We start from the raw sequence: 72,089 nt of genomic DNA on the forward strand, positions 1-72,089 counted from the left end.
CTTTCCTTCCTCTCCTCTCTCCCTTCCTTCCCCCTCTCCTAGTTGGACAAGGAAAAAGGAGGGAGTCCTACTCCCGTTAGGAGTAGGACTCCTCCCTAGCGCACCTCCTCCTAGCCGGCCGCCCCTCCCCCTTGCTCCTTTATATAAGGGGGCAGGGGGGCACCTCTAGACACACAAGTTGATCTTGGAGATCGTTCTCTTAGCCGTGTGCGTTGCCCCCCTCCACCATAATCCTCGATAATATTGTAGCGGTGCTTAGGCGAAGCCCTGTGAGGGTAGAACATCAAGATCGTCACCACGCCGTCGTGCTGACGGAACTCTTCCCCGACACTTTGCTGGATCGGAGTCCGGGGATCATCATCGAGATGAACGTGTGCTAGAACTCGGAGGTGCCGTAGTTTCGGTGCTTGATCGGTCGGGCCGTGAAGACGTACAACTACATCAACCGCGTTGTCATAACGCTTCCGCTGTCAGTCTACGAGGGTACGTAGACAACACTCTCCCCTCTCTTTGCTATGCATCACCATGATCTTGTGTGTGCGTAGGAATTTTTTTGAAATTACTACGTTCCCCAACAAAAAATATGTCCACATGTTTAGAGATAGAGGTGTCGATAAAAATAAAATACGGACATGAGGGCATCATGATCATTCTTAGAACAACAACTTATATAATTCTTGTCATATGATCTCTTATGCTAGAGTAACAATTAAATCACAATTTCAAGTATGAATCATAAACTTCATTGAAAACTAACAAACTATAATCTCAGTCATTGGAGCAATTGCAATTTATCATAACATAGGGAAGAGTCAATATATAAGAGCTTTTCAGCAAGTCCACATGCTCAATTATCATATAGTCTTTCACAATTGCTAACACTCACGCAATACTTATGGGTATGGAGTTTTAATCGGACACAGAGAAACATAGGGGCTTATAGTTTTGCCTCCCAACGTTTTACCTCAAGGGTAATGTCAACAATAATAGTTCATGAAAACTCACATCCAGTTAGCCATATATACCAGGATCTTTCCAACATGTTGTGCTTGCCAAACGATAATATGTAAAAAGGAAAGGTGAAGATCACCATGACTCTTATGTAAGGTAGGAGATAAAAGTAAAAGATAGGCCCTTCGCAGAGGGAAGCAGAGGTTTTTATGCGCTTTTATGGATGGATGCACAAAATCTTAATGCAAAAGAACGTCACTTTATATTGCCACTTGTGATATGGACCTTTATTATGCAGTCCGTCGCTTTTATTTCTTCCATATCACACGATCGTATAAAGCTTACCCACACTAATAAGTCATACATATTTAGAGAGCAATTTTTATTGCTTGCACCAATGACAACTTACTTGGAGGATCTTACTCAATCTCATGGCAAAACTGGTTTAAGGGTGTTTCGAAGCACAAGTAGTATCTCTACTTGGTGCAAAGAATTTGGCTAGCATGAGGGGGAAAGGCAAGCTCAATCATGTTGGATGATCCATGACAATATAATTGATCTTAGATGTAAGAAAACATAACCCATTACGTTGTCTTCCTTGTCCAACGTCAACTCTTTAGCATGCCATATTTTAATGAGTGCTCACAATTGTAAAAGATGTCCAAGATAGTGTATTTATATGTGAAGACTTCTCTTTCTTTAATACAGTTGGGGAACGTAGTAATTTCAAAAAAATTCCTATGCACACGCAAGATCATGGTGATGCATAGCAACGAGAAGGGAGAGTGTTGTCCACGTACCCTCGTAGACCGAAAGTGGAAGCGTTAGCACAACGCGGTTGATGTAGTCGTACGTCTTCATGATCAGACCGATCAAGTACCGAACGTACGACACCTCCAAGTTCAGCACACGTTTAGTCCGATGACATCCCTCGAACTCCGATCCAGCCGAGTGTTGAGGGAGAGTTTTGTCAGCACGACGGTGTGGTGACGATGTTGATGTTCTACCAACGCAGGGCTTCGCCTAAGCACCGCTACAGTAATATCGAGGTGGACTATGGTGGAGGGGGGCACCACACACGGCTAAAGGATCAAACGATCAATTGTTGTTTCTATGGGGTGCCCCCTGCCCCCGTATATAAAGGAGCAAGTGGGGGGTGCGGCCGGCCAGGGAGAAGGCACGCTAGGAGGAGTCCTACTCCCACCGGGAGTAGGACTCCCCCCTTTCCTAGTTGGAATAGGATTCGGAGAAGGAAAGAGAGAGGAGAAGAAGGAAAGAGGGGGCCGACCCCCCTTGACCAAAACCAATTCGGTTTGGGCCTTGGGGGGGCGCCCCACACTCCCCTTGCTTCCCTCTATTTCCACTAAGGCCCATATAGGCCCATTAAGCTCCCAGGGGGTTCCGATAACCTCCCGGTACTCCGGTAAAATCCCGATTTCAGCCGGAACACTTCCGACATCCAAACATAGGCTTCCAATATATCAATCTTCATGTCTCGACCATTTTGAGACTCCTCGTCATGTCCTTGATCACATCCGGGACTCCGAACAACCTTGGTACACCAAAACATATAAACTCATAATATAACCGTCATCGTAACGTTAAGCGTGCGGACCGTATGGGTTCGAGAACTATGTAGACATGGCCGAGACACGTCTCCGGTCAATAACCAATAGCGGAACCTAGATGCTCATATTGGCTCCCACGTATTCTACGAAGATCTTTATCGGTCAAACCGCACAACAACATACGTTGTTCCCTCTGTCATCAGTATGTTACTTGCCCGAGATTCGATCGTCGGTATCTCAATACCTAGTTCAATCTCGTTACCGGCAAGTCTCTTTACTCGTTCCGTAATACATCATCCTGCAACTAACTCATTAGTTGCAATGCTTGCAAGGCTTAAGTGATGTGCATTACCGAGAGGGCCCAGAGATACCTCTCCGACAATCGGAGTGACAAATCCTAATCTCAAAATACGCCAACCCAACAAGTACCTTTGGAGACACTTGTAGAGAACCTTTATAATCACCCAGTTACATTGTGACGTTTGGTAGCACACAAAGTGTTCCTCCGGTAAACGGGAGTTGCATAATCTCATAGTCATAGGAACATGTATAAGTCATGAAGAAAGCAATAGCAGAATACTAAACGATCGTGTGCTAAGCTAACGGAATGGGTCATGTCAATCACATCATTCTCCTAATGATGTGACCCCGTTAATCAAATGACAACTCATGTCTATGGTTAGGAAACATAACCATCTTTGATCAACGAGCTAGTCAAGTAGAGGCATACTAGTGACAATCTGTTTGTCTATGTATTCACACATGCATTATGTTTCTGGTTAATACAATTCTAGCATGAATAATAAACATTTATCATGATATAAGGAAATAAATAATAACTTTATTATTGCCTCTAGGGCATATTTCCTTCAGTCTCCCACTTGCACTAGAGTCAATAATCTAGATTACACAGTAATGATTCTAACACCCATGGAGCCTTGGCACTGATCATGTTTTGCTCGTGGAAGAGGCTTAGTCAACGGGTCTGCAACATTCAGATCTGTACGTATCTTGCAAATTTCTATGTCTCCCACCTGGACTAAATCCCGGATGGAATTAAAGCGTCTCTTGATGTGTTTGGTTCTCTTGTGAAATCTGGATTCCTTCGCCAAGGCAATTGCACCAGTATTGTCACAAAAGATTTTCATTGGACCCGATGCACTAGGTATGCCACCTAGATCGGATATGAACTCCTTCATCCAGACTCCTTCATTTGCTGCTTCCGAAGCAGCTATGTACTCCGCTTCACATGTAGATCCCGCCACAATGCTTTGTTTAGAACTGCACCAACTGACAACTCCACCGTTTAATGTAAACACGTATCCGGTTTGCGATTTAGAATCGTCCGAATCAGTGTCAAAGCTTGCATCAACGTAACCGTTTACGATGAGCTCTTTGTCACCTCCATAAACGAGAAACATATCCTTAGTCCTTTTTCAGGTATTTCAGGATGTTCTTGACCGTTGTCTAGTGATCCACTCCTGGATTACTTTGGTACCTCCCTGCTAGACTTATAGCAAGGCACACATCAGGTCTGGTACATAGCATTGCATACATGATGGAGCCTATGGCTGAAGCATAGGGAACATCTTTCATTTTCTCTCTATCTTCTGCAGTGGTCGGGCATTGAGTCTTACTCAACTTCACACCTTGTAACACAGGCAAGAACCCTTTCTTTGCTTGATCCATTTTGAACTTCTTCAAAACTTTGTCAAGGTATGTGGTTTGTGAAAGTCTAATTAAGCGTCTTGATCCATCTCTATAGATCTTGATGCCCAATATGTAAGTAGCTTCACCGAGGTCTTTCATTGAAAAACTCTTATTCAAGTATCCCTTTATGCTATCCAGAAATTCTATATCATTTCCAATTAGCAATATGTCATCCACATATAATATCAGAAATGCTATAGAGCTCCCACTCACTTTCTCGTAAATACAGGCTTCTCCAAAAGTCTGTATAAAACCAAATGCTTTGATCACACTATCAAAGCGTTTATTCCAACTCCAAGAGGCTTGCACCAGTCCATAAATGGATCGTTGGAGCTTGCACACTTTGTTAGCTCCCTTTGGATCGACAAAACCTTTCGGTTGCATCATATACAACTCTTCTTCCAGAAATCCATTCAGGAATGCAGTTTTTACATCCATTTGCCAAATTTCATGATCATAAAATGAGGCAATTGCTAACATGATTCGGACAGACTTAAGCATCGCTACGGGTGAGAAGGTCTCATCGTAGTCAATCCCTTGAACTTGTCGAAAACCTTTTGCAACAAGTCGAGCTTTATAGACAGTAACATTACCGTCAGCGTCAGTCTTCTTCTTGAAGATCCATTTATTCTCAATTGCTTGCCGATCATCGGGCAAGTCAACCAAAGTCCATACTTTGTTCTCATACATGGATCCAATCTCAGATTTCATGGCCTCAAGCCATTTTGCGGAATCTGGGCTCACCATCGCTTCTTCATAGTTCGTAGGATCATCATGATCTAGTAGCATGACTTCCAGAACAGGATTACCGTACCACTCTGGTGCGGATCTTACTCTGGTTGATCTACGAGGTTCAGTAGTAACTTGATCTGAAGTTCCATGATCATCATCATTAACTTCCTCACTAATTGGTGTAGGCGTCACAGAAACCGGTTTCTGTGATGAACTACTTTCCAATAGAGGAGCAGGTATAGTTACCTCATCAAGTTCCACTTTCCTCCCACTCACTTCTTTTGAGAGAAATTCCTTCTCTATAAAGGATCCATTTTTAGCAACGAATGGCTTGCCTTCGGATCTGTGATAGAAGGTGTACCCAAAGTCTCCTTTGGGTATCATATGAAGACACATTTCTCCGATTTGGGTTTGAGCTTATCAGGTTGAAGCTTTTTCTCATAAGCATCGCAACCCCAAACTTTCAGAAACGACAACTTTGGTTTCTTGCCAAACCACAGTTCATAAGGCATCGTCTCAACGGATTTCGATGGTGCCCTATTTAACATGAATGCGGCCGTCTCTAGACCAAAAGCCTACGCACACACACACAAGATCATGGTGATGCATAGCAATGAGAGGGGAGAGTGTTGTCCATGTACCCTTGTAGACCAAAAGCGGAAGCGTTAGCACAACGCGGTTGATGTAGTCTTACGTCTTCACGATCAGACCGATCAAGTACCGAACATACGGCACCTCCGAGTTCAGCACACGTTCAGCCTGATGACGTCCCTCGAACTCCGATCCAGCCGAGTGTTGAGGGAGAGTTTCGTCAGCACGACGGTGTGGTGACGATGTTGATGTTCTACCGACGTAGGGCTTCGCCTAAGCACCGCTACAGTAATATCAAGGTGGACTATGGTGGAGGGGGGCACCGCACACGGCTAAAGGATCAAACGGTCAATTGTTGTTTCTATGGGGTGCCCCCTGCCCCCGTATATAAAGGAGCAAGGGGGGGTGCGGCCGGCCAGGGAGAGGGCGCGCCAGGAGGAGTCCTACTCCCACCGGGAGTAGGACTCCCCCTTTCCTAGTTGGAATAGGATTCGGGAGAAGGAAAGAGAGAGGAGAAGAAGGAAAGAGGGGGCCGGCCCCCCTTGCCCTAAACCAATTCGGTTTGGGCCTTTGGGGGGCGCGCCCCACACTCCCCTTGCTTCCCTCTATTTCCACTAAGGCCCATATAGGCCCATTAAGCTCCCGGGGGTTCCGGTAACCTCCCGGTACTCCGGTAAAATCCCGATTTCACCCGGAACACTTCCGACATCCAAACATAGGCTTCCAATATATCAATCTTCATTTCTCGACCATTTCGAGACTCCTCGTCATGTCCTTGATCACATCCGGGACTCCGAACAACCTTTGGTACATCAAAACATATAAACTCATAATATAACTGTCATCGTAACGTTAAGCATGCGGACCCTACGGGTTCGAGAACTATGTAGACATGACCGAGACACGTCTCTGGTCAATAACCAATAGCGGAACCTGAATGCTCATATTGGCTCCCACATATTCTACGAAGATCTTTATCGGTCAAACAACACAACAACATACGTTGTTCCCTTTGTCATCGGTATGTTACTTGCCCGAGAGTCGATCGTCGGTATCTCAATATCTAGTTCAATCTCGTTACCGGCAAATCTCTTTACTCGTTTTGTAATACATCATCCCGCAACTAACTCATTAGTTGCAATGCTTGCAAGGCTTAAGTGATGTGCATTACCGAGAGGGCCCAGAGATACCTCTTCGACAATCGGAGTGACAAATCCTAATCTCGAAATACGCCAACCCAACAAGTACCTTTGGAGACACCTGTAGAGCACCTTTATAATCACCCAGTTACGTTGTGACGTTTGGTAGCACACAAAGTGTTCCTCCGGTAAACGGGAGTTGCATAATCTTATAGTCATAGGAACATGTATAAGTCATGAAGAAAGCGATAGCAGAATACTAAACGATCGTGTGCTAAGCTAACGGAATGGGTCATGTCAATCACATCATTCTCCTAATGATGTGACCCCGTTCATCAAATGACAACTCATGTCTATGGTTAGGAAACATAACCATCTTTGATCAACGAGCTAGTCAAGTAGAGGCATACTAGTGACAATCTGTTTGTCTATGTATTCACACATGTATTATGTTTCCGGTTAATACAATTCTAGCATGAATAATAAACATTTATCATGATATAAGGAAATAAATAATAACTTTATTATTGCCTCTAGGGCATATTTCCTTCAATTACTTCCTATTAATTGCAACGATGACCAAAACTATGTTTGTCAACTCTCAACAACTTTTATTCATAATACTCTTTATATGTGAGCTCATTACTCTCCATAAGATCCATATGATCTCTTTTATTCTTTTTATTCTTTTATTATTTTATTCACTCAAGATCATGGCAAAATAATCAAGCCCCTGACTCAACACTAATCTTTATTATATATAGCTCACGGACTCAATTACATAGAGGGATCATAAAGCAAAACTCAAAACTAGATCATGCTAAGAATTTTTATTCTACTAGATCAAAATATTATCAAAAGGATCGAACTAAGAAAAACGGTAAAGATAAAAGTGATGGTGATACTATACCGGGGCACTCCCCCAAGCTTGGCAGTTGCCAAGGGGAGTGCCCATACCCATGTGATCATGTCTCCTTTGTTGGTGAAGAAGATGGTGGTGATGATGGATAGTCGCACATCGAGCGTAGGAGGTCTTCCAACTTGCGGATAATGCCCTTGAGTGCGATGATCTGCTCCTTCAACAAAATATTTTCACATGTGAGATACTTGTTTTGTATACGAGCTAACTCAATCATCTTGAAAGCTTCGATCTCAGTTGGGGTAAGAAGATTGTGATCAAGTTGAAGGATGTCTTCTGTTGCCGGAACTTGGTCCTCCGTGGCCTTCTTGATCCCTTCATCCTTGTTGATCTCCATGGATTCTTCTCTCTTCAGCTCTATCTTCATTAGCCAAGCATCATTGCCCTCATTGTTGGAGGAGGAGGGAGACGACATGATGCGTGGCTTTGACAACCCTGGCAGAAAACAGCTCGAAACAAGAACATGAGATTTTTGCGTGATACGGTGGTCAAAACCTTCGGAAGGTTATATAATGAATTTTTACCGACCAAAATACGTGTCGTGTAAGAAAACAGAGTCCGAAGAGCACACGAGGTGCCCACGAGGTACGGGGCATGCCTAGGGGATAGGGCGCGCCCTCCACCCTCATGGATCCCTCGTGTCCTTCCCGGACTGCTTCTTATTTTTCTATTTTTCTAAATATTCCAAAGCGGAAGAAAATTGCCATTAGAACTGTTTTGGAGTCGGTTTACTTACCGTACCACATACCTATTCCTTTTCGAAGTCTGAAACGTTCCGGAAAGTATCCCTTATGTATTCCTCCGGGGTTACGGTTTCAATAACATTGGTTTCAAAATTTATAGGGTTACCTGAGATATAATGTTTAATTCTTTGACCGTTCACCACCTTCGGATTTGTGCCTTCGAAGTTGTTGATTTTTATGGCACCGGAACGATAGACCTCCTCGATAACGTAAGGACCTTCCCATTTAGAGAGAAGTTTTCCTGCAAAAAATTTTAAACGAGAGTTGTATAATAATACATAATCACCTACATTAAACTCGCGCTTTTGTATTCTTTTGTCATGCAATCTTTTGAATTTTTCTTTAAACAACTTGGAATTTTCGTAGGCTTGGGTTCTCCATTCATCAAGTGAGCTAATGTCAAAGAACCTCTTCTCACCGGCAAGTTTGAAATCATAGTTGAGCTCTTTAATAGCCCAATATGCCTTATGTTCTAGTTCGAGAGGTAAGTGACATACTTTTCCATAAACCATTTTATACGGAGATATACCCATAGGATTTTTATATGCAGTTCTATAGGCCCATAATGCATCATCAAGTTTCTTGGACCAATTCTTTCTAGTTCTATTAACAGTCTTTTGCAAAATTAATTTGAGTTCTCTATTGCTCAATTCTACTTGACCACTAGACTATGGGTGATAAGGAGAGGCAATTCTATGATTAACATCATATTTAGCAAGCATTTTACAGAAAGCACCATGAATAAAATGTGAACCACCATCAGTCATTAAATATCTAGGGACTCCAAACCTTGGAAAAATAACTTCTTTAAGCATCTTAATAAAGGTGTTATGATGATCACTACTAGTTGGAATAGCTTCTACCCACTCAGTAACGTAATCAACAACAACTAAAATATGTGTATATCCATTAGAGGCAGGAAAAGGTCCCATATAATCAAAGCCCCAAACATCAAATGGTTCAATAACAAGTGAATAATTCATAGGCATTTCTTGACGTCTACTAATATTACCAATTCTTTGACATTCATCACAAGACAAAACAAACTTACGGACATCCTTGAAGAGAGTAGGCCAATAAAAACTGGATTGCAATACCTTGTGTGCAGTTCTATCTCCACGTGGTGTCCTCCATAAGCCTCGGAATGACACTTGCCTAGGATCTGTTCCTGTTCATGCTCAGGTACACAACGTCTAATAACACCATCTACTCCTTCTTTATAAAGATGTGGGTCATCCCAAAAGTAATGCCTCAAATCATAGAAAAATGTTTTCTTTTGTTGGTATGTGAAACTAGGTGATATAAATTTAGCAACAATATAATTAGCATAATCAGCATACCATGGAGTAGTACGAGAAGCATTTATGACATTTAATTGTTCATCAGGAAAGCTATCATCAATAGGTAGTGGGACATCAAGCACATTTTCTAACCTAGACAAGTTGTCTACAACGGGGTTCTCAGCTCCCTTTCTATCAATTATATGCAAATCAAATCTTGTAGCAAGAGAACCCATCTAATGAGTCTAGGTTTAGCATCTTTATTTTCCATAAGATATTTAATAGCAACATGATCCGTGTGAATAGTTACTTTAGAATCAACAATATAAGGTCTGAACTTATCACAAGCAAATACAACTGCTAAGAATTCTTTTTCAGTAGTAGCATAATTTCTCTCAGCATTGTCTAGAGTTTTTTACTAGCATATTGAATAACATTTAATTTCTTATCAACTCTTTGCCCTAGAACAGCACCTACAGCATAATCACTAGCATCACACATAATTTCAAAGGGTAAATTCCAATCAGGTGGCTGAACAATCGGTGCAGAGATCAATGCTTTCTTAAGTATTTCAAATGCTTCTACGCAATCATCATCAAAAACAAATGGTATATCTTTTTGTAATAAATTAGTCAGAGGCCGAGAAATTTTTGAGAAGTCCTTAATGAACCTCCTATAAAAACCGACGTGACCAAGGAAACTTCTTATACCTTTGATGTCCTTGGGACATGGCATCTTTTCAATAGCATCAACCTTAGCTTTATCAACTTCAATACCTCTTTCAGAAATTTTATGCCCCAAGACAATACCTTCATTAACCATAAAGTGGCACTTTTCCCAATTCAAGACAATATTAGTTTCTTCACATCTCTGCAAAACTCGATCAAGGTTGCTCAAGCAATCATCAAAAGAGGATACATAGACGGAGAAATCGTCCATGAAAACCTCACAAATCTTTTCACAAAAGTCAGAGAATATAGCCATCATGCATCTTTGGAAGGTAGGAGGTGCATTACATAAACCAAAAGGCATACGTCTATAAGCAAAAGTACCAAACGAACAAGTAAAAGTGGTCTTAGATTGATCATCAGCTGACACATGTATTTGAGAGAAACCAGAATAACCATCTAGAAAGCAAAAATGTGTATGTTTGGATAATCTTTCTAGCATTTGATCAATAAAAGGTAAGGGGTAATGACCTTTTTTAGTAGCCTTATTTAATTTGCGGAAATCAATTACCATCCTATAACCTGTAATAATTCTTTGCGGAATCAATTCATCTTTATCATTAGGAACGACAGTAATACCTCCCTTTTTAGGGACACAATGGACGGGACTTACCCACTGACTATCAGCAATGGGATAAATAATACCTGCCTCCAGAAGTTTTAGTATTTCCTTTCTTACAACTTCTTTCATCTTAGGATTCAGCCATCGTTGGTGATCACGAACTGGTAAGGCATCTTTCCGAATGAGACTCCGCCGCCACAAGGCAGAACCTTGGAGGAACCAATCTAGGGCTCCGGCAGAGCTGTTCTGCCAGGGAAACTTCCCTCCGGGAGGGGGAAATCATCGCCATCGTCATCACCAATGATCCTCTCATCGGGAGGGGGTCAATCTCCATCAACATCTTCACCAGCACCATCTCCTCTCAAACCCTAGTTCATCTCTTGTATCCAATTCTTGCCTCTAAGCCTGGGATTGGTACCTGTGTGTTGCTAGTAGTGTTAATTACTCCTTGTAGTTGATGCTAGTTGGTTTATTTGGTGGAATATCATATGTTCAGATCCTATATGCACATTAATACCCCTCTGATTATGAACATGAATATGCTTTGTGAGTAGTTACGTTTGTTTCTGAGGACATGGGAGAAGTCTTGCTATTAGTAGTCATGTGAATTTGGTATTCGTTCGATATTTTGATGAGATGTATGTTGTCTCTCCTCTAGTGGTGTTATGTGAGCGTCGACTACATGACACTTCACCATTATTTGGGCCTAGAGGAAGGCATTGGGAAGTAATAAGTAGATGATGGGTTGCTAGAGTGACAAAAGCTTAAACCCTAGTTTATGCGTTGCTTCGTAAGGGGCTAATTTGGATCCACATATTTCATGCTATGGTTAGGTGAGCATAAATTTTTTGAATAATCATTTCTCTTGAGAGCTCATGATTGGGGCATGAATATAACATTGATTTAAGCCTCCTCCAAGCTTGAGCGACGCTTTCTCCTTCGCGAGGCCAGAAATTATATATATAATTGAGATCACGATGAACAAGATGCATAGGATAAAACTTCTGATGAAATTCCAATTTCAATCGTTTGTAGTTCCATGACCCCGTATCATCACATAGCCTATACCATGTCAATGCATCTCCCTTCAAAGATAAAGGAAATACCTTATTATTAATAACATCTCCGGGCACACCTGCAAACTTAAATAATTCACAAACTTCATCCACATATATTAGGTGCTCATCAGGATACTTTGTTCCATCTCCTGCAAAAGGATTAGCTAGCAGTTTTTCTAACATACCCGAAGGACTTTCAAAGCAGACATTTTCATTTTCAGTAGGTTGAGGAGCAACTCTTTGCTCTACTGGTCGGGGTGAAGATACCCCAAACAAGCCCCTCAGAGGATTACTTTCCATATTAACAAGTGACAGTAAATTTCAGCACACTATATAAATTTTTCCTTACCAAATTCCATCTACCAAAGGCGCTTCACTCCCCGGCAACGACGCCAAAAAAGAGTCGTGATGACCCACAAGTATAGGGGATCTATCGTAGTCCTTTCGGTAAGTAAGAGTGTCGAACCCAACGAGGAGCAAAAGGAAATGGTAAGCGGTTTTCAGTAAGGTATTCTCTGCAAGCACTGAAATTATAGGTAACAGATAGTTTTGTAATAAGATAATTGGCAACGAGCAACAAGTAACAAAAGTAAATAAAGTGCAGCAAGGTGTCCCAATCCTTTTTGTAGCAAAGGACAAGCCTGAACAAACTCTTATATAGAGAAAAGCGCTCCCGAGGACACATGGGAATATCGTCAAGCTAGTTTTCATCATGTTCATATGATTCGCGTTCGGTACTTTGATAATTTGGTATGTAGGTGGACCGGTGCTTGGGTGCTGTCCTTACTTGGACAAGCATCCCACTTATGATTAACCTCTATTGCAAGCATTCGCAACTACAATAAAAGTATTAAGGTAAACCTAACCATAGCATGAAACATGTGGATCCAAATCAGCCCCTTACGAAGCAACACATAAACTAGGGTTTAAGCTTTTGTCACTCTAGCAACCCATCATCTACTTATTACTTCCCAATGCCTTCCTCTAGGCCCAAATAATGGTGAAGTGTCATGTAGTCGACGTTCACATAACACCACTAGAGGAGAGACAACATACATCTCATCAAAATATCAAACGAATACCAAATTCACATGACTACTAATAGCAAGACTTCTCCCATGTCCTCAGGAACAAACGTAACTACTCACAAAGTATATTCATGTTCATAATTAGAGGGGTATTAATGTTCATATAGGATCTGAGCATATGATCTTCCAACAAATAAACCAACTAGCATCAACTACAAGGAGTAATTAACACTACTAGCAACCCACAGGTACCGATCCCAGGCTTAGAGGCAAGAATTGGATACAAGAGATGAACTAGGGTTTGAGAGGAGATGGTGCTGGTGAAGATGTTGATGGAGATTGACCCCCTCCCGATGAGAGGATCGTTGGTGATGACGGTGGCGATGATTTCCCCCTCCTGGAGGGAAGTTTCCCCGGCAGAACAGCTCCGTCGGAGTCCTAGATTGGTTCCGCCTCGTGGCGGCGGAGTCTCGTCTGGAAAGATGGCTTATGATTTTTTCCTCGTCAAAAGACTCCATATAGCAGAAGATGGGCATCGGAGGGCCACCAGGGGACCCATGAGGCAGGGGGCGCGCCCAAGGGGGTAGGGCGCGCCCCCACCCTCATGGGCAGGGTGTGGCCCCCCTCTAGAACTTCTTGCGCTCATTATTTATTATATATTCTGAAAATGACTTCCGTGAAGTTTCAGGACTTTTGGAGCTGTGCAGAATAGGTCTCTAATATTTGCTCCTTTTCCAGCCCAGAATCCCAGCTGCCAGCATTCTCCCTCTTTATGTAAAGCTTGTAAAATAAGAGAGAATATGCATAAGTATTGTGACATAATGTGTAATAACAGTCCATAATGCAATAAATATCAATATAAAAGCATGATGCAAAAGGACGTATCAGCGCACAGCGGGAATTGCAGGTTGCCGCGAAGCACGACCTCGAAGATCTCCGGGCGCAGTGCGGTCGAGCGTATCGAGACGGGGAGGCTGCTCGCAGATGTGAGATCTCAAACTAACGGCATCCAAGTCGTGTGGCAGTTTTGCAAAAAAGAATTGGGTTGCCAAATACATATTTCGTTTAGTATATTACCGTCCTATTTTCGCAAAAAGTTACTTGGGGTATGTTTTTCAACAAAAAATTCCCTCGATCATAGTTACCGCGGCGTTTGTACGTAAGTTATCGGGTGTGCGGTTCATATATCACCATGCTATTTTCACATAAGTTGTCGGGGGTATATTTTTCTACAACTTTTCTTCCCTTGTTCATACCGCGATGTTTGTACGTAAGTTATCGAGTATGTGGTTCTTATATTACCATGTATTTTCACAAAAGTTACTGAGGGTATGTTTTTCAACAACTTTTTTGCTTTGGTCAAAGTTATCGTGGTGTTTATACGAAAGTTATCAGATCCGCGGTTTGTAGATTGTTGTGCTATTTTTCACATAAGCTACCGGAGGGTATAACTTTTAATAACTTTTTTTCCAACCCGCAAAAGTTACCGCGGTGTTTGTACATAAGTTATCGGGTCTGTGGTCCGTTATTATCATCTTTTTTCACATAAATTATCCGGGTATATTTTTCAACAACTCTTTTCTCCTTGGTCAAATTTACCGCGATGTTTCTATGTAAGTTACCGGGTATGTGGTGTGTATTGCCATGTTATTTTCACATAAGTTACCGGGGGTAAGTTTTTCAAGAACTTCCTTCCCTTGCGCAAAGTTATCACGGTGTTTGTACCTAGGTTATCGGATCTGCGATGCGTATGTTACCATCCTATTTACACAGAAGTTGTCGGGATTATATTTTTCAACCAATTATTTTCTCCCGGTAAAGTTACGCTTTGTTTGTACCTCGGGTTTGCGGTTCGTATTTACCGTGCTATTTTCACATAAGTTATCAGGGGTACTTTTTTTAACATTATTTTTCCCTTTGTCAAAGTTATCGTGGTGTTTGTACCTAAGTTATTGGGTATGCGGTCCATATATTACCTTGCTATTTTCACATATAAGTTATCAGGTTATGTTTTTGAACTTTTTTCACCTTGGTCAAATTTACCACAATGTTTGTACCTGAGTTAACAGGTTTGCGGTGCTTACATTACCATGTTATTTACGCATAAGTTATCATGAGTTCGTTTTCAATAATTTTTTTATTCCGGGTCAAAGTTACCGTGGTATTTGGGCATAATTAAGTTATCAGGTTTGTGGTGCGTATATAACCATGCTATTGCACAAAAGTTATTTGGGAATGTTTTAAACATTTTTTCCCCTGGTCAAAGTTATTACAGTATTTATATGCAAATTATCAGACCCATGGTGTGTACATTACCATGATATTCACACATAAGTTTCAAGGTTCCTACCTTCAACAATGATTTTTTATATTTGTATAACACAACTACGAACAACCTAGGGCAGATTCACAATTACCTAGTGCACTGATTAGCTTCAAAGAAAATCTATGTGCATAATGCATATAATTGTTTCTAACTAGTATCCTTCTCTGTGTGTTGGTAGAATAGTACATTCATAACTACAAAATTTTCAATCAATGAACTTGCAAAGTAATATTCTTGCAGCTTCCCATCCATAAGCTGATAAGCAGTCGGTAGTACTAAGCATATGGAGAACAATTATCAACTGAGTTGGAGTCACTCCACTAACTGATTTCTCAAGTCATCAATAAACCATAAATTATGACGATCCCTGAAATTTTTGGTGTAGTAAAAGGCTAAGTTCATGTGTTGTACAATGAAACAAAAGATGTGGATAACTAGTAGTAACACTTCTAGGTGGAAATTGTTGCAGAAATATAACATGTTCGTCGCTCAGATTGGTTGTGCAGCCATGTCTAAAGAGTGTTATGGAAGCACACAAGATTGATGATGAGTTAAACTAAAGCAAGGTGCAGTGAATTTGTACACAAACATGCAGATATTTTTGCTCCATTTTCTTTATAACAAAGTCTGCGTACAAAGTACTAAGTACTAGTACTGACCCTCTCTTCAACTTCAATGAGAAATGAACCAGACTGTATCTACAAACACTACTACATAGGTTTAGAGAACAAACACATTCATGCCAATTCAGGCCATAGCTGCTGCTGTCCCAGCTTCACGAGAGACGCTTCCGCAGGATCACAGAAAAACTAGCGCTAGTTCTACCGACTAAATGAAGTAATAAACTCCAGCACCATCGCGCTTCTGCCCATCATTTTGTGTCCAATTCTACTTGCAAACTGAACTCCAGCATCACGAAAACAACCATGAATAAGCAAACAACTCCGGTGAGTGATGCGGACGGGCCTAGGATCGCAGCCCAGTTGAGCGAGCACAGCATCAAGGACTTCATCCATCAACCAATCGATTCGGTCGGCGCTAGTTACTGCTAGGCCAAATCAGCCGAGAACTCCTCCCCTATCCCACCCGACGAAGCGGGAACCCGACTCTGCTGGATCGATTCCCTACCGCCGACGAAGGGAACCGCCTGGCCGTAGGGGCGGGAGCAAACGGGAACGGGTGAAGAGCTCGTCCTGACTCGATGACATCCCTATTGGCCGACTCAATCTATGATGTACGAGGGGATAAGGTAACAGGAGAGAGGTAGGAGAGCGGCGATGTGCGGATGTAACAGTGCCCCGCGGAGGGCTGGACCACGCCGACGGACGCCGACGGGGAAGACGGCCGCCGCTGCGCGGAGTGGCCAAGGCGCACAGCGGGAATTGCAGGTTGCCGTGAAGCACGACCTCGAAGATCTCCAGGCGCAGTGCGGTCGAGCGTATCGGGACGGGGAGGCTGCTCGCAAATGTGAGATCTCAAACGAACGGCATCCAAGTCGTGTGGCAGTTTTGCAAAAAAGATTTGGATTGCCAAATACATATTTCGTTATTTTTTTTTTACAAATACATGTTGAACATTTTTCGTATGCATGCTGAAATTTTTAGATACATGGTAAATTTTTTAAAATACACATTGATCATTTTATTTGAATACATATTCAACAAATGCACATGAAACATTATTTATACATACAGGTTGAACATTTTTCAGATATATATTGAACATTTTCTAAATAGACATTCAACATTTTTCTTTGAATACATGTTGAACATTTTGTCAAATGCACATTGAACATGTTCAAAATACACGGGGAACATTTCCTAACACACGTCTAAAAGTTCAATCACGCCCTTAATTATATTTTAATGTTGATGACAATATACTTATAGAGGACTAATACGTTTGCTAAGTAATTTTATACGTGTTAGTCGCATGGATATATCGTGTCGTGGATCATAGACCCCCAAAACTGCCAATATCTCAAAGACGTGTGCAATAACAAAGTGAAGCATAGCTTTACTCTTTTCATTTCTGAGTTATAGAGATCCTACACTACTAAGCGAGGGCCAGAGGGGTTTGAAAATGACAAGCTCAGGTCACTATCATCAGTACATGCATATTTTCCCAAAAGCCTAAACACACTCCAGTTGCAAAATACCAAAGCCATATGTACTTCCACCTAGTGAGTTTGTCCAGGGTTTCCGAGCGATGGTCGGACTGTGTGGTTAATTGGCTCCGGGCAACATAACCACAAAATCATAGCCGGAAAGCCCAAAAGTTCTAGGCGACGTCCGCACATGGCCTCTCTAGGTGGCGAATTCTCCGGGGAAAAGTTGTCGGAGCGTCCGGGCCACTATTCTTCTCCGTGTTTGGCTGCTGACTTAAACAAAGTTCAGTGATCAGACTGTCCGAGTATGTAATTCCCATACTAAAACGACTAGCTTCTCTCCCACCTATATATATGCCTTCCGGTGAGCAGCGGACCTGACGACCGTGCTTTCGGTGAGCAACGGGCGGGACGCCTGGACCTTGAAATCACTAATTAAGGAGTATTCGTTGCAAAGAACACTTCACTTTCCGATGTCGTGATAAGTGGCGCATATGCAGCGCGTCACTTATCGCAACCTGTAAGTTTTCTTTTTTTCGTAAATCCGTTTAGTCAAAACATTTTATCTCTTAAACCGTGCGTCCAAATTTCGATCCGTTTTCATCATTGAATTCCTCGCGTCAAGATCTTCAAAGCTAAATTCCATGTTGACAGGTTTTGATGAACTTTTTTTTCATGGAAAAAACCGGACGAAAAAACCGAACCGGGAGCACGGTTTTTTTCCCTTTCCGAAAGAGGCACGTCCGTGCCTTTCGCGAAATCACAACCGTGCCTCTCGTGAAAGCAAAACCGTGACTCTCGTGAAAGAAAAAAATTTAGAAAATGTGTTTTTTTTCGTTTCCGAGAGGCACCGCCATGACTCTCGCGAAAGCAAAACCGTAACTCTCGCGAAAGAAAAAAACAGAAACGCGTATATTTTTCCCTTTCCGAGAGGCACGACCGTGACTTTCACGTAAGCACAACCGTGCCTCTCGCGAAAGCAAAACCGTGACTCTCACGAAAGAAAAAAAAACAGAAAACACGTTTTGTTTTTCCCTTTCCGAGAGGCACGGCCGTGACTCTCGCTAAAGCACAACCGTGAATCTCGCGGAAAAAAAATAGAAAACACATTTTTTTACGTTTCCGAAAGGCACGGCCGTGACTCTCGATAAAGCACAACCATGCCTCTCGCGGAAGAAAAACCGTGACTTTCGTGAAAGGGAAAAAAAGAAAACGCGATTTTTCGCACAAATTTTTTTTTTGATTTTTTTAATCAAAAAACTAAGAAAGACCGTGGGAAAACCAAAACATCGAAAAAACCCGTTTAAAAGACCGAAAATGCATGCGAAAAAATAAAAAACATAAAATCCGAAAGGAGCGTCCAGAGCGCGACACGTGACGAATGGCTGAGAGCGCGTCAAGTGGCGCTGATCGTTGTGAAGCTCCCGAAGGAGCACTCGTTAACTAGTTGCTCCATGTGGACCCAGATCTCGTTGCGCGTCCGTGTGTAATTGTTTTTTTTTTTTGCTATAAAGCACGCGCTAGAGTTGGGTCCGGCCCGGGTGGGACGAGCCCACTAGAGAAAAGAGGCTGGGAGGTGATACCGCAAATGCTATAAATCGCCTGTTGCGAGATGAAACAGTGTCTCGCCTGAAAGCGGAAGTCTATTTCGGAAACCTTCCATCCAGTTTTGGAGAGGCTCTGACAGTTTTTCTTTTCTTTTTCTGTGCTTTAATTTGTTGATTATTACTTCCTCCGTAAATTATTATAAGAGTGTTTAGAACACTACTTTAGTGATCTAAACGCTCTTATATTAGTTTACAGAGGGAGTATTATATTTATTTATTTCAATTTTTTCAAATACTATTGATTTTTTAATACAAGTTGAACATTTTTCGTATACACGCCGACATTTTTAGATACACGTTGATTTTTTCAAATACACGTTGATCATTTTATTTGAATACATATTGAACAAATGCACATGAAACATTATTTATATACAGGCTGCGCATTTTTCATATATATATATATATTGAACATTTTCTAAATAGACATTGAACATTTTTCTTTGAATACATGTTAAACATTTTGTCATATGCACATTGAACATGTTCAAAATACACGGGGAACATTTCCTAACACACATTTGAAAGTTCAATCATGCCGCCCTTAGTCATATTTTAATATTGATGATAATGTATTTATAGAGGACTAATACATTTGCTAAGTAATTTTATACGTGTTAGTCCCATGTATACATCGTGTCATGGATCATAGACCCCCAAAAGTGCTAATGACTCAAAGACGTATGCAATAACAAAGTAAGCATAGCTTTACTCTTTTTCATTTCTGAGTTACAGGGGTTCTGCACTACTAAGCGGGGGTCGGAGGGGTTTGAAAATGACAAGCATAGGTCACAATCATCACTACATGCATATTTCCCCGAAAGCCCAAAATCCTAAACACACTCCCATCGCAAAATACCAAAGCCATATGTACTTCCACCTAGCGAGTTTATCTGGGCAGTTTTTTGTCGAACTGTCCGGCTAACTCATATCACACAAAAAGAAGCCAAAGAAAACCTAGCAGGATTTTCCAGGGTTATTCACGTGATAGTCGGGCTATCTCGCTAATTCGCTTCGGGTAACATAACCTCAGAATCGTAGTCGGGGAGTCTACCAGAAGGTCCAAGCTACGCCCAGACATTGCCTCTCTAGGTGGGCAGATTATCCGGGCAAAAGTTGTCGGACTGTCTGGGCCACTCTTCTTCTCCGCGTCTGGCTGCTGACTTAAGCAAAGTTTGGTGGTCGGACTATCCGACTGTGTATTCCGATACTAAAATGGCTAGTTTCTCCCCCACCCCCGATATATACCCCTTCACCACCTGCTAGGGAGATTGACCAACACATGTACATTGACTAGATCTAAGAAAGGCACCCTCTCATATCTCGACATCAAATCACAGATTTCTAGAGAGATTAACCCGAACATAGATCCATGCCCCCTCTCTCTCTTTTGACCAAAGTAATTCGTGATTTGAGTTGGTTTCGAGCTTTTCCCCTTTGTTCTTGCTACTCTTGGAAATTGGAGACTCCTAGGCGGTAGGAGTTCTTCGGTGAGAAATCAACTAATGTTTTACCCCTAAAACGACTTGCGAGTATTTGAAGGTCACCTCAAGGTCTACCACTAGTGATTGGGAATCGCCTTCGTGGTGATATATAAGAAAAATACTGTGACCCTTTGTGGTGTTGGTGTGCCTCTGTGAAAACACTCATCCCTTCAACGGGGATCCTCCAAGGAAGTGAACGTCAGAACACATTATCGTCTTAGCTGTCTTCAGTTACCCCTAACCTTAACTCCTTGTGGTTTATTTTGGTCATTTGACCTTGCAAGCATCACATAGGTTGTTTATCTCACCATAATTGCTAGTACTCAATTAAAATTTGTAGTTGTCCCTATCCACCCCCTCTAGCTACATATTGATCTTTTTAGTATTATATATCTTTCATAAATAACATGGACACATTTTAAGTGTTTAATGCCATAATATTTTTCTGAATGATACGTAACATTTTTCCAAAATTACTCAAACAGAATTTTACAGTATGTAAATAGTTTTTAAAGCAAGGTCATTGTTGGAATGATATAAATATTGTCTCCAAATTACATGAACAACGTTTTTACATTATATGAGAATTTTTAACGTGCGGCAATTTTTTTTTGAAACATGCCTAAAGAAATTTAAAAAACGTATATATTACAACATTTGAAATGTAAACAAAAATTTTAAAATAAAAGGAAAAACATGAACGAAATATAAAATTGTCTACAGAATGAACAAAATTGTTTATACAATGTTTGCGTAGTAAAAAATGTTTATTGCTATTAAATAAATGTAAGACGAGCATTTGGAAAATGTTACCATGTATGCAACAAAGTGTTTGAAACATGTATTTTTTTAAGAAATATACATCATGTATTTGACAATGTCCAATGAAAAATATTTGATGTGTGCTCTAAAAATGTATTCCCTCCATTCCTAAATATAAGTCTTTGTAGGGATTTCACTATGGAGCACATACAAATGTATATAAATGCATCTTAGTGTAGATTCATTCATTTTGCTCCGTATGTGGTCCATATTGAAATTTCTATAAAGACATATATTTAGGAACGGATGGAGTACATTGTCTACTGAGAAAAGGTAGACATGCGTTGAAAAGAAGATAACCAATAAACACTGACAAAGAAGCAAAAAAGAAAAGCAAAGAAAATAGAAAATAAACATAGTATAGCAAAGAAAGAAAGAGAAAAAGAAAAAACATCGAGAAAATAAAGAAAACAAAGTAAAATAAAGAAAAAAAATGTGAAAAACAAAGAAAACCGGAGCGAGAGAACCTACGGTGACAACCACGAGCGGCAGCGAGCAACCGTGCTAAATGGGCCGGCCCGCTGGTCATTGCCCATAGGCAATTTCAATAAAGGAACTGGTATGGGCGACACATAGTTGTCCGCGCCTGGTGATACGGTATGTCCTGGTATCCATCAATCCATGGGCCCCGAGGATTGTGACAACGGGATAAGAAAAGGTTTTGCCATTTCTGAAAAGAAAAGGTTTTGTCAGTGATGTGTAGAGGGCACTAGTATTGGAAGAAAAGTTCCACTCTTCTTCTTAAACACTGTAAAAGATAAAAAAGAAGTCTGTATTTGAACTCTGATTTGAATTCCTTTCTCATTTCCACAGGAAAACAGTCTCAACTAAATTACCCCCAAAATGTCCCCGTTTTCACCACCAAAAACAGCCTGAATTCCCCACTTACAAAAAGCGTATAGAACTGAGTAGTTGCGCTGTCACGTGTACGGAGAAGCCCGCCTGAAGCTTCTGATTTGGTGACCCAGTACGTTGACCCCTAGTACCACCGGCGACGGGCGGGCGGCCAGTTTCCCGCAGGCCATCAAACTAAAAAGAGCGAGATTTGCTAGATCATCCGCCAACAGCGACCGGATAGATGCCTTTGGACGCTCTCACTCCCACGCGAGTACTAGTACGAGTACGACCCCTAGCTAGGCCCTAGACTCCGACCGACCCTCCGTTGGTTCGGGCTGGGCGCGCAGGAGGGAGGGGGGAGGAACAGGCGGGACGTACCGGACCCCGAGGCGGGCGGGCGGATCGAGGAGGTAGGCAGGCAGACGTGGACGGGTGGGCGGCCGAATCCCCAGGCGGCAGCGGCAGCGGCAGCGGCTGGATAGAATGATGCATGCATGCATGCGCGCGCCGCACCGCAACAGGGCCGCCGGTCCGCCCATGCCGGAACTGCTCGTCAAATCCCGACGATAAGGGCATGTACAACGATTGATAAGATAGTTTTATCTTAAGTTTTGCATGTAATTAGAGATGATAAAAATACATGTCTATAATGGGTCATCTCTTAGCCTTATCTTCAATAATTAGTTGTTCTTAAAAACATGGTGAGACAAATTGTGCTAAGAGATCATCTTTTGTTTTTTCTTAAATAAGATAAGACAAGCCTTTTCTTATGATTTCTTTCTCCTCCATCTCATCATTTATCCTACATGGCAGTTTTAAATAGAACCATTGTACATGCCCTAAGAATGTCTACACGAGGGCGCCCAAAATTCGCCTCAAACGGACCGATCAATAGTTGGTCCCAAAAATGCAATTTAGCCGGGCTTCTCGAATGGATATTAAACGTTTAAATTAACTGACACCTCTCATATTCAATTCAAAATATGAGGCAGATATGAAGGCCCCCTGGCGCGTCCGCCACGACGGATTGATGGTGGGGTCTCATAGAAAAACACTCCGAAATCTGGTGGTTTAAAGGGCGTCTACTTCGTCGGACCGATGGTGTCACATGACGCTGCTCCGACGGGCCACGTAGTGCCTAACTCGGCTATTTAAGCCAACCGCCGGCATCGAAATTCTAACCGTCCATATTTCTCCTTTTCGGCCCACCGTCGCCGTCACTTTCCACTCGTCGTCTGCCATAACTAGTTGCCATGCCCCCACGCCGCCGAGTAAGGAGCTACTCATATCTTATGCTGGAGCGTCGACTGCAGCTCCTTGAGCAGATCCGGGCATGGCGCAAAGCCCGGATCGCCGTGAGGCTACCTCCGGACACGGTGGATCTAGAGGAGGACTTGGAAGAGGAGGAGGAGGAGGAGGAGGAAGAGCCGGGAGTGGATATGGGAATGTTGAGGACGCATATCTGTAGACGGAGCAACATGCGATCCTCAATTTCCTCCGGTCAGAAGCAAGGTGGAGACCAATCGCCGCCATCTGCAAAAGGCGGAGGCGGAGCACACCGTGGTTTTCGATAAGATGCTCGCGTCTACGGATGAGGACGAGGAGTTGGAGCCCTCTCACGCGACCATCTACCCGCCGCCCGGCATCTACAGTCGGGCACCCCAAAACCACCTCAAACACCCGGGCATTGGACATGAACCGGCTCACGGGACTCAACGCGCCGTCACCCGGACGAGCTCCGCTTAAAGATCGATTGCGTTGCATGTAACAATATGGATTTAAGGATTCTAATTTAAGGTGTTCAGTTGTAGAATCAAATATTTAAGACGTGACTAATAAATGTCCGTAAACTCGTCCGAACGCGTTTGCGTTGGGTCGTGTCATTTGTTTGTTTTAGCCCAAACGAATGTGGACGAATAGGATAAGATCGCACGTTGAAGTTGGCCTAAAGGTCGGAGCCCGGCTATAGATGCTCTAACTGGCGGCCGGGACGGGCAGACGGCACGGTCGGTCGTCCCGTCGCTGTTGCTCGCCATGACGCGGCCAGCTCGATCCTCCTCTCCCCTCCACTTGGATCGACCGCGACGTCCCCTCCTCTCCCTTCTCGTCTCGTGTACGGTGCACCAGGCAGGTATCTCGACCGATGTGATTGGCATATGCAGGTGGCGTCCGATCGTGACTGCCCCGCCCGGCCATGGTTGGTACTTGGTACGGTTGTATTTAATTGCAAAGTGCCCAGTGTGTCCGGATCGATCGACAGATCGTCTCTGCCCGTCCAGCACCTCCCGCCTTTCGCCTGACTTCCCGCCGTGACTGCAAGTACGCGGTACTACGTACCTAAGATAAGTGTCGGCGCCATTCTCTTCACGTACGGTTTTTCGTTGTTGTTGTGAAGAACCGGTGGACATGGACGACCCATGTACCACACACACATACGCGACGTACTACACGCGATAATATATACTACACGACATACACTACATTCACTCGCCAGCACATCTCTCTTAATTAGCAACCGTTAAGTATATTATGTACGTGTATATTTATGTGTAGGGCTTACTCCTGTTTCCTTGTATAGTTGAGGTTGTGGCCCACCTCTGTACTTATATATACGTGTCTGGTGCACCGATCAATACATGGAGATTGCACAGCCCATAACTTGTTCTTCTACATGGTACCTATCGCAGCACGATCCTAAATCCTAAAGCCGCCGCCGCCGCCGCGTCCCTACGCGCCGCCGCCGCCGCTACTCCCCGCCGCCGCCACCAGCCGCCGCCGCCGCCACCTTCCTCCCGGTCGCCGTCGCAGCTGCTGGTCGCCGCCGCCTCTTCCCACCACCTCCCACGCCGCTGCCGCCGCCTCTTCCCGAGGCCGCCGCCTCCGCTTCTCCCGCTTCTGCCCGCGCCCTCCCTCTCCCTTTCCTCCCACCCGCGCCGCCCCTACCCTCCCACCCGCGCCGCACCCGCCCCACCCCACCTGCCACCTGCGCCGCCGCACCTCCCAGCCCGCGCCGCAACCCGCCCCGCGGATCCCAAACCCTAACCCTTGCCATTAGCTCCTCCTCGTTCACCGTCTCCAACCCGTTCGCCGGTCCTGATGTCACTCTCGTCCGCGACCTCAACATCCATGAGCATGTTCCGGTCAAGCTTGATCACACCACCGCGTCCTACTCCACCTGGAAGCGGTATTTTTTGCTTGTGTTCCGTGAGTACCTCCTGCACGGCCACGTGGATGACCCCATGGACGCGGCGCTCATGATCAACGACGAGGAGTGGATGATCCTCGACGCCACCATCATCCGCTGGTTCTACCTCACCATCTCCAGCGACCTCTTCCACACCGTGGTGGACGACGAGGATGACGCCCATGCGGTCTGGACCAAGCTCAACGGCCTCTTCACCGACAACCGGCTGCAGCGCAAGGTCCTGCTCTACGATGAGTTTTACGGGTGCCAGCAACTTGACTCATCCATCGATAATTTTTGCATGCGCCTCAAGAAGCTCGCCGATGAGCTCCGTGATCTCGGGGAAAAGATCGGCGACGAGCTCCTCATCAGCACCCTCTCCGGCGGTCTCAACGAGGACTTTAGGAACGCCACCTCCAATCTCACCCTCATCCCGGAGCCCACCTTCGCTAAGGTGGTCGCGTACCTCAAGTTGGAGGAGCGCCGGATGCGGGTGGCGCAGACTCGCGCGACCCACACCGCCCTCGTCGCCGGCACCGCGGGGGTTCTGCCCCGCCACCGCCGCGCCCGACGCCGCCACAGCCGGTGGCGCCTGCCTTCCCGCCAGGTTTCCCGCCCGCCCCGGCCGCCCCCTTCCTACCGCCCCAGCCGGCGGCCAATGGGGGGGGTCGTCGCGGCGGCCGTCGTGGTGGCCGCAAGCAGGGGGGCGCAGGCGCTCAGGGAGGAGCACCCCGCCCACCACAGCAGGCTTATCAGCCGGCCCCGTGGTACGCCGGCCAGAACCCATGGACCGGCGTTGTGCACGCCTACTCCATGTCGGTTCCTCGGGCCCCCGCCCCAGGACTTCTCGGCGCCCGGCCACAGCCACATCAGGCGTTCTACGCCGCGTCGCCGCCCTACGCGGCGCCCTACGGCCAGCAGACGCAGCCAGGTGGGCCGCAGCCGCTGCTGCCCCTGACGGCCGCGCCACCTCTCCCGCCGGTGCCGTGGGACCCGACACTTCTGGCGGCTCTTCACACCGCTCCCTCCCCGTCCAGCTACACCGGCGGTGGCGACTAGTACATGGACACCGGAGCCACCGCCCACATGGCGGCCTATCCCGGTACTCTCCACACCTCCTATCCCGTCCATACTTCCAACCGCATCACCGTCGGTGACGGCTCCTCTCTCCCTATCACCCATATAGGTCTCGCATATTTTTCGTCTAACTCCATTCCAATATCCATGTCTAATGTCCTAGTTTCCCCTGAACTTATCAAAAATCTCGTTTCTATTCGTTCTTTTACACGTGAAAATCCGGTTACCGTTGAATTTGACGAATGTGGTTTTTCTGTTAAGGACACTCGCACGTGGATGGTGCTCCACCGATGTGACAGCCCCGACGAGCTCTACCCGGTTCACTCCGCCACCTCCACCACTTCCGCCGCCCCTGTCGCCCTCGCCACCGGAGTGGATCTTTGGCATGCTCGCTTGGGTCATCCTAATCCTGCCACCCTTCGCCACATACTTCGGAGTTTTTCTTTCACGTGTAATAAGAACGAGGATCACTCGTGTCATGCATGTCGCCTCGGCAAACATGCTCGTCTTCCATTCAGGGCTTCTTCTTTTGTCGCATCGTACCCGTTTGAGTTAATTCATAGTGATGTTTGGACCTCTCCTGTTGCTAGTAATACGGGCTTTCTTTATTATCTTGTCATACTTGATGATTTTTCGCATTATGTGTGGACCTTCCCGTTGCGCCGCAAGTCGGATGTTATATCCACTCTCGTCGCGTTCTACTCCTACGTCCTCACGCAGTTTGGTCGTCCCATTCTCGCGTTGCAGACAGACAACGGGAAGGAGTTTGACAACCTCGCTGTTCGTAATCTTCTTACCACACATGGCACGATTCTCCGTCTCACTTGCCCGTACACCTCGCAGCAGAACGGTCGCGCTGAGCGCATCCTTCGCACTCTCAATGACTGCGTTAGGACTCTTCTCTTTCATGCCAATGTGTTGGAAATATGCCCTAGAGGCAATAATAAAAGCATTATTATTATATTTCCTTGTTCATGAGAATTGTCTTTATTCATGCTATAATTGTGTTATCCGGAAATCGTAATACATGTGTGAATAATAGACACCAACATGTCCCTAGTAAGCCTCTAGTTGACTAGCTCGTTGATCAACAGATAGTCATGATTTCCTGACTATGGACATTGGATGTCATTGATAACGAGATCACATCATTAGGAGAATGATGTGATGGACAAGACCCAATCCTAAACATAGCACAAGATCGTATAGTTCGTTTGCTAGAGTTTTCCAATGTCAAAGTATCTTTTCCTTAGACCATGAGATCGTGTAACTCCCGGATACCGTAGGAGTGCTTTGGGTGTGCCAAACGTCACAACGTAACTGGGTGACTATAAAGGTATACTACGGGTATCTCCGAAAGTGTCTGTTGGGTTGACATGGATCAAGACTGGGATTTGTCACTCCGTATGACGGAGAGGTATCACTGGGCCCACTCGGTAATGCATCATCATTATGAGCTCAAAGTGACCAAGTGTCTGGTCACGGGATCATGCATTACGGTACGAGTAAAGTGACTTTCCGGTAACGAGATTGAACGAGGTATTGGGATACCGACGATCGAATCTCGGGCAAGTAACATATCGATTGACAAAGGGAATTGTATACGGGGTTGCTTGAATCCTCGACATCGTGGTTCATCCGATGAGATCATCGAGGAGCATGTGGGAGCCAACATGGGTATCCAGATCCCGCTGTTGGTTATTGACCGGAGAGCGATCTCGGTCATGCCTACATGTCTCCCGAACCCGTAGGGTCTACACACTTAAGGTTCGGTGACGCTAGGGTTGTAGGGATATGTATATGCAGTAACCCGAATGTTGTTCGGAGTCTCGGATGAGATCCTGGACGTCACGAGGAGTTCCGGAATGGTCTGGAGGTAAAGATTTATATATGGGAAGTCCTGTTTCGGCCATCGGGACAAGTTTCGGGGTCATTGGTATTGTACCGGGACCACCAGAAGGGTCCCGGGGGTCCACCGGGTGGGGCCACCTGTCCCGGGGGGCCACATGGTCTGTAGGGGGTGCGCCTTGGCCTACATGGGCCAAGGGCACCGGCCCCAAGAGGCCCATGCGCCTAGGGTTTCAAGGAGGAAGAGTCCTAGGAGGGGAAGGCACCTCCTAGGTGCCTTGGGGAAGAAGGATTCCTCCCCCTTGGCCGCACCCCCCTAGGAGATTGGATCTCCTAGGGCCGCCCCCCCCCTTGGACCTCCTATATATAGTGGGGGAAGGAGGGCTCTTCATCCATGCCTTTGGTTGCCTCCTTCTCCCTCTCCAACACCTCCTCCTCCTCCATAGTGCTTGGCGAAGCCCTGACGGAGTACTGCAGTTTCACCATCACCACGCCGTCGTGCTGCTGCTGGAGCCATCTTCCTCAACCTCTCCTTCCCTCTTGCTGGATCAAGAATAAGGAGACTTTACGCTGACCGTACGTGTGTTGAACGCGGAGGTGCCGTCCGTTCGGTGCTAGGATCTCCGGTGATTTGGATCACGTCGTGTTCGACTACCTCATCCCCGTTCTTTGAACGCTTCCGCTCGCGATCTACAAGGTACGTAGATGCATCTAATCACTCATTGCTAGATGAACTCCTAGATGGATCTTGGTGAAACCGTAGGAAAATTTTTGTTTTCTGCTACGTTCCCCAACAGTGGCATCATGAGCTAGGTCTATGCGTAGTTCTTCTTGCGCGAGTAGAACACAATTTGTTGTGGGCATAGATGTTGTCAACTTTCTTGCCGTTACTAGTCTTATCTTGCTTCAACGGTATTGTGGGATGAAGCGGCCCGGACCAACCTTACACGTACGCTTACGTGAGACCGGTTCCACCGACTAACATGCACAAGTTGTTGGAAATATGCCCTAGAGGCAATAATAAATTAGTCATTATTATATTTCCTTGTTCATGATAATCGTTTATTATCCATGCTATAATTGTATTGATTGGAAACTCAGATACATGTGTGGATACATAGACAACACCATGTCCCTAGTGAGCCTCTAGTTGACTAGCTCGTTGATCAATAGATGGTTATGGTTTCCTAACCATGGACATTGGATGTCGTTGATAACGGGATCACATCATTAGGAGAATGATGTGATGGACAAGACCCAATCCTAAGCATATCACTAGATCGTGTAGTTCGTATGCTATAGCTTTTCTAATGTCAAGTATCATTTCCTTAGACCATGAGATTGTGCAACTCCCGGATACCGTACTGAGTGCTTTGGGTGTACCAAACGTCACAACGTAACTGGGTGACTATAAAGGTGCATTACAGGTATCTCCGAAAGTGTCTGTTGGGTTGGCACGAATCGAGACTGGGATTTGTCACTCCGTGTAAATGGAGAGGTATCTCTGGGCCCACTCGGTAGGACATCATCATAATGTGCACAATGTGATCAAGGAGTTGATCACGGGATGATGTGTTACGGAACGAGTAAAGAGACTTGCCGGTAACGAGATTGAACAAGGTATCGGTATACCGATGATCGAATCTCGGGCAAGTACAATACCGCTAGACAAAGGGAATTGAATACGGGATTGATTAAGTCCTTGACATCGTGGTTCATCCGATGAGATCATCGTGGAACATGTGGGAGCCAACATGGGTATCCAGATCCTGCTGTTGGTTATTGACCGGAGAACATCTTGGTCATGTATGCATGTCTCCCGAACCCGTAGGGTCTACACACTTAAGGTTCGATGACGCTAGGGTTATAAAGGAAGCTTGTATGTGGTTACCGAATGTTGTTCGGAGTCCTGGATGAGATCCCGGACGTCACGAGGAGTTCCGGAATGGTCCGGAGGTAAAGATTTATATATAGGAAGTCCTATTTCGGCCATCGGGACAAGTTTCGGGGTCATCGGTATTGTACCGGGACCACCGGAAGGGTCCCGGGGGCCCACCGGGTGGGGCCACCTATCCCGGAGGGTCCCATGGGCTGAAGTGGGAAGGGATCCAGCCCAAAGTGGGCTGGGGCGCCACTTCCCTTATGGCCCATGCGCCTAGGGTGAAGGGGGAACCCTAAGGAAGAGTCCCAAGGAGGGAAGGCACCTCCTAGGTGCCTTGGGGGGAAGGGAAACCTCCCCTGGCCGCTGCCCCCTAGGAGATTGGATCTCCTAGCGCTGGCGCACCCCCCCTTGGGCTCCCTATATATAGTGAGGGTAGGAGGGCCTCTTGAGACACCCCTTATGCCTTTGGTGCAGCCCCTCCCTTTCTCCTAAGTCCTTCTCCTCTCCCGTGGTGCTTGGCGAAGCCCTGCAGGATTGCCACGCTCCTCCACCACCACCACGCCGTTGTGCTGCTGCTGGATGGAGTCTTCCTCAACCTCTCCCTCTCTCCTTGCTGGATCAAGGCGTGGGAGACGTCACCGGGCTGTACGTGTGTTGAACGCGGAGGTGCCGTGCGTTCGGCACTTGATCATCGGTGATTTGGATCACGACGAGTACGACTCCATCGACCCCGTTCACTTGAACGCTTCCGCTTAGTGATCTACAAGGGTATGTAGATGCACTCTCCTTCCTCTCGTTGCTGGTCTCTCCATAGATAGATCTTGGTGACACGTAGGAAAATTTTGAATTTCTTCTACGTTCCCCAACAGTGGCATCATGAGCTAGGTCTATTGCGTAGATTCTATGCAGGAGTAGAACACAAAGTAGTTGTGGGCGTTGATTTTGTTCAATATGCTTGCCGTTACTAGTCTTATCTTGATTCGGCGGCATCGTGGGATGAAGCGGCCCGGACCGACCTTACACGTACTCTTACGTGAGACTGGTTCCACCGACTGACATGCACTAGTTGCATAAGGTGGCTGGCGGGTGTCTATCTCTCCCACTTTAGTCGGATTGGATTCGATGAAAAGGGTCCTTATGAAGGGTAAATAGAAATTGGCATATCACGTTGTGGTTTTGCGTAGGTAAGAAACGTTCTTGCTAGAAACCCATAGCAGCCACGTAAAACATGCAAACAACAATTAGAGGACGTCTAACTTGTTTTTGCAGGGTATGCTATGTGATGTGATATGGCCAAAAGGATGTGATGAATGATATATGTGATGTATGAGATTGATCATGTTCTTGTCAAGGGAATCACGACTTGCATGTCGATGACGAGACAACTTCAAGAAGACACGATGATGGAGATCATGGTGTCATACCGGTGACAAGATGATCATGGAGCCCCAAGATGGAGATCAAAGGAGCTATATGATATTGGCCATATCATGTCACTATTATTTGATTGCATATGATGTTTATCATATTTATACATCTTATTTGCTTAGAACGACGGTAGTAAATAAGATGATCCCTTACAACAATTTCAAGAAGTGTTCTCCCCTAACTGTGCACCGTTGCTACAGTTCGTCGTTTCTAAGCACCACGTGTTAATCGGGTGTGATGGATCCTTACGTTCACATACAACGGGTGTAAGACAGTTTTACACATGCAAAAACACTTAGGGTTAACTTGACGAGCCTAGCATGTACAGACATGGCCTCGGAACACAGAAGACCGAAAGGTCGAGCATGAGTCGTATAGAAGATACGATCAACATAAAGATGTTCACCGACGTTGACTAGTCCGTCTCACGCACAGATCGGACACGGCCTAGTTGACTCGGATCATGTAATCACTTAGATGACTAGAGGGATGTCTATCTAAGTGGGAGTTCATAAGATGAACTTAATTATCTTGAACATAGTCAAAAGGATTTTGCAAATTATGTCGTAGCTCGCGCTTTAGTTCTACCGTTTAGTTATGTTCCTAGAGAAAAATTAGTTGAAAGTTGATAGTAGCAATTATGCGGACTAGGTCCGTAAACTGAGGATTGTCCTCATTGCTTACTAGAAGGCTTATGTCCTTAATGCACCGCTCAGTGTGCTGAACCTCGAACGTTGTCTGTGGATGTTGCGAACATCTGACATACACGTTTTGATAACTACATGATAGTTCAGTTAAACGGTATAGAGTTGAGGCACCAAAGACGTTTTGGAAACGTCGCAAAACATATGAGATGTTTTGAGGGCTGAAATTGGGATTTCAAGCTCGTGCCCACGTCAAGAGGTATAAGACCTCCGACGATTTTCTTAACCTGCAAACTAAGGAGAAAAGCTCAATTGTTGAGCTTGTGCTCGGATTGTCTGAGTACAACAATCATTTGAATCAAGTGGGAGTTGATCTTCCAGATAAGATAGTGATGTTTCTCCGAAGTCATTACCACCAAGCTGCTAGAGCTTCGTGATGAACTATAATATATCAGGGACATATATGATGATCCTTGAGATATTCGCAATGTTTGACACCGCAAAAGTAGAAATCAAAAGGGAGCATCAATCGTTGATGGTTAGTAAAACCGCTAGTTTCAAGAAGGGCAAGGGCAAGAAAGGGATACTTCATGGAACAACAATTTAGCTGCTGCTCTAGTGAAGAAACCCAAAGTTGAACCCAAACCCGAGACTATGTGCTTCTGTAATAAGGGGAACAACCACTGGAGCAGAATTACCCTAGATACTTGGTAGATTAGAAGGCTGGCAAGGTCGATAGAAGTATATTGGATGTACGTTGTGTTGATGTGTACTTTACTAGTACTCCTAGTAGCACCAGGGTATTAGATAGCGGTTCGGTTGCTAAGTGTTAGTAACTCGAAATAAAAGCTATGGAATAAACGGAGACTAGCTAAAGGTGAGCTGACGATATGTGTTGGAAATGTTTCCAATGTGGATATGATCAAATATCGTACGCTCCCTCTACCATCGAGATTGGTGTTTGCGTTGAGCATAGACATGATTGAATTATGTCTATCGCAATACGGTTATTCATTTAAGGAGAATAATGGTTACTCTGTTTATTTGAATAATACCTTCAATGGTCTTACGCCTAAAATGAATGGTTTATTGAATCTCGATCGTAGTGATACACATGTTCATGCCAAAAGATAGTAATGATAGTACCACCTACTTGTGGCACTGCCACGTAAGTCATATCGGTATAAAACGCATGAAGAAGCTCCATGTTGATGGATCTTTGGGCTCACTCGTTTTTGAAAAGTTTGGGACATGCGAACCATGTCTATTGGTATATATGCATGAAGAAACTCCATGCAAATGGACCGTTTTGTACTCGCTTGATTTTGAATCACTTGAGACATGCAAATCATACCACATGGGCAAGATGACTGAAAGCCCCGGTTTCAGTAAAATGGAACTGGAAAGCAACTTGTTGGAAGTAATACATTTTGATGTGTGCAGTCCAATGAATGCTGAGGCATGTAGTGGATATCGTTATGTTCTTATTTCACAGATGATTTGAGTAGATGTTGAGTATATTTACTTGATGAATCACGAGTCTGAATTATTGAAAGGTTCAAGTAATTTCAGTGTGAAGTTGAAAGATCGTCGTGACAAGAGGATAAAATATCTATGATATGATCATAGAGATGAATATCTGAATTATGAGTTTGACACAGAATTAAGACATTGTGGAAATTGTTTCACAACTGATACAGCCTGGAACACCATAGTGTGATGGTGTGTCCGAACATCATAACTGCACCCTATTGGATATGATGCATACCATGATGTCTCTTATCAAATTACCACAATAGTTTATGGGTTAGGCATTAGAGACAACCACATTCACTTTAAATAGGGCACCACGTGATTCCGATGATATGACACCGTATGAACTATGGTTTAGAGAAACCTAAGCTGTCATTTCTTAAAAGTTTGGGACTGCGACGCTTATGTGAAAAAGTTTCAGGCTGATAAGCTCGAACCTAAAGCGGATAAATGCATCTTCATAGGACACCCAAAACAGTTGGGTATACCTCCTGTCTCAGATCCGAAAGCAATAAGGGATTGTTTCTAGAATCGGGTCCTTTCTCGAGGAAAAGTTTCTCTCGAAAGAATTGAGTGGGAGGATGGTGGAGACTTGATGAGGTTATTGAACCGTTACTTCAACTAGTGTATAGCAGGGCACAAAGAGTTGTTCCTGTGGCACCTACACCAATTGAAGTGGAAGCTTATGATATTGATTATGAGACTTCAGATCAAGTCACTACCAAACATCGTAGGATGACAAGGATGCGTACTACTTCAGAGTGGTACGTAACCCTGTCTTGGAAGTCATGTTGCTAGACAACAATGAACCTACGAGCTATGGAGAAGCGATGGTGGGCCCGGATTCCGATAAATGGCTCGAGGCCATATAATCCGAGAGAGGATCCATATATGAAAACAAAGTGTATACTTTGGAAGAACTACTTGATGGTCGTAAGGCTGTTAGGTACATATGGATTTTAAAAGGAAGACGGACAATGATGGTAAGTATCACCGTTAAGAAAGCTCGACTTGTCGTTAAGATGTTTTCCGACAAGTTCAAGGAGTTGACTACGGTGAGACTTTCTCACTCGTAGTGATGCTAAGAGTCTGTTGGAATTATATTAGCGATTACTGCATTATTTATGAAATCTTGCAGATAGGATGTCAAAACATTGTTTCCTCGACGATTTTCTTGAGGAAAGGTTGTATGTGATACAACCGGAAGGTTTTGTCAATCCTGAAAGATGCTAATAAGTATGCAAAGCTCCAGCAATCCTTCTGAGGACTGGAGTAAGCATCTCGGAGTTGGAATGTATGCTTTGATGAGATGATCAAAGATTTTGGGTGTATACAAAGTTTATGAGAAACTGGTATTTCCAAAGAAGTGAGTGGGAGCACTATAGAATTTCTGATGAATATATGTTGTTGATCGGAAATGACGTAGAATTTCTGGAAAGCATATAGGGTTATTTGGAAAGTGTTTTTCAATGGAAAGCCTGGATTAAGCTACTTGAACATTGAGCATCAAGATCTATAAGGATAGATCAAAACGCTTAATGGTACTTTCAAATGAGCACATAACTTGACATGATCTTGAAGGTGTTCAAGATGGATCAGTCAAAGAAGGAATTCTTGCCTGAGTTGTAAGGTATGAAGTTAAGACTTAAAGCTCGACCACGGCAGAATAGAGAGATAGGACGAAGGTCGTCCCCTATGCTTAAGACGTAGGCTCTACAGTATGCTATGCTGTGTACCGCACCTGAAGTGTGCCTTGCCATGAGTCAGTCAAGGGGTACAAGAGTGATCCAAGAATGGATCACGGGACAGCGGCCAAAGTTATCCTTAGTAACTAGTGGACTAAGGAATTTTCTCGATTATGGAGGTGGTAAAAGAGTTCGTCGTAAAGAGTTACGTCGATGCAAGCTTAACACCTATCCGGATAGCTCTGAGTAGAGATACCGGATACATATAATGGAGCAACAATTTAGAATAGCTCCAAGTAGAACAGTTATTTGGATTAGCTCCAAATAGAACGTGGTAGCTACATCTAGGAGATGACATAGAGATTTGTAAAGCACACACGGATCTGAAAGGTTCAGACCGTTGACTAAAACCTCTCTCACAAGCAACATGATCAAACCTAGAACTCATTGAGTGTTAATCACATAGTGATGTGAACTAGACTACTGACTCTAGTAAACTCTTGGGTGTTAGTCACATGGCGATGTGACCTGTGAGTGTTAATTACATGGCGATGTGAACTAGATTATTGACTCTAGTGCAAGTGGGAGACTGTTGGAAATATGCCCTAGAGGCAATAATAAATTAGTTATTATTATATTTCCTTGTTCATGATAATCGTTTATTATCCATGCTATAATTGTATTGATAGGAAACTCAGATACATGTGTGGATACATAGACAACACCATGTCCCTAGTGAGCCTCTAGTTGACTAGCTCGTTGATCAATAGATGGTTATGGTTTCCTAACCATGGACATTGGATGTCGTTGATAACGGGATCACATCATTAGGAGAATGATGTGATGGACAAGACCCAATCCTAAGCATAGCACTAGATCGTGTAGTTCGTATGCTATAGCTTTTCTAATGTCAAGTATCATTTCCTTAGACCATGAGATTGTGCAACTCCCGGATACCGTAGGAGTGCTTTGGGTGTACCAAACGTCACAACGTAACTGGGTGACTATAAAGGTGCATTACAGGTATCTCCAAAAGTGTCTGTTGGGTTGGCACGAATCGAGACTGGGATTTGTCACTCCGTGTAAACGGAGAGGTATCTCTGGGCCCACTCGGTAGGACATCATCATAATGTGCACAATGTGATCAAGGAGTTGATCACGGGATGATGTGTTACGGAACGAGTAAAGAGACTTGCCGTTAACGAGATTGAACAAGGTATCGGTATACCGACGATCGAATCTCGGGCAAGTACAATACCGCTAGACAAAGGGAATTGAATACGGGATTGATTAAGTCCTTGACATCGTGGTTCATCCGATGAGATCATCGTGGAACATGTGGGAGCCAACATGGGTATCCAGATCCCGCTGTTGGTTATTGACCGGAGAACGTCTCGGTCATGTCTGCATGTCTCCCGAACCCGTAGGGTCTACACACTTAAGGTTCGATGACGCTAGGGTTATAAAGGAAGCTTGTATGTGGTTACCGAATGTTGTTCGGAGTCCCGGATGAGATCCCGGACGTCACGAGGAGTTCCGGAATGGTCCGGAGGTAAAGATTTATATATAGGAAGTCCTATTTCGGCCATCGGGATAAGTTTCGGGGTCATCGGTATTGTACCGGGACCACCGGAAGGGTCCCGGGGGCCCACCGGGTGGGGCCACCTATCCCGGAGGGTCCCATGGGCTGAAGTGGGAAGAGATCCAGCCCAAAATGGGCTGGGGTGCCACTTCCCTTATGGCCCATGCGCCTAGGGTGAAGGGGGAACCCTAAGGAAGAGTCCCAAGGAGGGAAGGCACCTCCTAGGTGCCTTGGGGGGAAGGGAAACCTCCCCTGGCCGCCGCGCCCTAGGAGATTGGATCTCCTAGGGCTGGCGCAACCCCCTTGGGCTCCCTATATATAGTGAGGGTAGGAGGGCCTCTTGAGACACCCCTTATGCCTTTGGTGCAACCCCTTCCTCTCTCCTAAGTCCTTCTCCTCTCCCGTGGTGCTTGGCGAAGCCCTGCAGGATTGCCACGCTCCTCCACCACCACCACACCATTGTGCTGCTGCTGGATGGAGTCTTCCTCAACCTCTCCCTCTCTCCTTGCTGGATCAAGGCGTGGGAGACGTCACCGGGCTGTACGTGTGTTGAACGCGGAGGTGCCGTGCGTTCCGCACTTGATCATCGGTGATTTAGATCACGACGAGTACGACTCCATCGACCCCGTTCACTTGAACGCTTCCGCTTAGCGATCTACAAGGGTATGTAGATGCACTCTCCTTCCCCTCGTTGCTGGTCTCTCCATAGATAGATCTTGGTGACACGTAGAAAAATTTTGAATTTCTGCTACGTTCCCCAACATGTAGGGGGTGTGCCTTGGCCTACATGGGCCAAGGGCACCAGCCTCAAGAGGCCCATGCGCCTAGGGTTTCAAGGAGGAAGAGTCCTAGGAGGGGAAGGCACCTCCTAGGTGCCTTGGGGAGGAAGGATTCCTCCCCCTTGGCCGCAACCCTCTAGGAGATTGGATCTCCTAGGGCCGGCGCCCCCCTTGGCCCTCCTATATATAGTGGGGGAAGGAGGGCTCTTCATCCATGCCTTTGGTTGCCTCCTTCTCCGTCTCCAACACCTCCTCCTCCTCCATAGTGCTTGGCGAAGCTCTGACGGAGTACTGCAGCTTCACCATCACCACGCCGTCGTGCTGCTGCTGGAGCCATCTTCCTCAACCTCTCCTTCCCTCTTGCTGGATCAAGAAAAAGGAGACGTTACGCTGACCGTACATGTGTTGAACGCGGAGGTGCCGTCCGTTCGGTGCTAGGATCTCCGGTGATTTGGATCACGTCGTGTTCGACTACCTCATCCCCGTTCTTTGAACGCTTCCGCTCGCGATCTATAAGGTACGTAGATGCATCTAATCACTCGTTGCTAGATGAACTCCTAGATGGATCTTGGTGAAACCGTAGGAAATTTTTTGTTTTCTGCTACGTTCCCCAACACAATGTGCCTCCACGCTTTTGGCCTGACGCTCTCGCCACCGCTTCCCTTCTCATAAACATCCGTCCATGTCGTACTCGCGGGAACTTTACACCTCATAATCTTCTCTTCGGTGCACCCCCCTCTTATGATGGGCTTCGCATCTTCGGCTGCCTCTGCTACCCTAGCATCGCCGCTACTGCGCCTCATAAGCTTGCACCCCGCTCCGTCGCCTGCATCTTTCTCGGCTACCCACCTAACACTAAGGGCTACCGCTGCTATGATCCCGTCTCCCATCGTGTTTTCACCTCCCGACACGTTTACTTTGATGAGATGGTGTTTCTGTTTCAGCAGCAGGTACCTCTTGTCGCCTCGTCACCGCCGGCCACCAGCGACTCTTCGACGACTTCGTCAGGTGGACGGTCTCGTTCGGCTCGTGGACCGCCTCCGGGCTTTGGCGGTCCTCGCGCCCTCATGCCGGCGCCTGCTCCCTCGGCCGACTCGGCCGACCCTACCGGCGCAGCTGGCGCCTCTCCTTCACCCGCCGCCCCCGACTCGGGCGCCGCTGGCTCGGCCACTTCTTCGCTGGTCCTGACGCTGGCCCCCTCGCCGGTTCCGACGCCGGCCACCACGCCGGCCCCGACGCCGGCCACCTCGCCGGCTCCCACGCCGGCCTCTTCGCCGGCTCCGACACCGGCCGGCTCGTCGGCCCCGACGCCGGCCGCCTCGCCGGTGGCTCCAACGGCGCCGCCTGGCCCAGTTACCCGGGCTCATGCCGGCGTTCATCGTCCGAGCCTCCGGTACTCGAGCGACGAGTATGTCCTCGCAGCCTCCACCGCGACGCCATCACCTCTTCCCGCGTCCGCTCGCGCCGCCCTCCGTGATCCTCACTGGCTTGCGGTGATGCAGGAAGAGTTCGATGCTCTTCAACGGAACCGCACCTGGACACTGATTCCCCGGCCTCCTCGCACCAACGTCATCACCGGCAAGTGGGTCTTTCGCCATAAGACTCGCTCGGATGGTACTCTCGAGCGCTACAAGGCTCGCTGGGTGGTCCGTGGTTTCCGCCAGCGCGCTGGAGTGGACTTCACTGAGACGTTTGCCCCGGTTGTCAAACCGGGCACGATCCGCACCGTCCTCCAGCTCGCCGTCTCCCGCGGCTGGCCCGTTCACCAGATGGATGTCTCCAACGCCTTTCTCCACGGTCATCTTGAGGAGCAGGTGTATTGTGGGCAACCCACCGGTTTCGTCGATGCCTCACTTCCTGGCCATGTGTGTTTGTTGTCCCGCTCTCTTTACGGGCTCAAGCAAGCACCCCGCGCCTGGTACCAGCGGATCGCCGGGTTTCTTCAGACACTGGGCTTCAGCGTTACTCGCTCAGACGCCTCACTGTTTGTCTATCGCCACGGTGACACGACTGCATACTTGCTTCTCTACATTGATGACATCATCCTGACGGCCTCCTCCGCAGCTCCCACCTCCTGTTTCCTTGGCATTGAGGTCGTTCGGCGTCCGGATGGTTTCTTTCTTCATCAGCAAAAGTATTCACATGAGCTTCTTGAGCGTGCTGGCATGCTCAACTGTCACCCTGTTGCTACTCCCGTTGACACGAAGGCCAAGGTTTCTGCTCTTGAGGGCTCGCGTGCGTCGGATGCTCCTTTCTACCGGTCTATCGTCGGCGCTCTTCAGTACTTGACTCTCACCAGACCGGATCTTCAGTATGCTGTTCAGCAGGTGTGTCTCCACGTGCACGCTCCCCGTGACTCCCATTGGACTCTCGTGAAGCGGATCCTTCGTTACATCCGCGGCACGATGACCCTCGGGTTGACACTCACGGCGTCTACTTCTCTGGAGATGGTGGCCTACTCCGATGCAGACTGGGCTGGCTGCCCCGATACTCGTCGGTCCACCTCTGGCTACTGCGTTTACTTTGGTCCTTCACTCGTCTCGTGGTCGTCCAAGCGACAACCCACGGTTTCGCGCTCCAGCGCGGAGGCTGAGTACCGAGCTGTGGCCAACGCTGTTGCCGAGTGCACCTGGCTACGACACTTACTTCAGGAGCTACATCACGACGTCTCCCAGGCTACGGTTGTCTACTGCGACAACGTTTCTGCGGTGTACCTCTCCGCCAACCCCGTTCATCATCGCCGGACTAAACACATCGAGCTGGACATCCACTTTGTGCGCGAGTAGGTGGCTCTTGGCCGTATACGGGTTCTCCATGTGCCGACAGCACAACAGTTTGCCGATGTGATGACGAAGGGACTGCCGACTTCTACCTTCAAGGAGTTCCGTTCCAGTCTTTGCGTCACTGGCGCCGCTTCGACTGCGGAGGGGTGTTGAGTATATTGTGTACGTGTATATTTGTGTGTAGGGCCCACCTCCTGTTTCCTTGTATAGTTGAGATTGTGACCCACCTCTGTACTTATATATACGTGCCTGATGCACCGATCAATGCATCAAGATTGCACAGTCCATAACTTGTCCTTCTACATCAACCAGACAGGGCGTGCATGCATGCACGCTCGATGAATCCTTGCGCGCGCGGCACAAAACACTCGTCTTTCGCTTTCCTCGCCCATCATCGTGTTTCCAAGGCCGGTGACGGGGGTAATCATGCCGCTTTTGCTCAACCCCGCGACGTGCGTACTACCGGCATGGCGGCCTGGATCGTCTTTTCCCGCCCTGATCCCCGCCGCCCGCTTCACCCACGTCACCCTCCCCCCTCCTGATGCAAAACCTTGAGCATGCATGCATGCATGATGGATCCATGCATGCCCGTCTCTACTGAATACTCCACATGATAGCTGCATTAGTACGCCACTAAGTGCCGCTCCAACTCCATCAGCTTTAAATTGTGCAAGTGATCATGGATGTGGTATATGTAACCATCATATAATGCCATTATACTATGAGCAGAGCACTTATCTGCTGAAACTGGACGGGTTGTCAGGTAAAAGGTCAGGTCCACTCATTGTTCCAGCTGTATTAGACAGAGGCTGCTTGTTTTCCTTTTCTTAAAAAGTGGATTAAGGACACTGATGACCTGGGGTTAATGATTCTCTTTCATGGAAAGGGAGCCTTTAACTTAAGTCACATCATCTTTGCAATTCAAAAATCAAATTGACCTTCCACTTGGCTTAATCAGCTTCTCTTTAATGATTCTAGTTAAGTGGCTATCAAACAGCTGATAATTTCTTTTATGAATGTTTGGGGGGAAACAGATCATGCTAGCTTTTCTTCTCAAGAAAACACTTTGGTTAATTTACTTCTTGTTTGAAAGGTAACTATGATACATTGACTTTGGTTGTCGAAAGCGAGTGGAGTGCCGGTGAAAGTAAGAAAGAACACCGGTATCTCGGACTATGTATGACGACTATTTCTACATGAATATTTGGTTGTTGTCGAGTGTCGTGGCTCTCGCTACGGCACAACATGTGGGTGTCATTTTTTTCATAATATAATTTGTCTGTGTGCATTTTTGATGCCATGTCTTGGCTATCTTTTTCCGTTCTGCTAATGCAAAGTCTAGGACTATTTGTAACCATTAATACATTGTTCGCTCCTCGCTAGCTAAAAGGAGAACCTAAATATTTAACTAACATCTATTTGCTGCATGATCGGTTAGAAAAGAGGGGGCAAGATACGTTTCTGCCATGAGGGGGCAAGATTCTTCTCTGCTGGCTTGTGCGCAAGTGCATACGTAATGCCAGGCCAAGCATCGAACACCATCTTATTCTTATCTTATACTACTACAAATAGGTCCTAATTAATATTCTCCAGATAGTTTAAGAGCCTAAATGCACATAGTATCAGCACTAACCGTCAGAGCAGTGAGGACCATTGAAATCTACTAATTTAAAATCATTAGAGTCTTCTAATCTCACTATAATGGCCCTAGAGGAAGACAAAACCTGCCTAGGAATGTTAGCCCGTCGGGCATGAATTAGAGCCTACCACACTGGAACTAAACTAATCCCTACATGATTCCCTGATATCCCTACCCGTTGGGCGCCATTTCACCTTTTCTTCAGTATTCAATCTGAATATACATGGATGCATAATAATTCTTCCCAATACGACGCCACTCATCTGCTGCAAGTAGTTCTCATGACAGTAGTGTATAGTAGTAACTGCTGGTGAAGCAATTCGATCGGAAGGCGAGTGGAAATGATGGGTGGATCAGCAGCGTTCAGCGGTGCAGAATTCCGCGACGACGAACGACGCCAATCGACATATCATCCGTCCATCAAACGGAAATCATGGCTCGGCCGATCTCGAGGCGGGGAAAGGAGATCGAGGGGCAGCGGCTGGCGCGGCAGGCGAGGATGAAAGTTGAGGCGCAAAACCTTTCTGAAAAAGGGCTACAGGGGAAGGGGAGCAAAGGAAATAGCATGCATGCCTGCCTGCAACAAAAAAAGCAGGCCACAAATACGCATCGCGCGCGCACAGGGAACACTATGACACTACACTATGCACAAAATCCGATCACACACACACACACACACATAGAAAAGCTGCCGTTTTGAGGCCGCGGAGCACTGCATAAAAGTGATGAAAAGAGTGGAGCTAGACTGCTAGAGGCCTCCGGCTAAGCGAGGTGGCTATCCATGTCCATGCATGGCCGCGGCAGAGATTCCTTGAGTTCTCCTCCTGTGGTGGAATGAAGGAGCCGAGCTATGTACGCTTGCGAATGCGAGCTACTAGTGATGGAGAAAAGCACGACTTGGATCGATGCGATGTTCGTATACTTTACACTCATGATCCCTATGAGTTCACTGTGGTTTTGGCGCCCCTCGGCCAGCGCGCACACGCCATGACACTAGCCATCTTTTGGAAAGAAGAACGCGCGCGCGCGCAGCCTAGCACAGACACGCAGACCTGACAAAAGCGAGGTCAAAATGAGAGCTCTCCCCAAAAGCGATCTGCATATCCTCGACTCTCAACTCATCGGCGATTTAAACTACTCCTATACTAAGTACTACTAGATGCTTGCTGAAATGCATGTATGTATCTAATTATTTCGAAGCAAAACGCCGTGATGATGAGCTAAGCATGTTCTTCTGTGCCTGCCTGGTGCATGAAATGCTCTTTTCCTCGCCACCTACTTAATCATGGACATGTCGTAGACAAGATAACCTATGGTTACATATAGAGTAGGAGTATTATTTTCCTGTCAATCTCCTTTGACAAGTTAACCTTCTGCCCTTGAGGTGCACTAGCCAGCTAGCCAGCGTGGAAAAGTCATGCACGTACAGTACTACGACTACACAACTTGGCACACACACAGTAGGGTGTTTGAACTTTGAAATTATTGCCTGCAATTAGTTTGCCTTTTGCGTCGATGCATCAGTGAGCCTGCAGTGGCATCTCCTCTCTCTCTCTCTCTCTTCCAGACACACGGAGATGGACATTAGCACATTTGTGTCATCTGTCACGTCCACCTCTTGATCACGACGTGTGTCAGCGCGTGTCCGTCCGTGTCTGCGTGTGCGTGTGAGAGAAAGTGTGATCGTAACATGGCTAACAGCAGAACAACAGAGTCGACATGCCAATTAGGCTGTTCATCACAAGTTGGTGTGTGTACGTTGCCGTTCAAGCCTGATCGATCGATCGATGAGAGCGAGCGACGTCCAAGCAGGACACGAGCACATGTGTTAGGGGCCGGCCGGGCTGCATGCTACTACTACTACTACACTATCACCACCGGCCGGGCAGTGCCACTCAATGCACCCAATCAACTCAACATGTGACGGCTCCGATATTGCGCAGAGAACAACCGACAGGGCCAGCACGGTATTGGCTTCATCCCTCACCCATCTTTCTTCCTCCTGAACCCGGCAGCAGCTGGACTGTGCTGACATGACCGCATGCACTCTTTACAGCTCAGCACGCCACCCGTCACTGACACGTGGGGCCAACATTCCAATGTAGCCAACTCACGTGAAGATCCACTTGTCAGGGCCCAAACGGAACCATGAACTCCTTTTTATTTTTGCAAAACCCGTTACGAGCGAAATATAAGCGCGACATGTCCATATGGGTCTATGGCTAATCATGTCTGACAGGACATCACTGACGTGTGAGTCCGAAACGTTAACGCGAGCCGCTTACGCATAACCCCATCCTTCAGTAAATCAGAAAGGCTTTACCGATGTCCAAAAGCAACCCTAAGGTATAAATAAGCGCGACAGGGTCATATGCGTCTCCAGCTCATCCGTCAGTGACCAGGCACGGGAACAACCATTACATATTGCAAGCAAGCACATTTTGCCCGTTGGGTCGTCCCAACGGGCAAACATCGAACGTCCATTCATACATTCGACTGACGCTTTTGGAGAATCATAAGATCATCACAAAACCACCTTGAACTGTCACCGAAGAAAAGAAAAAGAAACCCCCGCCTTGAGCAAAGAAATAGGTGTAAAAACCCACCGTTTGTGCATCCAACCCAATCATATATGTATTTTTTTGACTATGATCATATATGTATTTTTAGAACGAAGGCTTGCGAAGAGCCCGACTTTAAATTAACAAAGCCATCAACCGGCCAGGATTACCAATCCGATATCACCAGAAAAACCACCCACGTCAAAATATCTGGAAAAACCCACGGTTGTAATTAAATTTCACTCCTGATCACAGAAAAGCCCACGGGCAGTCGGTCAAAAGAAGAAAAAAAACCACCAGTCAGAAGGGCGAGCAGGAGCACGAGCGCGAGTAGCCATGCATCGGGCGATAGCGCCAACGGCCAACCAGCTGCATAGCGTAGGCTGTCCGCCCCAGTTGCAGCAAGCGGCCAGGGGGAGCGCGAACCATGGATATGGAAAGGGCAGGCGCAGGGGCAGGGGCAGGCCACGTGCCATTAAAACCAGCACGTACGCAGAAACATCGACCGAGAAGGGCAACCCTGGAGCGCAGGACCAGATCACATTCACCACACCCCTCCTCTCCACACGCGCGCACCCTGCCCGCTGCCCCCTGCCCTTCCTTTATATGGATGGACGGATCGAGATTGGCGGAGGAGCGGGGCTGCGTTTTGTGTCGATCGCCTCGAGAGATCGCGCTGTAGCCGCAGCTGCGTTCCGCTGTATGCATGGGCGTGGCACGGTTGGTGGTGCGACCGCGCGCGTGTGGGGAATCATTGACGGGCGGGCGGCGATCGATAAATAAATACGGCCGGGTCGGTTGGTCCGGTCTGGTCGCCTGGCCGGCGGTGGACTCGAGTCCGCGCCAGCGCGAGACCGGTCGTCGTTTGCCAACCGCGCGCTGGCGACCCACCCCTGTTGGGCTGTGTTCTCTCTCTCTCTCTCTCTCTCTCTCGTGCCTGGCCCTGGCTGTGGCCTGTGGGTGGTCCTTGCCGTCGATCGATCGGTTGCTAGCTTGGCCAACCTGCAGATTGCTTGCCCATCGCATGACAAAAACCTACGCCCGTAGCTGGCCACCCTCGTCGTCTCCATCTCATGCTACTAGTGCCTCTTTTTCTTTCTTTTTTCTTCTTTTCTACCTAGTCCTACTGGCAGATCACGGCTGATGACGACGTACACCAATTGTCCCGAAATGTACTGCCCAGCTGTGTAGCTCTTCCTCCATCCGGATTATCCCCACCCCTCATATTTTGTGTCAAATTTTGATCATAGATTCGACTCGACTAGCAAATATAAGTACAAACTCTCTTTGGAAAGAAATATAAGATTGTTTAGATCACTATATAACGATTGTATATTTCTTTTCAGAGGAAGTACATTATAAAAACCGTATTGTTGGATTCGTATTCAAAATAAGTTTTCGAGCATTCAAATGACACTAATTTTGTGGTCAAATGTTATATTTTGCTAGTTAAAACTAAGGTCAAAGCTGGACAAAAATATTGGGTGGACAGATAAATAAAGCCGGACGGAGAAAGTGCCCGCCAAAGAATTTTATTTGCGGTGGATCAGGCATGATCATAAGTTGGATACCATGGGAGAAAGAAAAAGGACGTTGGCGGATCAATAACCCTAGCTAGCTAGCTGGTTGATCAAGAAAGAACAAATCGATTATAAGGAGCACAAGCAGCATGCAAAATGGAATAAATGGCCCTGCATGGTGTAAAATAACTTGAAAGCTAGGACTAACAAAGCTTGGTGGCAAACAACAAAAATGAACCATCGATCGATCACGGCAGGTGACGAATGCCATGCCTGATGAAAATCTCTTCCGCTCGCATTTGATCAAACCCTAATGCTAGAAGAACAAAAATAAACAATCTCTCTTGCTGCTGCTGCTGCTGCTGATGTGTTTCCGTCCTCTTCTCCAATGGCACACCTCGCTCTTCCACTCACAAGCACAAACGTACGTGCGCTAAGTATGACGATGATGATCTAAATGCCATGGGATCGCAGCCGAGTGTAATCCTTGCGAGTTGTCTAATGTCTAGGAGTGGAGGAAGGAAACCACAAAAGGAAAAAGAAATCAAAGACAAAGAACAGATCAAAGCCACACCAGAGACCAATGCATGCGATGCGATGCGATCCTCGGAGGCCCGCCCGGCCTACGACTCGCTGGTGCTCATGCTCTCATGCCGCTCGCCGCCGCCGCCACCACCTCCGTGTTGCTGCTGGCTAGACGATCCTCCTCCACCGCCGCCTCCTTGGCCCGCCGCTGCTTCCGCCGCCTGTGTCCGGTACGCGTTCAGCGCGGCGAGGATCCCCATCTGCCCCTCACTCCCGCCTGCGCCACCGCCGCTGCCTCCCACTGGGCCGAGCCCCAGCTGCTGGCCGGGTAGCAGCGCCATCGGTGTAGGGAAGTTCATGAAATGTAGCCCGCTTGGCACGCTCCCACGATACACGGCAGCCGCGGCGCCGGCGCTGCCCACCTGCGGGAAAGTCCAGATCGACTCACCACTTCCTCCTCCACCGCCGCCGTTGCCGCCGCCGGAAGGCGCCCCGCTGCCCTGCGAGTTGTTGCTTGGCACCATCCAGACGGTGCCCGGCATTTGGCTCTGCGTGTACCCCGCCATCTGCTGCTGGTACTGTTGCTGCTGCTGCTGCTGATGTTGTTGTTGCTGCTGCTGCTGCTGCATTTCTTGCTCCCATCGCCGCTTCCTCGAAAGGTCGGCGGCTGCGGCAGCGGCAGCGGCTGACGGCGATGGCTGCACGTCAAGACCGACGCTACCCGAGTGGAAGTTGAGCAACAGCGGCGACGGCGTCGACGAAGACGAGGCGGGGCCTTCGGGCGGGTACCCGAGTCCGACAACCCGGTCCCACGCGTCGGCACGGGAGCCGAACCTTACGCCGGGGCTCGGCAAGGCCCCGCGGAGGTGGGCCGGGATGGAGAGCGAGGAGCCAGATGAGCGGAGGGAGATGTTGAGGGAGGTGAAGTTGGCCGGGATGGTGCCGGTGCCGGTGGCCGCGATCACCGCCGGCTCCGCCTGCTGCAGCAGCCACTCGATGGTCTCGCCGTCCGTCTTGTGCCCCAGCTCCCGGGTCAGCTGGAACACCCTCGCAGCGCACAGCGCCGGCATCCGGATGCGCCGTCCCCGGCCCTCCACCTTGGTGTGCCGGTCCTTGGTCGACGTCCGCTTGGGCACCGCCTTCCGCACCTGCATCTCCCCTCCGGCGGCACCGCCAGCGGCTGCTCCATTCCCGCCGCCCCCCGAGGTGCCCCCCGCAGCCGAGCTGGAGCACGGTTGCTCCTCCTTCTTCTCGAGGAGCTGCAAGGGGAAGTTGGGCCTCCGGCCGCCTCCGGCGTCTCCGGCGATGTCCATGGTCAATTAGGCCATGTTATATACACACACAACCATCTCTGCGTGTATATGCTTTGGCCGGGTAAACGGGTGGTTGTTTGCAGGAGAGGGGAACGGATTTGATGCCGCCGACCGCTTCTTGTGGGTCTAGCTCGAGATTGGTTAGGTGTGATGGAGACGACGGTAGAGAGAGAGAGAGAGTCCAGGAGCTAAGCTATGAGGTAAAGATTATAGGTTTGGAAGGAATCCTTCCTCATATGATACGATGAGAGAGAGAGAGGGGGGGGGGGGGGGGGGGGTTGTGTGCGTGTGGGAGATCACACACACTATTTTATGGTCTTCTGGTAAGGTTCATCTGCGATCTGGGAGAAGGGAGAAGCATGAGCAGATGGCCCTAGCTAGAAGCTAGGAGAAGGAGAGAGAGAGAGACAGAGAGGGGGAGGAAGAAGATGGTGTACTTTGTAGGGCTTGGAGGAGAGAGATGGATGAATTAAATGGTTTCTTGATGTAGAGAGAGAGAGAGAGAGAGAGAGAGAGAGAGAGAGAGAGAGGGGAGAGAGGAGCTCGAGTGACAGAGACTGTGGTCGTGTACATGGAGCGGGGGAGACGGCCGGGCAGCGAAGGGAGGAGGAGGAGGAGGATAAGGCAGGCGGAGGAGAATTATTAGGCTCACCTAGCCAGCCATGGCGTGGCTCTCTCCGTGCTGGCTAGCTAATCCCATGCACAGTGCGGATCAGTACTGTGGCAGAACGTAACGTGATATGTCCTCCCGATGCTAACCAGCGAATATCCCATTTAATCGGCAAAAAACGCCACAGCACTATTGCCACTGTGCACGCTAGCTAGGGATTAACCCAAACGAGGCCTAGTAGTTAGCTGAGCTACGTGGTGTGATGGAAAGCAACGGCTCCTTTGTGGATTGGCTGCTTTTGAGAGAGAGAACCCTATCTGTTTTTTTTCCTTCTTCTTTTCTTCTGCCTTTTGCTGTTTGAAATGTGTTTCTTTTTTTTTCCTGTGCCCCTGCCTCTGCCGCTCTCGCTTTGTTTATTTGTTTTTCTAAAAGGAAAAATCTTTAGACTGTGGCGAGGCAGTCACTTGGCTCAGACGCCACGTGCGCTGTTCTTTATCATTCATTCAATCCCCGCCCCGAAGACTGCCGCTGCCCACTGCTCTCTGCAAGTCAAAATACGCACGGAAAAATGTATGGCAAAGGGCCTTTTTTTTTCTGGTCATCAAAAGCTTCTTCGTTTCCAACTAGCCTCAATGCATGCACCTCTGTTTTCTGGAGTATTCCGTTATTATTTATTTTTGCATGTTTCAGTTTACTTTTTTGCACTATCTTTCAGGTGGTAGCACTCAAATCATGTAATAGCTATTTTTGATAAAGGGAAAAGCACTCATGCAGGACAGGAGCATAACTTATATCTGGCTTGATGCAACATTCATTATTTTTGTTCTTCAAAATAAAGATTATATCGGTGAATTATGAGAGAACAGCAAAGAAACAGGTGATAAAGTAGGGCCAGCTCAACCAGTAATCATTCCGTCGCCTTTCCTATTAGGCTTTGCCCCCTCCTTTGTTTGCCAGCCTTGGTGCCCTAATTTCTTGTGCTATGGACCTGGTGCATACGATACGAGTATCCAGCACAGACTCCTCTTCCACCCGTATGCTTGGACTAGGAACACTGTGAATGGCAAAGAGAAAGGGACTCATTGTCTTTACACTCTGCAAAAGCTTTGGCTCTGAGTTTCGTGTAACTGTATATAGAATCTGGATCTCAAAAGAACAATTAACTAAGCTTTCATGACCAGCGTCGTGGCAGGTGTAGAATAATTAAGCACCATTTCAATACTAGTACTACGTATGTGGTTCAAAATGTAGCAGCTCAGAGTCAAAATAGTCAAACCTTGTGTTTCTATATTTAAACGAGCGCAAAGCTGTTACCAATGAACACATATAATAAGTGGACTATATGGGGGGTACTAATTATAACCGTGTATTTTTATCTATCTATTTATTCCTTGTTGGTTAGGGCAGATTCAGGCATCTCTCTGATCAAGCTCCAGACAAAGAATATGTCACTCGATTAGTGCAATATACTTACCACCTTCAGAATATTTTTACCAGTTACCTCGTGGGCCCATAATGGTTCCAAGAGCATTTCCAAAACCCCATCTTTTTCATCTGACCATTCTCTGGGGTGGACCTAATTCATCTCTCTGACGCTCCTACTGTCAACTATGCATGTTTGCCAACAACAAATATAATATCACAAGATGGAGGATGGATGCATGGCTGGGATGTAGCCAATTGGTAGATAGAAATTCACCAGCCTCTCTGCATTGACCAGGTCCTCCCTCCCCCACTCTCCCTCCTTTTTCTAGCCCACTTTGAATCATCAAAAACTTCCAAATATGTCCAGCTGCCTGTTCTGTTATGACCAGCCCGTACCAGCTCGTACGAACTCGTTCCCCAGAACTTCTCTCTCTCTGTTTACTTTGTTGATGGCTCTTCCCTCTCTGCTTTTGCTGTGGTGTAATCTTAGTGATCTAAACACTTTTATATTTCTTTACAGAGGAGGTACAAAAATACCCGCCTGGCTTTAGCCATTAGCTCAATGGTAATAAAAGAAGGGCAAAACAAACAATGTACAATACACAAACATGTATTTGCATGAATATTCTGGTAATGAAAATATATAAAAAAAGCACAACCACCTCCAAGAAACCCCATTGCATGACCCCTTCTGGAAGGAGAGATTTATTTAGTCGAGGTGGGTTTGACTAATTCACAAAACATCCTTATGCAACAAGCAGTCATATTTCTGTTGTGATGCAAACAAGCTGATGTAGTTTCTCTCTCTTGTGCTACGTTTTCAGTGCACGCCCACCACACACTATTATTGCTCGATTCAGCTGTTAGAAGCGCGTACTAGCACGGAGGCCACAAAAAACATTTCTTACCGACCACAGGCGTTCCCCGCCGTCTAATCCGCGCGACGGGCCCGCGCCACAGCGTGTGGGAGTGGCTGTCAACGCGGTGACCATCAGCTACAGAAGCATCGCTGGTAATCAGACAGTATTAGATTAGCGTGAAATAGGAGCTAGCTCGCTAGCTAGCGAGCATGGATGAATGATCATCTAAAGCAAAAGATTGATGGTGTTTGTTACAGGTGAGACAGACAGCAACGCTCCAAGTACCCAGCCTTTTCCTTTTTTTATTTTCTTTCACTCCCGTCTTTTTCAGCCACGCACACTGCATGGTGCAGAGGCAGAGCTATGTATTGTATGCTAGTGGTAGTATACTCTCTCTGGAGATGCTGCGCAGCGAAAGCCAGCAGCGTTGCAATTTGCACGCACGTAAAATATCTGCTGCTGCAGACGTCACCTTTTGATTTTTAGAAGTAGACGGAATCCCATCAGCTGGTAGACATAGCATGAAAGCACTACCCTGCCTTTGTGTTTTTTTTCTTCTTCTTCTGTTGTTTAAAGCTGGGCTGCATTGGCGCCGGCTGTTAAAGGCCTAAAGGGTTGAATTTGGGATCACTATGTGAGGGAAAAAGGGCGGAAAGAGAAGCATGCAATCCATTTCTCAGCTTTTTGAGACCTACTATATGTATTAGGAGTACTGTGCAATGGATAACAGTGTGTGTTATTAGGTATAGACAGCTCAGGTGACTTGGGTCAAGCTCTCTCTTTCAGCTGGAAAAGGGTGTGAAAGCCATATGCAAATGGCCAAGCTGCACTAGGGGGAGCAGGGGCCTGAAATTGTGGGTTAGTGGAGGATCTTTGACATGATGCATATTGTGTAAGATAACGAAATAGGGCCCTTTGGGTAAGCCCGGAAAGGCAGCTCGCATGTACATTCCACTCTCTCTCGTAAGCAGATGTAGATATGTATAGCTCAAATGCAGAGGGAACGGATCAGCAATATGTCGGAACCTGTGAGTTGTTTTCTAGCTGGTAGTAGTTTCTGGTGTGCTGCTTTCACTTTTTCATGAAACGGAGAGGTAAGAAAAAGTAACATGCATGTGAAAATGACATGGAGGCCGGTTGGTGGATCACTAGCACAAACTGAAATTTTCGTCTAGAATCAACCAACTCATAAATGGATGTGGGCATCACAATGATGCACAGTTCGGGAGGTTTTTAACCTCCTTCTCGGGAGGAAAAAACCAACCAATTCAAAGGAAAAGTCAGCAAGTGATTACTGTTCCAGGCAAGAGCATTATAGTACCGTACAAGACATGTGGTTTTAGGATGACCTTGACTGGTCTAAACCACTAAAAAGGAATACCTTTCTGTATGAAAATACGAGTATAGGTACTGATTAATAATTAACATGAGGGTGTTAACAAATGCACAAGCTATTTAAAGAAATATTCGCTGTGTGTGACGAAGGGGAATAAATTAAAGTTTGAGCATCTGATGACAAATGATTGAGAAGCTAACAAAACAAATGATGAAGTTTGTTTATAGAATATTTGCCTATCCTAATAAGTGCATATTATGACATGCATAAGGCGTTGTGGCAAGTCTTGGCACGGGAGCAGACCAAAGATAATCTTACCAAATCCATTTAAAAATGCGAAAGCATGCTGTGAACGGTGGCTTGTCAATGATTATGGTTTGTGAAGGGAAGGGCATACATTTTCTAATTAATGTATAATCGTCCTCGAATTGTCATGATCAGTACTGTGTCGCTGGCTTAAACAATTGCATGGCTTTCTATGTTCCACTGGACATATTAATTTGAACTCCTGCAGTACTTGGGACCCGAACAGAGCCTCCTCCCCAAGAAAAGTCTAGGGTTCCACTGCCTCCCGCCGGCGCCGCCTTTGGTTCGCCTCGTCTCCGGTGGACTTAGGCCAATGTTGGCGCGGTGGATCTCGGCCCTTGTCGGCGGGAGGGCTCTGTTTTCAGTTCTTTTTTCACGTTTCGTTAGGGTTTGTGTTCTGCTCAGGAAGACGAGACAACGGCGGTTCCTTGAATATGGAATAAGGTTCTCCTCGCCTAGCCTCCGTCCTGATGGTGTGTCTAGTATCGTCGGTGGGCGTGTGGAGATGTGCCTCCGGCAGATCTGTCCTTGGTGGATTTGCTCGGATCTGGTCGTAGTTCGTCTACGTTAATGTGTTTTCAGGTTGGATCCTTCGGATCTACGCTACTCTTCATCGGCGGCGGTTGTTGTGCTGCTGCGCTGGTCCTATGGGGCCTTAGCATGACGACTTCCCGACTGTCTACTCAACAAGTTTTGCCCGACTTCGGCGAGGGAGGGGTGATGACGGCGGCGCGCCTTCGGCTCGCTTTAGTGCTTGTAGTCGTCGCTAGGTGTTCTACGAATCTGGATGTAATTTTTATTATTTCTGGTGTTCGTTGTACTGCCATGATTGAAGATGAATAGATTGGAAGTTTTTTCGCAAAAAAAATTGAACTCCTGCAAACTTTTTGAGGAGGGCTTGCATTTATAACTACGAAACCGACATCTACTAGATTTGGAGTATATTTAGGTTTTCACTTGGTGATTTGAATTCAAGGATAACTGACGAGACACTACATTTAGGTACAACATTGCCAACTCACACATCATAGCAAATACAATAAGGTGATGTAAGCGGGTTATAAGAATTTAAATATTATGTTTTTCTGAGAATCTAGGGGGGGGGGATGTTCCCCACCTGAATATATTTCTCAAAGAGTCACAACAAGTTGTGTCATGTAATTACAAGGGCACAATACATCGTGCAGAGAGGAAGAGCCGCCACGAGGAGTTTGCCTCCTTGTCATCGGGCTTCAATAGCCGGTGAGACCAAAGGTTAAGATCCAAGAGGATGAGTCTAACAAGAAAGTTGAGTGTCTATCTGGAGACCTAAACAATCTATCATTCATGTATTCCAAAATCTTCCATAGGATTGTGGGCAACACGAATGGCCAAACAGTTGTCAGAGTCACCCGGGGGAGTGATGCATCCCAAAGATCACTGACGAAGAGAGAGCTCGGGGTGATACCAAGGCGCTGCTAGATGTGGTCGGCGTAGGGGCAAGAGACGAAGAGCTGGTCGACATCTTCAGGCTGGAGCTGACATCATGGGCAGGCCGAGTCGGCGATGATATGCTTGTGGCGAGGTTGACGCGTGTGTTGAGCCTGTGAAGAAATAGGAGCCAGGTGAAGACCATGATCTTGTTTGTCACCTGTGATAGGGTCCTATGCCTGGGGTACCTGACATAAAGGAGCCCGGCCTCGCCGGATACACTGGGATCGCTAGGCCCAAGAATATAAGGGAGCCCTAAAAGGCAGAGGAAACCTTCATGCTCTCCAAGACTAGAGGGCGATGGCGCCGTAGATCACATCTACCCCCATGTAAAACCTAGACCTCCCTTTCCTATATAAAGGAAGGTCTAGGTCCTCATTCATCATCCTATCTTAGATCCATACTCTCGGTAGCAATCCCGTACACCATTGTAATCCTATGGACAAGGCATCGCCTCACCATGAATGACAAGAAGAAGCAGGATGTAGGGTATTACTCTTCAGAGGCCCGAACCTGGGTAAATCATGTGTGCAGATTCCGTTTTGGTACTTACGATCTCGTTATGAACCCTACTGATAATAAGAACTTGCATGACATCTTTTGTCCTACCCTCCTATGGCAGCGGGGTCCATAGGGAAATCTAAGGGTTATTAAGGCCTCCTCTTAATAGAGAACCGGAACAAATCATTAGCACTTAGTGAATACATGAACTCCTCATACCACGGTAATCACCGGAAAGAATCCCACTTATTGTCACCTTGGGGTATGTGGATCATAACACGTAATAGGTGCATACAACTTGCAAGATAGGATAAAGAACTCAAATATATTCATGAAAACATAATGGGTTCGGATCTGAAATCATGGCACCCGGGCCCTAGTGACAAGCATTAAGCATAGCAGAGTCATAACAACATCAATCTCAGAACATAGTGGATACTAGGGATCAAGCCCTCACAAATTAACTTGATTACATGACAAATCTCATCCAACTCCATCACCGTCCAGCAAACCTACAAAGGAATTACTCACTCTCAATGGTGAACATCATGCAATTGTTGATGGAGAAGAGTTGATGATGATGACGATGAATTCCACACTCCCAAGCCCCAAACGGACTCCAGATCAGCCCTCCCAATGAAGAACAGGAGGTGGCGGCGATTTCGTATCGTAAAACGTGATGATTCCTTCTCTTTGATTTTTTCTCCATGATACGGTGCTTATAGAGTTGGACTTAGGGCAAACGGAGGCTCCAGGGGCCCACAAGCTCACAGGACGCGCCCCTGAGCTTGTGGCTCCTGGGTGCCCCCTCCATTAGTTCTCTTTGCCAATATTCTTTATATATTCTGAAAGTATTTGATACGTCTCCAACATATCTATAATTTTCTATTGTTTCATGCTATTATAGTATCAATTTTGGATGTTTTATATGCAATTATATATCATTTTTGGGGCTAACCTATTAACCTATTGCCCAGTGCCAGTTGCTATTTTTTTGCCTGTTTTGGCTTTTTAGGAAATCAATATCAAACAGAGTCCAAACGGAAAAAAAACATTGGATTATTTTTTTCTGGACCAGAAGAGACCGTAGAAGATTCGGGAGAAGACCCGAAGAGTCACAAGGGAGCGACAAGCTCGGGAGGCGCACCCCAGGGGAGAGGTGCCCCCAAGCTTGTGGGACCCTTATGGCACCTCTTGACCTAATTCCACCTCTATAAATTCTCAAATATTCCCGTGACATCATAGAGCCACCCGAAATACTTTTTTCGCCGCCACAAGTTTCTGTTCCCATGAGATCCCATCTGGAGGCGTTCTTCGGTAGTCTATCGGAGGGGGAATCGATCACGAAGGGGCTGTACATCAACCTTGCCGCCCTTCCGATGATGTGTGAGTAATTTACCACAGACATACGGGTCCATAGCTAGTAGCTAGATGTCATCTTCTCTTTCTTTGATCTCCAATACAATGTTCTCCTTGATGTTCTTGGAGATCTATTTGATGTAGTGACCTTTTGCGGTGTGTTTGTTGGGATCCGATGAGTTGTGAGTTTATAATCAAATTATCCATGAATATTATTTGAGTTTCCTCTGAACTCTTTTATGCATGATGTTTATAGATCTGTATTTCTCTCTATACATTGATTTGGTTTGGCCAACTAGATTGATTTTTCTTGCAATGGGAGAGGTGCTATGTGATGGGTTCGATCTTGCGGTGCTCAATCCGGGTGACAGAAGGGGACATGACACGTATTTGTATCATTGCCATTAATGATAAAAAGATGGGGTTTATCCATGCATGAGTTTACTTTGTCTACATCATGTCATCTTGCTTAAGGCGTTACTCCATTCTTTACGAACTTAATACTCTAGATGCATGATGGATATATAGCAGTCGATGTGTGGAGTAATAGTAGTAGATGCAGAATCAATTCGGTCTACTTGTCTCGGACGTGATTCCTGTATACATGGTCAATTCCTTGGATATCGTCATGATTATTTGCTTTTCTATCAATTGCCCAACACTAATTTGTTTACCCACCGTATGCTATTTTTAAGAGAGAAGCCTCTAGTGAAAACTATGGCCCCCGGGTCTACTTTTTATCATATACTAAAATAAAAAATGCCTTGTTGTAATTTTTCTTTCTTTATTTTATTTTATATTTTTGTTCGATCTATCTATCTATCACCATACAATTTAATCTTGCAAGTAACCGCCAAGGGATTGACAACCCCTTGTTCGCGTTGGGTGCAAGGATTTGTTATTTGTGTGTAGGTACTGCTAACGAGGTGTTGCGTGGTTCTCCTACTGGATTGATAACTTGGTTTTTAACCGAGGGAAATAATATCTCCACTATACTGCATCATCCTCTCCTCTTCGGAGAAATCCCAACGCAGCTCACAAGTAGCAGGAAGAATTTCTGGCGCCGTTGTCGGGGACACATCATCAACATCTATCAGGTACCTTTACATAAACTTTCATCTCCTTGCATTTACTTTATTTTCTATTTTCCTCTCGTTTTCATCTCCCCCACTTTAAAACGTTTTCACCAAAACATAAAAAATATTTTTGTTTTCCCTTTTGCTTGTTTGCTTGCTTTTTGCCTTCATGTCAACACACCAAAAACAGGAAAAGTAAAGACGTATGGATCCTCGTCCACTTGCTAATGTTTTTAAAAGATCCAATTATGATGAACCAGTTGCTAGTGAGTTGAGTGCACTAGATTATATTTATGAAGTTTGTCTTGAAAATCATGAATCTGAAAATTGTGATGAAGTGTTAAACAATGAAATTTATAAAGTGATTCATGACAGTTCGTTGAATGAAAAACATGATTGCAATGATGTTATTATAAATTTTATTTATGTCAATTATGTTAATAGTATGCAAAACTACAAGCTTGGGGATGATAATTTTGGTATGTCCACTACTTATTGCAATGATCCTGATTGGGGTGATAATGTTTCTTACGATCTTGAAAATTTATTTAAGCCTCATGATGAATATGCCATTGATAATAATGTTTGAAATAATATTGAAAGTGGGTTTGGAAGAGTGTCGACTTTAGGTAAAAAGAATCCCACAAAAATTTGGAGAGTGTTCAATCTTATGAATTTTTTGATAAAAGTGGGTTTGGAGAGGTCATGACTTTAGTTGATGTTAATCTCACTATCTTGGAAGATTATAAAACTTTTATGCACATTGATCATGAAGAGAGAGTTTTATATGATAGCTATATTGTTGAATTTGATTATGATCCTACATGTAATTATTATGTGAGAGGAATATATGGTTGTAGAAATTTTCATCTTACTAAATTACCCGTCGTTATGTTGAGATTGCTATTGTTTCTTTCTTCTTCCTTCCATATGCTAGTTTTTGCTTGCCTTGATAATTTGTTTGCTTGTAAAATGCCTATGCATAGAAAGTATTTTAGACTTAAATGTGTTCTTTGTGTTTCAGTTATTATCTTTTATGTGAGCATCAATAAAATCTTAAGCTTATCTTAATGTCTATAAAGAAAGAGCTTGTTGGGAGACAACCCAATAATTATCTTTCCTGTTTTTTTTGTGAACAAAATTATGCTACTATTATGGTTGTGTTTTTTTGTGTTTTAGTTAGTATTTGTGCCAAGTAAAGCCTTTGGGATGTTTTGGATGATAGTTGCTTTGATTCTGTGCAAAAGCAGAAACTTTTGCGTCTAGTAGTAGAATTATCTACATTTGCTAGAGCGTGATAAAAATCTGATTTTTTTTACACATGATTGATATACAAATTTCCCACATTGTCCTAATTTTTTAGAATTTTTGGAGTTACATAAGTATAATCAATGTTCAGATTACTACAGACTGTTCTGTTTTTGATGCATTGTTTTGCTTGTTTTGATGGAACTATGGATTGTATCGGGGGGTATTACCCATGAAGAAGTTAGAATATAGTAGGTATAATGCAAAAATAAAATATGAATGGGTTTGCAACAGTATACAATTACTAATTTCTTTTATTATACTAACGGATCTCATGAAGGTTCTGTTAAGTTTTGTGTGATTGTAGTTTTCACGTTTTGGGTGAGATCACGATGGATGAACGAATAAGGAGTGGCAAGAGCCTAAGCTTGGGGATGCCTGAGGCACCCCATGGTAATATTCAAGGACTCCCAAGAATTTAAGCTCGACGATGCCCCGGAATGCATCCCATCTTTCTTCTACCAACTATCGATAATTTTACTTGGAGCTATATTTTTATTCATCACATGATATGAGTTTTGCTTGGAGCGTTGTTTATTATATGAGTCTTTGCTTTGTTTGCTTTTTAGTTTGTCACAATCATCTTTGGTGGACACACCTTTTTGAGAGGGACACACATTTTTTGTGTTTTGTTAGAATACTCTATGTGCTTCACTTAAATCTTTTGAGCTAGGCAGTTGCTCTAGTACTTCACTTATATCTTTTTGAGCATGGCGATGATTATATTTTGAAGAAATAGATGAACTCTCATGCTTCACTTATATCTTTTTGAGAGTTGAAAATAGTAATGGTATTTTTCACAAGAATGAATTTGGTCCCAAAGTGATGAATATTCAAGAAGGATATAATAAAAACTTTCATATAGATCATTGGATACAATAAGTTTGATTCCTTGCAATAGTTTTGCGACATGGAGATGATAATATGTGAGTTATGCTAGTGAGTAATTGTGCTTTAGTAAGAATATTGGTGTTAAGGTTTGTTATTCTCTATTCATTCACGTAAAAGTCAATAGTTATGCAATGAAGTTACATCCTACTTATGGTGCATTATTTAGTCTTAGTTATGTTCAATTCATGTTTATGACCGTTTTCATTTTTTGGTTGGTTGCTTCTCAATCTATTTGCTAGCCTTCATTTGTACTAAGCGGAAATACTGCTTGTGCATCCAATTCCTTGAACCCAACGTTGTGCCAAATGAGTCCACCATACCTACCTATAGGCGGTATTTACATGCCGTTTCGTAAATTTGCATGTGCCAACTCTAATCATTCAATAAAAAATATGTTTTGTGTGTCCGTACCGCTCATGAAGCGGCGGGGGGTGGCCAATATTTTCCATGCTAGGCGGCTTATTCTCACGATGAGTGTTTATTCACTTGTCATTGCACGAGAAAGTGGCAAGGTAATAGGGATGCCTAGTCCCGAAATGAAAAATATATATAACAATAATAATAAATTCTTTGGAAAGTGTTGGTATGCAAGGCATCCGTGGATACGGCTAGCCATGGATTGTGAAAGAATGGTGAAAAGGAAATAAACTTTACTTTCTGTTTGGGAACGCCTATAATGTGTCTAGCATGGAAGATATTGGGAATTCTCGGTCGTTTTCGTTGACAGGAAAAGCATGCATCTCATAATAATTTTCTATCTATTTAAACTTTGAACTCTGGCATGTCTGCAAATCTCTGCTTCCCTCTACGAAGGGCCTATCTATTTTACTTTTATGCAATTTTTATTTTAATTTGAGTCTCCATCTTCTCTTATAAAGCACCAATTGGAGAGCGCTATTATCGTACTTGTGCATCGAGTGTAGCTAACATTGAGTGTGTTTCATGAATGGATCAATGACTAAGCATAATGGGCTAGGGATAACTTTCTTTAGCATTGTTGGGGAAGACATGGTTGCTTGTTGGTATACTTGAGTATTTATGTTTTCACGTCAAACTGTAGACTCACTCAAGTCCAAATATCAATGCCACAAAAGAAAAGATTATATGATGAATATGATAGGTAGCATTCCACATCAAAAACTCTGTTTTTACCATTTACCTACTCGAGGACGAGCATGAATTAAGCTTGGGGATGCTTGATACGTCTCCAACGTATCTATAATTTTTTTACCGTCCCATGCTATTATAGTATCAATCCTGGATGTTTTATATGCAATTATATATATATATATATATAATATCATTTTTTGGGACTAACCTATTAACCTAGTGACCAATGCCAGTTGCCGTTTTTATGCCTGTTTTTGGCTTTTCAGGAAACCAATATCAAACGGAGTCCAAACGGAGAAAAAACTTTGGATTAATTTTTTCTGGACCAGAAGAGGCCGTACAAGGTTCGGGAGAAGACCTGAAGAGTCACGACGAAGTGACAAGCTCAGGAGGCCACCCCAGGGGGGGTGCCCCCAGGCTTGTGGGCCCCTCGTGGCACCTCCTGACCTAATTCCGCCTCTACAAATTCTCAATTATTCCCCTGACATCAGAGAGCCACCCGAAATACTTTTTCCGCTGCCGCAAGTTTCTGTCCCCACGAGATCCCATCTGGAGGCCTTCTTTGGTACTCCATCGAAGGGGGAATTGATCACGGAGGGGCTCTACATCAACCTTGCTGCCCTTTCGATGATGCGTGAGTAGTTTACCACATACCTACAGGTCCATAGCTAGTAGCTTGGTGATTCTTGTTTCTCTTTGATCTTCAATACAATGTTCTCCTTGATGTTCTTGGAGATATATTTGATGTAATGACCTTTTGCGGTGTGTTTGTTGGGATCCGATGAATTGTGAGTTTATGATTAGATTTTCCATGAATATTATTTTAGTTTCCTCTGAACTCTTTTATCCATGATTATTATAGATTTATATTTCTCTTCGATCTATTGATTTGGTTTGACCAACTAGATTGATTTTTCTTGCAATGGGAGAGGTGCTTTGTGATAGGTTCGATCTTGCGGTGCTCAATCCCAGTGATAGAAGGGGACATGACACGTATTAATATCATTTCCATCAAGGATAAAAAGATGGGGTTTATTCATGCGTGAGTTTACTTTGTCTACATCATGTCATCTTGCTTAAGGCGTTACTCTATTATTTATGAACTTAATACTCTAGATGCATGTTGGATAGCAGTTGATGTGTGGAGTGATAGTAGTAGATGCAAAATCGTTTCGGTCTACTTGTCTCGGACGTGATGCCTATATACATGATCATTTCCTTGGATATCGTCATGATTATTTGCTTTTCTATCAATTACCCAACAGTAATGTGTTTACCCACCGCATGCTATTTTCAAGAGAGAAGCCTCTAGTGAAAACTATGGCCCGCAAGTCTAATTTTCATCATATATTAAAATAAAAAATATCTTGCTGCAATTTTTCTTTATTTATTTTAGTTTGTGTGTTTATTATCTATCTATCACTACGAGATTTGATCCTTCCAATTAACTGCTAAGGGATTGACAACCCCTTGTTCCCGTTGGGTGTAAGTATTTGTTATTTTGTGTGTAGGTACGCCCAGGGGGGTAGGCGCGCCCTCATGCCTCGTGGGCCCCCGTTGATCCGTTTGACCAAATTCCGCCTCTATAAATTCTCTAAAATTTGGAAACCAATAGAGAACCACCCAAAACACTTTTTTCGCCGCCGCAAGTTTCTGTTCTCACGAGATCCCATATGGAGGCCTTTTCCGGCACTCTGCCGAAGGGGGAATCGATCACGGAGGGCTTCTACATCAACCTTGCAGCCCCTACGATTATGTGTGAGTAGTTTACCACAGACATACGGGTCCATAGTTAGTAGCTAGATGGCTTCTTCTCTCTCTTTGATCTTCAATACAATGTTCTCCTTGATGTTCTTGGAGATCTATTCGATGTAATTCTTTTTTGGTGTGTTTGTTGGGATTCATTGAATTGTGGGTTTATGATCACATTATCCATGAATATTATTTGAGTCTTCTCTAAACTCTTTTATGCATGATTATTATAGCTTTGTATTTGTCTCCTATCTATTGATTTGGTTTGGCCAACTAGATTGATTTATCTTGCAATGGCAGAGGTACTTTCTGATGGGTTTGATCTTGCGGTGCTCAATCCCAGTGACAAAAGGGGACATGACACGTATTTGTATCGTTGCCATTAAGGATAAAACAATCAGGTTTATTCATATTGATTGGATTTACTTTTTTCACATCATGTCATCTTGCATAAGGCATTACTCCGTTCTTTATGAACTTAATACTCTAGATGCATGCTGAATAGCGGTCGATGTGTGGAGTAATATTAGTAGATGCAGAATCATTTTGTTCTACTTGTCTCGGACGTGATGCCTATATACATGACCATTGCCTTGGATATCGTCATGATTATTTGCTGTTCTATCAATTGCCCAACAGTAATTTGTTTACCCACCATATGCTATTTTCAAGAGAGAAGCTGATAACTCACAAGTATAGGGGATCGCAACAATTTTTGAGGGTAGAGTATTCAACCCAAATTTATTGATTCGACACACAAGGGGAGCCAAAGAATATTCTCAAGTATTAACAGTTGAGTTGTCAATTCAACCGCACCTGAAAGACTTAATATCTGCAGCAAAGTATTTAGTAGCAAAGTAATATGGAAGTAACGGTGGCAAAAGTAACCGTATTGGTTTTGTAGTGATTATAACAGTAGCAACGGTAAAGTAACTAAGAAAAGATCAATATGTGAAAAGCTCGTAGGCAATGGATCAGTGATGGATAATTATGTCGGATGCGATTCCTCATGTAACAGTTATAACATAGGGTGAGACAGAACTAGCTCCAGTTCATCAATGTAATGTAGGCATGTATTCCGAATATAGGCATACGTTCTTATGGAAAAGAACTTGCATGACATCTTTTGTCCTACCATCCCGTGGCAGCGGGGTCCTATCAGAAACTAAGGGATATTAAGGCCTCCTTTTAATAGAGTACCGGAAGAAAGCATTAGCACCTAGTGAATGCATGGACTCCTCAAACTATAGTCATCACCGGGAGTGGTCCCAATTATTGTCACTTTGGGGTTACCGGATCATAACACATAGTAGGTGGCTATTGACTTGCAAAATAGGATCAAGAACTCACATATATTGATGAAAACATAATAGGTTCAGATCTGAAATCATGGCACTCGGGCCCTAGTGACAAGCATTAAGCATAGCAAAGTCATAGCAACATCAATCTCAGAACATAATGGATACTAGGAATCAAACCCTAACAAAACTAACTCAATTACATGATAAATCTCATCCAACCCATCACCATCCAGCAAGCCTACGATGGAATTACTCACGCACGGCGGTGAGCATCATGAAATTGGTGATGGAGGAAGGTTGATGATGACGATGGCGACAGATTCCCCTCTCCGGAGCCCAGAACGAGCTCCAGATCAGCCCTCCCGAGAAAGATTAGGGCTTGGCGGCGGCTCCGTATCATGAAACGCGATGAATCCTTCTCTCTGATTTTTTTCTCCCCGAATGTGAATATATAGAGTTGGAGTTGAGGTCGGTGGAGCCTCAGAGGGCCCACGAGATAGGGGGGTGTGCCCCAGGGGGGTGGGCATGCCCCCACCCTCATGGATAGGGTGTGGGCCCCCTAATGTTGATTCTTTCGCCAGTATTTTTTATATATTCCAAAAATATTCTCCGTGAAGTTTCAGGTCATTCCGAGAATTTTTATTTCTGCACAAAAATAACACCTTGGCAATTCTGCTGAAAACAGCGTCAGTCCGGGTTAGTTCCGTTCAATCATGCAAGTTAGAGTCCAAAACAAGGTCAAAAGTGTTTGGAAAAATAGATACGATGGAGACATATCAGAAGCCTCTAGTGAAAACTATGGCCCTCGGGTCTACTTTTTATCATATTCTTAAATCAAAAATACATTGCTGCAATTTTTATTTATTTATTCTATTTTGTATTTTTGTTTTATCAATGTATCTATCACCATACAATTTAATCTTGCAAGTAACAGCCAAGGGATTGACAACCCCTTGTTCACGTTGGGTGCAAGGATTTGTTAATTTGTGTGTAGGTACTGCTAATGAGGTGTTGCATGGTTCTCCCATTGGATTAATAACCTTGGTTCTTAACTGAGGGAAATACTTATCTCTACTGTACTACATGCATTCAAGTTGCGTGTCCTTAAAGAGGTTTTACCAAGTAGCCACGGGGCAACTATTTAATGTTGTTGGCGAGTCGTTCTTGTTTGGCCTTTGACAATGCCATAAAGAATGTCCAAGATTGTAGTTAGATGGGTCACTGTGTGGTCTAGCTGAACAGTGTGCCCTGTTTTTTGTGGTCCATAGTTCCCCAAGGAATTTTAAGTGCAAAGTTATGTACTCTAGGCACATATTCTTAGACTAGGAGAGGAGAGCCATGGATCTTGTACCCCTATTTAGGGTTACCGCATGACATCTTGGAGGCAATAGGAGTACCTTGGACACACTTCGAGGAGCTCGATGTGTGCATCTTTGATGCGTCCTCGGCTGCTTGAACCTTGGCTGTGAAGGCCGCGGTTTAATCCTCTGTGTAGAGGGAGCGCTCAGTGTTAACATTGACTGTAATAACACCCTTGGGTCCTGGCATTTTATGCTTTAAATACATGTAATGCAAGACCGCATTAAATCGAGAAAACACAGGTTTACATGGTAGCCAATGTGAAAAGGAACAATATCGAAAATCAAGTCTTCGCTTATGAAGTTCTCGGGCGAGCCAAAGACTACCTCTAGTGTAATGGTCCCAAAGCACTACGCCTCCACACCAGGTATTACACCCTTGTATGTGATGTTGCTGGGTCTAATCTTTGATGGACCGATGCCCATCTTCCTAGCTGTGTCAGCATAGATCAGGTTTAGGTTGCTGCCCCCATCTAGAATGACCCTTGTCAAGTGAAACCGATCTAGAATGGCGCAAGGACCAGAGCCGTCGAACCTCCATGACGGATACTGGTGGATGGTCTCGCTTGTCGAAGGTGATCAGGCAAGCCGACCATGGATTGTATTCCGGGGCTATGGGCTCTAAGGCGTAAACGTCCCAAAGTGCTCATTTCCTCTCCTTTGGGGAATGTGAGTGACATGGATCATATTAACATCCTTCACTTCTAGAGGGAATTGTTTCTGGCCTCCCTTATTGGGCCTACAAGGCTTGTCCTTTCCCTCGCTGCGAGATTGGCTCTTGCCTTGGCCTTCGACTGCGATCTTTCCAGCGTGCTTGATAACCCAACAGTTCCGGTTAGTGTGGTTAGCACATTTGTCCGAAGTGCCATGAATATGGTAAGGCTAGTCGAGGATCCTGTCAAGCGTAGTGGGACTGTCTCTACTCCCTTTAAAGGGTTTCTTTTTCTGGCCGGTCTCGGATTGCTAAATCCGGCTCTAACAGTTGAATCTTTGGCATCACGGCCACAGTTCTTGTGTTGGCGCTTGTTGTTCTTGTTGCGCCTAGGCTTCCCGTTGCCACCCTGCACCTCTGAGGTGTCGGTCTCATTGTCATGGTTGTTACGTGCTAACCAGATGTCTTCGCTCGCGCAAAATTGGGTCACTAGAGAGGTAAGGGCTGACATGGTTTGTGGCTTATCTTTTCCAAGCTTTCGCGCTAACCACTCATCACGGATACTATGCCGGTAAGCTGCAACCACTTCTGCCTCAGGACAGTCGACTATCTACTTCGTTTTATTTAAGAACCGAGAATTTCCTGGCGGACTCACCAGACTACTGAACGATATGGTTGAGGTCATCGAGATTTAGGAGCCAAACGTATGTACCCTAGAAGTTTGCCCTGAAGGCCTCGTCTAGCTTCTCCCAACTTCCGATGGAATTCTCGGGCAAGCTGTTGAGCCAATGCCTTGCCTGTCCTTTGAGCTTTAGCAGTAGACATTTGGAGATCATCTCCTTGAGCGATATGAATGTGGAGAAGGAAATCTTCAATCACATAGTCGGGTCAGTTGTTCCGTCATATGATTCGATATTTACAGGTTTAAACCCTTTAGGGAACTGGTGCTCCATGACATCTTCTGTGAAACATATTGGGTGTGCGAGCCCTCGAAACCGAGCTATATCATGTCGAAGATCTGTTGTCGTTGGAGCATGCGTATGCTCTCGAGCCTATGATTTTCTGTCGAGCCAAGCTTCGTAACTGGCAGGCCCAGCAAGAGCGTGTCCTTTTGATCCATAAATTGACCTTGCTGGGCAGGATTTGCATTCAACTTTCTTCGCAAGTCATAAGGCTCAGCTGGTTGTATTGGTTCTTTGTCTAAACGGTGATCTGTGTGGGGATTTTAATTCCCTCCAGTGGGCCTGTCCCGTCTGCGAGGAGGACGATCAGGTTCATCGGCTTGATCATGCTTTAATAGCATGTTTTCGGTGACCTCTCCGGTGGCCATCTTCATCATCCCAGTTCTCTCCATGATGAGGAGGGAGTAGTTCTCCCTCGGGGCTGAGGGTATGTACCAGTAGCTATGTGTTTGATCTCTCTCTCTCTCTCTCTCTCTCGTGTTCTTGAGGTGATACGATCTTGATGTATCGCGAGCTTTGCTATTATATTTGGATCCTATGATGTTTCTTCCCCCCTCTACTCTCTTGTAATGGATTGAGTTTTCCCTTTGAAGTTATCTTATTGGATTGAGTCTTTAAAGATTTGATAACACTTGATGTATGTCTTGCCGTGCGTATCTATGGTGACAATGGGATATCACGTGATTCACTTGATGTATGTTTTGGTGATCAACTTGCGGGTTCCGCCCATGAACCTATGCATAGGGGTTGGCACACGTTTTCGTCGTGATTCTCCGGTAGAAACTTTGGGGCACTCTTTGAGGTTCTTTGTGTTGGTTGAATAGATGAATCTGAGATTGTGTGATGCATATCATATAATCATACCCACGGATACTTGAGGTGACATTGGAGTATCTAGGTGACATTCACTACACCACAACCCTTGATTGGGGGCAATTAACTGCCGGCAGAAATATTATAGCAAAGGCAAATCATCTGCCGGGAATTGTTCTACTGTCGGTAAAAGTACTTAATGACAGATAAACTGCCGGCCGATGTCCAGCAACTAGGGCACTTATGGTTCCCGTGAACCATGCTCCACTTCTTAGGACAGAGTATGTGTAGTTACAAATGAAACAGGGCATTGTATCTGCCGGGGATTATCATGGGCCGGACCGAACGAATATTGGCCCATACGAGTGATGGCGCGGAAGAGCGCGCGAGAAGCAAAATTTTCCATCCAGAAGGATAAAATCCCCAAACTCCATCTCAGATCGAAATCGACCGGCCCGTCCACCTCCTCCAAGACCTAGCCGCCTCCTCGACCACCCTCCTCCTCCGCCGCCACCACCGCCGCCGCCCACCCTTCACGGCTGCCGAGCGCCCTCCACCACATCCCTGTGCCAGATCCATCCCAGACCATGCCGCGGACCACCGTCCGCCACACCCCAGCGCCAAGTCCCTCACCTACCACGACGCCGAGCACCCTCCGCTGCCCTGACCACGATGCACCGCACACCAGCAACCCCAAGCAGCCAAGCCTCCTCCATGCGTTCTCCCCTGGAATCACCCCCACCAGCTCTGCCGCTTCCAGAAGCTCCTCCCTCGAGCAGCGCCGCCGCTTCCAGGAGCTCCTGCCCGACCACCGTTGATGTTCCAGAAGCTCCTTACCCAAGCAGCGCCTCCTTTTCCAGGAGCCTCAGCGCTACCTTGTCGTCCTCTCCCCCAAGCAGATGCATGTCCTGCGTTCTTTCCCCCGAGTAGGTCTCGGCTACCTCCGCAGGCCAACCAATGAGATTTCTCCGTGTCTTGTGAGTTTGATTAGTCTCATCTCTATGATTTGTGAGGTTTGGTTTGTGCACAGAACAACTGCTATAGTTTTGAAAATTTCTTGAATTGTTACTTTGTTAGATAGAAACTACTCCAAAATAGAGTTTAAAGAAATGAGATTCAGACATTAGACTCCAAAAGAAGTGATGCTTTAATTGAATGATTAGGTAGAAAATACTCATTGGAGCGACAGTACCAGCTGATATGGTCGTGTTCTGAAAGTAGACCATAACCATACGTGTAGGCTTTTCATAATCCAATATGTTACCTGCAGCTGAGGATTTATGTGGAATACAGATTACTCTATACTTTTATGACCAACTCATTATTGTTACTCACAGCCTTTTCAGTTTAGGCTAGAACAAGAAAACCAAAGTGTCATGTTTTGCCCCTAAATTTCATTTTGCATAGTCAATAAATTAGAAATGGCTAGTACGGTAATACCTTTAGTAACAGGAATGTGAATTTTGTAAGCTAGCTAGGCCATACATGCACTTCCATCTCTGTCATACAAGTTGGGCAAACTTTGTGTTTGGATATGTACTGCACTAATTGATATAGGTAATTATATTCTTGATGCTACACGAGGTTTGTCTCCTTTTATCGCCTGCTAATTGATGATTGGTGATTATAGTAGGGCATGGATGCTGATTTATTTATTTATTACTAAGAGTTTGTATCATGTGCCTTTCTGTTCTCACAGTGAAATGACAATGGTGCCAATATGGTATAAGAATTATGACGCTTTAGATGCAGATAGGGCCATTTACGTCCTCTGATTCATTGCCCGAGCAGCTCCGTAGCATCCTCTACTTCTTAACTGATGGTGACATTTCTTTGCTATTCCTACAATATAGATAAATGATATTCTACTATTAGTTTTCCATTTCCTGAAACGACACGTTTCAGTTCGCTATTTTGCTGTGCTAGATTGCATTCCTTGTCGGTATTGTATTTCTTGTTGCTTGTAGTAGATATGACTGGTATGCATTTTGTTACTATTTTTTCATTTAATAGAAGGCAAGCTGGGGACTGGTCCATTTGCACCCTATTTCTGCCGGATACTTCTTTCATGGCTACTATACCAAAATATGTGCATAATACTTACATTGATGACACTTTCTAAATGCAACAGTATATACTTATGTTACAAACAAAAAATAATATATATATTTCTTTCGGAAGTACTATATAATTCTTTAGTTGCCAAACAATATACGTCATCTCAGTATCTCATTCAACACCAGCCAGTAAATAACTACTGATTTGAGTCATTACAGAAATCATGTTACAAACCACTAGCTACATAGTACAATGGTACAGATGAAAGGGCACAAATGCTCGCAGCCTTCAGTTTGCCAAGGCATTTCTGTTTTGTTAGCAGCCCAAATATTTAGTAAATATAATGTGCTTCATTAACATCTCCTCTCCTCTCCTGCTTATGCAAACAGAATGGTCGTTCGGATGGCGAGTGTGTTTGCTTGCGCAATGTTGATTTACAGATATTTTGATTATAGAAACCAAGTCATCATACAAAAACCAAAAAAATAAATCCCTTTCTTCTTGAAGATGCCGCCATCTTTCTTCTTCTATTCTGTTCTCTTTACCTTGCTCCTCTCTTTATGATGCTTCCTCTTATACTTTATGTCATGTTCTCTTTTACTTTGTTCATCTTGCTCCTTAACAAAAGCATGGAACCAGGAACTGAACAGTTACTCCCCATTAATAGAACCCAAAATATGTCCCTTTTTGCTGCGTTATGTGATTCATGTTAGTAGTGGGATTTGTTGCTTTTGCACAACACGCCACACGTTCAACATTTTGTGCTTGTCTTTGGATAGATATGCCAACTGCCCAGCTGAGTAGCTGCTGACTATTACAAGTACATAGTTCTAGTAAGGGACAATGAATTGTACATGTTCCTGTTTTGTCATATTTGCCCATGGAAGATTTTTGTATGCGCAGTGCAAATAATTCTTGTTTGATCTAATTATGTAATATTGCCTCTTGCTTGCTGTGATGATGAAGTGCTGCACATATGGAAGTTTTATTTAAAATTCAACATGTCCAAATTGTTAATGTGTCAGATTTAAAATCTGAAATAAGAGCTCCATTTTGAATTTCCGATCTGTTGCAGGCGCCTCAAAGATACACAAGTTGATCTAAGGCTGCCCAGAAGATTTCGGAGACCTACGACTAACTTGGTGGAGTGAAATTGTAATAAGCCTTGTTTGTTGAACTTGGAGATATTGGCACGTTTTACGCTCATTTTGTTTTTTGTTTTGGCACATAAGTCACAAGTTTTACTCTCATTTTGATTGTGTTGCACATCTAGAAACATATGTTCTTTTCCTTTTTGTTGCACGTCCTTGTATATTGTTGTCTCATGAATGTATCAAAGGAAAATACATATTTTGTCTATTATGTTTATCGAATGAAGTTTAAGATTTTGGATGAGGCCTATATGTAATGTTGACTGAAGTTTATCTATAAGTTGTATGATCCGTCTTGATTGCTCAATCAAGCAGTGGTAATACTAAATTACGTATATGTTGCTCAGAACGTTTGCTAGAGAAACATAACGTTATGGCATATAAACTACCAGGTGACCATATTTGTGCCGACAGTTTAACTGCCGGTAACTGTAGTTCCTATGCTAAAACCAGTCTACTGAGAGAAAACAAACTGCCGGGAAATACATGGGTCGTGGCAGAGAAACTGCCGGGAAAAATTTATCTACCAGGAGAAGTTATCCCCGGCAGCCGTTCTTGTGGCAGTTCTATCTGCCGGGAGAACGGCTCTCCCGGCAGTTTGTCTGCCCTCTTAGTGGCTTTCTCCCGGCAGATTATATGCCTTTGCATTAGTGTTGTGGTGTAGTGATTAGGGTTTTGGTTGATTTGTATCTTAAGGTGTTATTCTGGTATGAACTCTAGGGCTGTTTGTGACACTTATAGGAATAGCCCAACAGATTGATTGGAAAGAATAACTTTGAGGTGGTTTCGTACCGTACCATAATCTCTTCGTTTGTTCTCTGCTATTAGTGACTTTGGAGTGACTCTTTGTTGCATCTTGAGGGATAGTTATATGATCCAATTATGTTATTATTGTTGAGGGAACTTGCACTAGTGAAAGTATGAACCCTAGGCCTTGTTTCAACGCATTGCAATACCGTTTACGCTCACTTTTATCATTAGTTACCTTGCTGTTTTTATATTTTCAGATTACAAAAACCTATATCTACCATCCATATTGCACTTGTATCACCATCTCTTCGCCGAACTAGTGCACCTATACAATTTACCATTGTATTGGGTGTGTTGGGGACACAAGAGACTCTTTGTTATTTGGTTGCAGGGTTGCTTGAGAGAGACCATCTTCATCCTACGCCTCCTATGGATTGATAAACATTAGGTCATCCACTTGAGGGAAATTTGCTACTGTCCTACAAACCTCTGCACTTGGAGGCCCAACAACGTCTACAAGAAGAAGGTTGTGTAGTAGACATCAAGCTCTTTTCTGGCGCCGTTGCCGGGGAGGTGAGTGCTTGAAGGTATATCTTTCGATCTTGCAATCGAGTCTTTTAGTTTCTTTTTTTATCACTAGTTTAGTTTATAAAAGAAAATTAAAAAATGGAATTAAGTTTGCCCCATACACTTTATCTTATTAATATCTATCGTGAGAATAAGGATTCCGATAATTGTGCTCAAGTGCTAGAAGAAGAATGCATTAGAATGTTTGGCACTAAATATTTGAATGATGATCATGATTGCAATGTTGTTAGTATGAATTCCTTGAATATCCATGATGCTAATGATATGCAAAGCCACA

The 72,089-nt window shown here is 45.1% G+C and overlaps 1 protein-coding gene and 1 pseudogene across 1 annotated transcript; one reads left to right on the top strand and one right to left on the bottom strand.

The window, feature by feature from the left end:
• The first annotated feature begins 23,445 nt into the window (after positions 1-23,445).
• Positions 23,446-39,311, top strand: LOC147966045 (uncharacterized; annotated as a pseudogene).
• Positions 39,312-46,494: 7,183 nt separating this feature from the next.
• Positions 46,495-48,792, bottom strand: LOC147966046 (transcription factor TCP14-like). Its single transcript, XM_087528597.1, has one exon. It carries the CDS (start codon positions 48,173-48,175, stop codon positions 46,961-46,963), a length of 1,215 nt encoding a protein of 404 aa, XP_087384723.1. The 5' UTR covers positions 48,176-48,792; the 3' UTR covers positions 46,495-46,960.
• Positions 48,793-72,089: the final 23,297 nt, after the last annotated feature.

Source organism: Triticum urartu, chromosome 6A, assembly GCF_056163025.1.
Source record: "Triticum urartu cultivar PI428250 chromosome 6A, HENAU_Tu73, whole genome shotgun sequence".
NCBI lineage: Eukaryota > Viridiplantae > Streptophyta > Magnoliopsida > Poales > Poaceae > Triticum > Triticum urartu.

What these genes read in the sequence shown, in the direction of transcription:
- LOC147966046 (XM_087528597.1), bottom strand. Translation starts at nt 48,175, where the DNA reads ATGGACATCGCCGGAGACGCCGGAGGCGGCCGGAGGCCCAACTTCCCC.